At 45.6% G+C, this 72,089-nt stretch overlaps 2 protein-coding genes across 3 annotated transcripts; one reads left to right on the forward strand and one right to left on the reverse strand.

Moving 5' to 3' along the window:
• Positions 1 to 19,637: 19,637 nt before the first annotated feature.
• Positions 19,638 to 22,116, forward strand: LOC125547352 (putative protein phosphatase 2C 47). The gene is made up of 4 exons (XM_048711258.2): positions 19,638 to 20,001; positions 20,671 to 20,862; positions 21,029 to 21,264; positions 21,366 to 22,116. The coding sequence occupies exons 1-4, from the start codon at positions 19,849 to 19,851 to the stop codon at positions 21,937 to 21,939; spliced, it is 1,155 nt and encodes a 384-aa protein (XP_048567215.2). The 5' UTR covers positions 19,638 to 19,848; the 3' UTR covers positions 21,940 to 22,116.
• Positions 22,117 to 22,782: 666 nt separating this feature from the next.
• LOC125545638 (RNA polymerase II subunit B1 CTD phosphatase RPAP2-like protein) lies at positions 22,783 to 27,236 on the reverse strand. Of its 2 annotated transcripts, none has more exons than XM_048709657.2 (6): positions 26,516 to 27,236; positions 24,895 to 25,776; positions 24,598 to 24,806; positions 24,252 to 24,515; positions 23,513 to 23,668; positions 22,783 to 23,425 (listed from the first exon to the last, which is right to left on the reverse strand). In XM_048709657.2, exons 1-6 carry the CDS (start codon positions 27,219 to 27,221, stop codon positions 23,327 to 23,329), a joined length of 2,316 nt encoding a protein of 771 aa, XP_048565614.1. In that variant the 5' UTR covers positions 27,222 to 27,236; the 3' UTR covers positions 22,783 to 23,326. The 2 variants fall into 2 exon arrangements, 1 of the variants encoding a protein (XP_048565614.1); XR_007300128.2 differs by lacking the exon at positions 22,783 to 23,425 and adding an exon at positions 24,066 to 24,143 and having other exon boundaries at positions 23,530 to 23,668.
• Between the last annotated feature and the right edge of the window lie 44,853 nt (positions 27,237 to 72,089).

A 72,089-nucleotide genomic window follows, 5' to 3' on the forward strand; every position in this document is an offset into this window, starting at 1 on the left:
AGAATACTTCGGGACACAAAAAGCGGTGTGCAGAGTCCTCGAGACTCAGGCTGGGTGCGGCCGACCAACCTGAGGATCAAAATCTCCTCGGAAACTATATTGCACTTAAAATTTTATGCATTGGACAGGCAATGTAGTAGCCCCCGAGACACTGGTCGGGTGGCAACACCAGATCAGGGGATCGATGTGCCCCTTTAATATTTGTAAATAATAAGCCCGAAGCCCAGTAGCCCCCGAGCCTTAATGCGGGCACGGGTGGCCGAATTAAGGATCGATATCCATAGTAAAATCAGAAATTATGTGTAATGACTATGTGTCCAAGTACTTTACGTCATTAATGCTTGGATCCGCATTGTACAAAACTTTGTTGACCGACCATCGGCTTCCACCTCCTCGGCCAGTAGCCGAGGAGTGTTTGTCCTACTTTATAAAGCCTTTATGAGGGCAAAGATTTACGACAAACAAGGCAATCTGGCCATATGGTTTTATAAACAAAGGTACGCAGAGAAATATGTTATATTATTGTTTAACATAAGAAATGTCTTCCAAAGAAAATAGTCCCGCTATCGGTTCCTTTCTTTGGGTTGTCATGCTAAGCATGATCATGAAACCTTAGCTCTAATGTAAGAGCAAAATATCGAGGATTTAGTTTGGGAGGCCAGTTAATAGCCCCCGGTAGTGTTTGGCGACAGTCGAGGTCAAGCCGCAAACACTTCGGCCATTGTTATGAATGGCCTGTCATTTAACACCGTCATTGGATCGCTGACCAGTTTACGCTTATTGTGACAGTCAGTTTTCGGCTTTCTCCACTAAGGCGCTTAACCATGTGAGTTGGAAGCACAATCGCAGTGGTTCTCCCTTTGCACACCTAGCCGAACAAAGCGGAACGTAGGAGGCAAGCTCAGGAGCCAGGCAACCCAACTATTGACCGAAGACACAATTCGAAACCAATGCATATATAGTGAGATCCGAGAATGTTTTTGCCGAATCTATAAAGGTGTCCGGCATTGCACTGTGAGACTTGTGCTGGAAACACACAAATAGTTTAAAAGTGCCAAAAAGCTTGGAAAACCAAAAAAACGTCAGTAAAAACATGACCTCCGAACAAGAGCAAGTGTTAGGTGCCAATCCGAAAATTGGAAGAGAAAGAAAAAATTGTGCTTCTGTCGTGTTTTGACAACGACCAAGAAGAAAACACATTTACAGCTCATATATAAATTTTAAGAGCCCCCAAGTGACTTGGGTAAAAGAATTTTATATATAATGATTGTATGTACCAAAGTACTTATATCATATATGTGTTCACCCGAACTTTAAACGCGTCTTAACTGACCGTCGGCTTCTCCCTCTTCGGCCAAGGGCCGAAAAGTGTCATGTACTCCGCCTGTCGAGAGTATCGACGGTGTTTCCGATGACCAGGCAATCAGGCCATAAGGCTGTAACAGACAAAGCGCTCTCAGAGAACTTATGCTATATTACTAACGAGGTGTAAGAAGCATCTTCGAAGAAAATAGTACCCCCACCAATACCTTTCTTCAGTGCTCATTATTACTATGAGACTTGTGCAATAGATTTTTTGTACTCATGAGTTCCGTTGTGTGCCGACCATGATTGAAAACAATAAGAGCGCTAGCTTTTGGCTTCACCCAGTCTGAGGTCAGAGCTCGGATGAACCGGTCGTGACAATCGCAGAGGTGCTCCCTTTACTCCCTAGCCGAACAATCGGGAACGTAGGGGTAAGCACAGGAGCCAGGCAACCCAGCTTGCAGATCTCTTAGGTCAATATGGTGCATATTGTGGCGTAATACACGAACAAGGAACAAAGCCGTACAAGTATAATCATATGCAAGAGGAAAATCTCCATCAAGGGAGCCCCCAAATAAACGGGGTATTTGAATATGCGAGTCACAAACAAAGTTATGACAAGGAGATTCTCTACAAGATACTTTTTTCCAAAAAGGTATAATGATTGGTCAAACCGAACACAAGTTAAAAATTTAAAACTTTGAGCATGAAGGCAACTTAGCTGGTTAATGTGTTTGGTATTGATGACGCGGTCCGAGCTTGATGCGGGACAAGGTTCCATCCCCCAAGCCGATCCCGAGGTGGCGGAGCAAAGAGCTCAGCACTCCGAAGTGGTGACATAACACGGTCAATGCAGGCCGGCAGAGTGATGCCGAAGTCCCCGGCGTGGGGTAATGAAGTGTTGACGAAGCCCCCCGTTTAGCCGAGGTGGCGTGGTATGTCAATATGCCGAGTTGACGATACTGCCCAACCCGGATCATTTTCCTATGCACAAAAAATAGTGCAAACCGGAGATAATAGTAATAATAATAATTAAAAAATCGTTGCATAATAAATAATTTATGCAAAGTGCGTAATAAAAGAAATATGGCCTGGCGCTGAAGTCAATGTCGATGTAGGGCGTCGGCGTGATGCGGTAAAGGCGTGGCAAAGCCTGAATTCACAGGTCGGTCTGAGTTCCGGATGCGGCGTTCGCCAGACCATGTACGGAAACTAACGAAATACTATGCGACCATCGTTAATGCGGCCATCATTTGATAGACCTGTGTACATATGATGAACAAACCAGAGTAATAATTCCTTGGGAAAAATGAACCCGGACAAGCAAAAAATACTAGGATTAATAGCACCTGGTTTATTTGTTGTAGCAATCCGAAGAAAGGTGATTCCGAAAATTGGGACTCGATCCGCACACCCATTTCTTGATGGGCGATAAATAGACGGTATGGCGATGCTGGCAAAGGTTGGCTCGCCGAGGCAAAGCCCTCGGTCCAGCTAACGTGGCGGAGCTGGTCGGCTAGTGATGCCGAAGTCTCCGGAGTAGGTTGATGAAGAGATGGCGAAGCCCCCGGTCTAGCCGAGATGTCGAAGCTTCGATGTCAGCCGATGAGTCGAAGTAGGTCGGCGTGATGGACACCAGCTTGAAGAAGCAATAGTGCAGCCCTGCCGATGCAGGTCGTGACGTCGTCGATGCCGGCTTGATGAAGTGACCGTGCGGCGATGTCGGTATGCCTGCTCCGTGTAATCCATGGGGCGGCGATGTTGGTGATGATTTATCCTTCGTGATGCCGGACTCTTGTTCGGCTTGCCGAGATGATGATCCGAAGAAGTTGAGCTCGGCTCAACAAAGTGACGACGTGTCTAGCGCAGGTCGGCAGCCTTGGAGCAATATTGCCGGACTGGTTTGACACCAGCATGATGATGAAGATGACCTCAGGGGAGGCTTAAAAATTTATGGGCACGTGTTTAAAAACAATGCACAATACCCTAGAAGAGAATTCCTCTAAAAAAGTTGTCCAATATCACGTTCATAAAGAAACATGAATTCGGGTCGGATCTGTATTCGCGCAGAAAATGGGTCCGAAAATTGATCCACTCATCGGAAGGTTCCTGGAGTTTGAACTGTCGGATCGAGCTGAAATTTGGAGGGGTGGTAGATATGAGAATTCCGTAATAGATGAACGGTTGGATCTTCCAAAGGACCTCCAAGCTGGGCTCTGGAGACCACACCCTACACTCGTCCAGATTCCCGTCCAGATTTGAAAGGTCTCCGGTATATCATAGATTGTCGGAGATTCCTCCATCGGAACTCGACAAAATTTTGCATGGCTATTGTAGACGTAATTCCGCACTATTCCACCGAAGCAATCGTCAAACCGACGCTCGAGGAGGTGGTGACGGCGAATACAAGTTCGCTGTCCATAAAACAGCACGGCCGCCCGAGGGCAATGTTGATGTTGAGCCCTCGAGCTTCATGGATGACTCCTCTATGATCATGATAGAGATCGGAGTTGATGTTGAAGAAGGCCCTCGTCCGAACATGATGATCGGAGATGGAGCACGGTCCTCGGTCGAGCCGGCGACGAAGATGCCGGCGTCGTAGTTGACCTGCGGGCGAGCCATTGATCCTCTTGCCGATCACACAGCGGGACTCTCAATGAAAGCACCAATGTCGGTGTCAAAATCGGCGGATCTCAGGTAGGGGGTCCCGAACTGTGCGTCTAGGATCGATGGTAACAGGAGGCAGGGGACACGATGTTACCCAGGTTCGGGCCCTCTTGATGGAGGTAATACCCTACGTCCTGCTTGATTGATATTGATGATATGAGTATTACAAGAGTTGATCTACCACGAGATCGTAGAGGCTAAAACCCTAGAAGCTAGCCTATGGTATGATTGTTGTATATGATCTATCGACTAGCCTGGCCTTGGTTTATATAATGCACTAGAGGCCTAGGATAACAAGAGTCCTAGCCGAATACGCCGGTGGGGAGGAGTCCTTGTCTTGATCACCAAGTCTTGTGGAATCTTCCAAGTATGCGGCAGCTGTCCGAACTGGCCCATGAGTATATGGCCATGGGGGTGCTCGGCCCAATCTAACAGATCGGGAGACAACGTGGTGAGTACCCCCTAGTCCAGGACACCGTCACTTCTATAATCCAATGCATTTGCATTGTTTCTTCCTCTAGTTGTGTGCCGATACTCACATCAGCTTCGATATGGTCCGTCGGACCCTTTGTTGAAATATCATCTGACAGTGTCCTTCGTATACAAAAACCTCGAGAAGTTCCTTCCCTGATACATAATTCCTTTGGTAAATCGTATCCTCTATTTTGGCCAACCATGATCTGCTCTCGAGTTGGTGATGTTTACTATGAATTTTGTGGTATATGTTCCTAAGATGCCCCGATGGGTTGAACCAACGCCTTCCCTAATCTATGTGAACCCGAAAGATTTCACGGGTCATACTTAACTGGTATTACACTAGGTAAAACTTTCAGCAACTAATGTCATTTTTGAAACATGAGAAGTGAATGGAAGGTTATGCATTGAAGAAGTGGGAGTCGACCTTGAACTTTGTGTTCATGCCCATGGACACGATGTAGATCTTATCATTAAAGCTTCTCTTAAATTAATTATTCCCTCAGTATAAGTTCTTATATCTGGGATCCGACCTTTTGCGATCATGGTTCCGACCAAGTTCTCCTTTAACTTCCATTTCTCCGACAAGTTATAGTACTTGTCTTCTGCAGATCAATATATCTCTGCAACCTCTATATTGACCTTCCTTCGAGTATACCCTCCAGTATCTCGAGAATATCAAAGAACTGTGTTGCTTCCTATGAGTCTTCATCTAGTATTGCTTCTCATCGATTTCAAATTTCCCCCGGGTTCTGAGCTATTAGTCACTCGAGAACACCGATATGTGAACCGAGTCCGTAGTCTGATTCATTAACTCTAAGTAATTTTCGTTGCTTATGAGTTTAATAATCCTTCAATTCATTCCTAGCCCAATCGGCTATATCATTATTGTGCTAAATTTTAACTGTGCTACCTGGTCCTTCTTCCTGAATCACAATTTTCGATGATGAGCTAAGCTTACGTCGATCTTCCTCATCATGTCATTTCGCCTCGAACAACAAACTTGGTTAGGAGTTTGTGTCATACCCTTGGTTCCAATAACCTTTCTCTTCACCATTCATTGGACTCATTGTCATCACCGACCGATTACATCTTGAAATCTCTCGACAAATGTGTCATGTTCATCATCAACATTCTGAGCTCTTCCAAGGTAGCTATTGGATTCTTGATGAGAAATGCCATCCTTGCCCTTGATGATTTGTGTTGTCGTCGACCACTTATTGCCTTCCTCCAACACAAACTTGTTCGTGTTTTGTGTTATACCTAGAGATCCGTGCTATCCAGCAATTATTCTTCTTTACCTTGGAGTATTACCATCTTTTATGTCAAGATTGTCGTGAGAATTTCACTACCTCTTGAGAATTCTTGATACCAGTAATACTTATCACCATCACCACTCCTTCTTGGTCCTCGTGTTGTTCCTAACCGGAATATCGATAAATGAACTATGATGTGTGAATTCAAAACTTCTAGCAACCCTATTGCTTTGAACCAATGTTTAATTGTGTATGTTTTCCTCGAGCATACATCTTTACATCATTTTGATTTGACAAATGTTATCTCCTTGTTCACCTAATTGGGGAGATCCATCTCTTGAAAATCTCGATGGATTGACACTAAGTCCACCAGCCACCCCCTCATCCTCTCCTTGGGTTAATGATGAACTCATGATACGGGACTTGCTTCCATAGTTCATTTCCTGAAAATCTTACAATGTCATCTCGACAATTGCGTTGCACCTTTTCTTTCTCAGGCATCTTGAGTCTGAGGTATCCTGACACCTATCATATCTGAATCTTGGTCGAATATGATGGTTGGAACATATTTCCAAGAGTAATAACATTAGTCTTTGACCCGATAAGGTGATGTCATGCCTAGCACACCTGGCCGGAGGACCTATTGTTATAGTTTCCATTTTAGTAAGGTTATCCATTCTTCAATGAGGAAATTGTAAGACTTATTATATAAGTTGTCCCTAATGGATCCTTTGTGTATCCATAGCATGATCCTTACCTGATGACCATGTCAATGCTATCTCGAAGCATGTCTGTGGTACTCCGATTTTCAACAAGAACATTTGAAGCCAATGCTACCGTTGTATGGGTAATGTCATGAAATTTCTCTCCCCTTACCTAAAGGGTTTTCTACATGATATCCTGCCACAGATATCATGCTCTGCTTGTCCTTGGGAAGGATATATCCCTGAATTATGTGTTTAAAACACATTTTCCTTTCCATTCTTCTGTTTAATCTGATAATCACATTTTGCTTTCCATTGTTTTGTTTAACCTTCTTGAGGTTTATATGATCTAAGCCGTAATAAGTCACTGCTTTTGTAAGCACCTCGGTGTGCAACTCTGTCAGTAAGAACCTGTTACTATTGATTGATGACATTCTGGTATCCACCGATGGACGAGAACTTTGCCTAATGGTCCGCCTCGTTCAACGAGCAGGAAAATGGTTCTCTTCGTCCCTCGCCCTTGGTACCGATGTTGTTGCGAACATAACTGATAGGCTATCCTCTGACATGCCTTGTTATCATGACTGTACAAGATATCACCGCCCTTTCTACTTTTAACCTACATGGTGGGCCCATAACCCACAGTTCCATAGGATCGAAACCTGACTCTCTTGTACACCCTGTTGTCCAAGTTATTCCTCGTGCTTGACTTCGTATATGATTCATGGGCCACCTGCCTAGTGATCTATTCTGGTATCAGACAAAATACTTACTTCCCTTGCTCTACACCCCTTTCACGTTTCATTTCAGGCATCGAACAATTGCCTGCTCACTCAAAACTTCTCAGGGTACCTTCTTACTTTGCTCTCGATATCTTCTTAAGCTTCAATTCGAGGGTTACTTCCGCCACCTTTCCTGATATTATCTACCAGATAAGCAACATGGTAGCGGTTCGTTCTTTCGAAGTTAACCCTTGTCCTTCGTACGTAAGTTGGAGTTCCCGAGGAAAGGATGCTGACTTCATCATGGTGACCTGAAGCAGGGGAATGGAGACATCAACGTGATGGATCGACCTCTTCGAGAAGAGCAACTAAGACCGAGAACACTTGCTAGAATTTCGTAACCAGAACCACCCCACCTTACGCCTCTTAAATCTCGTGACGAGATTTCTTGTAGTGGAGGAGAATTGTGATGCCCGGGTAATTAAGCTACAGTAAACCCTTGCTAATCATGCCAGGTCATCATAATTAAATTTTTGCTAAACCTCACTTGTTTCAAACTGAGATCAATTTCAAATTCAAATAACAAGTCAAATTATTATTTCTTTAAGCTATCAAATAAAAATGTTCGATGGGTGGCAAATATTCACTAAATAATGAACATGTTGGAACCAACCTCATTTGGTTTCCCAAATTGCCCCTGGAACTCATTTAGTGGAATAACAAGATTAAATAAGAGCATTTTAATTCAACTATAAATTAGAACAGTTCCAGTTGGCCTCAAACTTTGTGCACAACCTTATAGTGTTGGCTAGGAATTATGTGCAAAGTTTCATAATCAACAAAAATCAGTTGGCAGCTAAAAATAAATAGAAAAGTATAAATAAAAAGAAAAGAAAAGGAAAATAACAACAACAAAATAAAGAGAGAACCCCCCTCCCCACTGGGCCAGTCGGCCCAGCTGCTAGCCAGGCCGGCTCAAACCGGCCCAGGCGGCGCCCCTCACTCCCCCATAACCCCCCCGGGCAACCGAACCCTAGCCCACGTCACCCACTCCCCCCCCCCCACACGATCCCCTCTCCTCCCTCTGTCTCCCCCCCGATTCAGATCGGAGGAAATGACCCCGTCGCCGCCCCATCGCGCCTCCCTCCCCCTCCGCGATGCCACCTCGCCGGCGCCGCACCTCCTGGCCTCCTTCCTCTCCCTTGTGCACCACCTCGACTTCCCCGAGCTCCGCGTGCTCCATCCATGGCTGCCCCGACCCCGTCGCCGGAACCATGTCGCCTCACCGGATGCCACCTCGCCGGACCGCCAGCACCGTCGTCCTCCCCTGCGTCGCCTTCAACCCCGACTCCTCCCCGAGCACACCTCGCTCAACTACAGGGCTCGGCGATCCCCGGTCTCCTCTATCCCTTACGCTCGCCGGTGGCCCCGACCACGCTCTCTGCGCACGACCGCGCCTAGGCGCGCACCGCGCCCGCCTGCGCCTCCTCTAACTGCCGTGGCATGCCGCCCCCCCTTGCACACCCCGCGCCGTCACGCGCCACTTCCTCCCTCTCTCTACTCCACGTTGCGCCGACCGTTGCCACACGCGCCCGTACCTCGTCACCGGTCCATCTGCGCCGTCCCGTTCCTCGCGCCCATCGTCGCATCACCCGCCGATGCGGCGCGCCCCGCTGCTGCCCTCCCGGGCATGCGCCCACCTGTTGGCCTCGCCGACCTAGCCCACCGCGCGCAGCCCTGGCCGCCAGCGCCCCGCCGCGGCCATCTCTCTGTTGCCTCCCCTGGCCGCCGGCGCCGGCGTACGCCGTGTGTGCCCAGTGCCCCTCGGGCGTGCGCCCGACCAGGCAGCGCTGTGGTACTTCGATTTTCAACAAGAACATTTGGAGCCAATGCTAAATGTTCCTTGCTCAATTATCGAAACACCGTTGTATGGGTAATGTCATGAAATTTCTCTCCCCTTACCTAAAGGGTTTTCTACATGATATCCTGCCACGGATATCATTCTCTACTTGTCCTTGGGAAGGATATATCCCTGAATTATGTGTTTAAAACACATTTTCCTTTCCATTCTTCTGTTTAATCTGATAATCACATTTTGCTTTCCATTGTTTTGTTTAACCTTCTTGAGGTTTATATGATCTAAGCCGTAATAAGTCACTGCTTTTGTAAGCACCTCGGTGTACAACTCTGTCAGTAAGAACCTGTTACTATTGATTGATGACATTCTGGTATCCATCGATGGACGAGAACTTTGCCTAATGGTCCGCCTCGTTCAACGAGTAGGAAAATTGTTCTCTTCGTCCCTCGCCCTTGGTACCAATGTTGTTGCCAACATAACTGATAGGCTATCCTCTGACATGCCTTGTTATCATGACTGTACAAGATATCACCGCCCTTTCTACTTTTAACCTACATGGTGGGCCCATAACCCACAGTTCCATAGGATCAAAACCTGACTCTCTTGTACACCCTGTTGTCCAAGTTATTCCTCGCGCTTGACTTCGTATATGATTCATGGGCCACCTGCCTAGTGATCTATTCTGGTATCAGACAAAATAGTTACTTCCCTTGCTCTACACCCCTTTCACGTTTCATTTCAGGCATCGAACAATTGCCTGCTCACTCAAAACTTCTCAGGGTACCTTCTTACTTTGCTCTCGATATCTTCTTAAGCTTCAATTCAAGGGTTACTTCCGCCACCTTTCCTGATATTATCTACCAGATAAGCAACATGGTAGCGGTTCGTTCTTTCGAAGTTAACCCTTGTCCTTCGTATGTAAGTTGGAGTTCCCGAGGAAAGGATGCCGACTTCATCATGGTGACCTGAAGCAGGGGAATGGAGACATCAACGTGATGGATCGACCTCTTCGAGAAGAGCAACTAAGACCGAGAACACTCGCTAGAATTTCGTAACGAGAACCACCCCACCTTACGCCTCTTAAATCTCGTGACGAGATTTCTTGTAGTGGAGGAGAATTGTGATGCCTGGGTAATTAAGCTACAGTAAAACCTTGCTAATCATGCCAGGTCATCATAATTAAATTTTTGCTAAACCTCACTTGTTTCAAACTGAGATCAATTTCAAATTTAAATAACAAGTCAAATTATTATTTCTTTAAGCTATCAAATAAAAATGTTCGATGGGTGGCAAATATTCACTAAATAATGAACATGTTGGAACCAACCTCATTTGGTTTCCCAAATTGCCCCTGGAACTCATTTAGTGGAATAACAAGATTAAATAAGAGCATTTTAATTCAACTATAAATTAGAACAGTTCCAGTTGGCCTCAAACTTTGTGCACAACCTTATGTGTTGGCTAGGAATTATGTGCAAAGGTTCATAATCAACAAAAATCAGTTGGCAGCTAAAAATAAATAGAAAAGTATAAATAAAAAGAAAAGAAAAGGAAAATAACAACAACAAAATAAAGAGAGAACCCCCCACTGGGCCAGTCGGCCCAGCTGCTAGCCAGGCCGGCTCAAACCGGCCCAGGCGGCGCCCCTCACTCCCCCATAACCCCCCCCCTGGGCAACCGAACCCTAGCCCACGTCACCCACTCCCCCCCACACGATCCCCTCTCCTTCCTCTGTCTCCCCCCTCCCCTGATTCAGATCGGAGGAAATGACCCCGTCGCCGCCCCATCGCGCCTCACTCCCCCTCCGCGACGCCACCTCGCCGGCGCTGCACCTCCCGCCTCCTTCCTCTCCCTTGTGCACCGCCTCGACTTCCCCGAGCTCCTCGCGCTCCATCCGTGGCTGCCCCGACCCCGTCGCCGGAACCACGTCGCCTCGCCGGACCGCCAGCGCCGTTGTCGTCCCCTGCGTCGCCTTCAACCCCGACTCCTCCCCGAGCACACCTCGCTCAACTACAGGGCTCGGTGATCCCCCGTCTCCTCTATCCCTTTCGCTCACCGTTGGCCCCGACCACGCTCTCTGCGCATGACCGCGCCTAGGCGCGCACCGCACCCGCCTGCGCCTCCTCTAACTGTCGTGGCATGCCGTCCCCCCCTTGCACACCCCGCGCCGTCACGCGCCGCTTCGTCCCTCTTTCTACTCCGCGCCGCGCCAACCGCTGCCACACGCGCCCATACCTCGTCACCGGTCCATCCGCGCCGTCCCGCTCCTCGCGCCCATCATCGCATCACCCGCCGATGCGGCGCGCCCCGCTGCTGCCCTCCCGGGCATGCGCCCACGTGTTGGCCTCGCCGGCCTCGCCCACGGCGCGCATCCCTGGCCGCCAGCGCCCCGCCGTGGCCATCCCTCTGTTGCCTCCCCTGGCCACCAGCGCCGGCGTACGCCGTGTGTGCCCAACGCCCCTCGGGCGTGCGCCCGATCAGGCAGCGCCCATTCGCCTGCGCCTGTTTAGCCCTATGGGCCAATGACATGTGGGGCCTAGCCCCAAAACGAAAATGAAAAAAAGAGAAATAAAAAATAATTAATTAAAATAATTAATTAATTAAGCTAATTAATCTTGTTTAATTAATCTAATCAACTAGTTAAGTTAATTAAACCCTAATTAGACTAAACAGTCAATGATGAACGGGACCCACCTGTCAGGTTGACCAGGTCAACTGCTGACATCATGATGATGTCAGCAAACACTATTCTGGATAATGTTGAATTAAAATATTTAAATAAATCCTAAAAAATGATTTAATTCTTTTAAAATTAATATAAAATAAACCGTAGCTCGGATGAAAAGACTTTGTACATGAAAGTTGCTCAGAACGACGAGATGAATCCGGATATGCAACCCGTTCATCCGCCACGCATCCCTAGCATAGCAAACACGCAACTTTCCCCCTCTGGTTCGTCTGTCCGAAAACGCGAAACACCGGGGATATTTCCCCGGATGTTTCCCCCCTTCACCGGTACCACCTCTTACCGCGTTAGGGCACCCCTAGCACCGCTACTTGTCATGTCATGCATCTCTATGCATATGTTTGCTTAATATTTATTGTTTCTTCCCCCCTGTTCTCTCGCTAGACACCGAGACCGACGCCGCTGCTACCCAGTACGACTACGGTGTTGACGACCCCTCTCTCTTGCCTGAGCAACCAGGCAAGCCCCCCCCCCTTAATCACCAGATATCGCCTACTCTTCTTTCTACTGCTTGCATTAGAGTAGTGTAGCATGTTACTGCTTTCCGTTAATCCTACTCTGATGTATAGCGTGTCATTGTTGCTACAACTGTTGATACCTTAACCGCAATCCTAAATGCTTAGTATAGGATGCTAGATTATCATCACTGGCCCTACATTCTTGTCAGTCTGCCATGCTATACTATCGGGCCGTGATCACGTCGGAGGTGATCATGGGTATATACTTATATATATATATATATATATATATATATATATATATATATATATATATGGGCTATTCTGTTACTAGTAACAGAATATTATTCTGTTACCCTTTTTGAACTAACGGTTTCAGGTGGTTGAACTGATGTTTTCGAAGCGGTTGAACTGATGCTTTCAGTTGTGTTTAACACATCGTCTTCTTTAGTTCAAAAACTTTTTGTAATTTTTTTATCGGAACATGGCGTGTAATATATCATTGGAAAGCTCTTGACAACCATATTTCAAGTATATTGAATGTTTTTGCAAAATCATTATGGTTTAAGAGCAGTTTCGAAAAAACCATTTTTTTCAAAACCGAAAATGTGAATCGTATTTTGGACTCAATTTTCAAACGGTTTGTCGGAATTGAGCAAATAAGATGGCGTTGGAAAGCTGGTGAAAATCCGCATCTTCCATATATGTATTGTTTTTTCTAATTCTATATGATTTAAAAGTAATTTGAAAACTGGTTTAATTCTGGATTGACGCAAATGATACGGCGTTGGAAAGCTATGTAAAATGCGCAACTTTTTCGTATAGAAATGTTTTTCTAATTCCTTACGGTTTAAAAACGAATTCGAATACGGTCAAATTTGATTTTGAACGCGATTTTTTAAAAAAGTTTATCGAAATATGGCAAATAATATACCGTTGGATAGCTATAGAAAATGCGAAACTTAGTCATGTTGAACGTTTTCTCTACTTCGCAACCGTTTAAGAGTAATTTTGAATACGGCATGACGGTTCCTGCTGTTTCTCGTGTGAAAAACAGAGTAGTCGTACTGATATATATATGTATGTTTGTACTGAGCTATTTTTTTACATTAATTTTGAATGGTTTCGAAAAAGGGTATTTGTACCGATGCTTGCATGGGTTTGTACTAAGCGTGTTTTCACTAACTAGACTTTGCTCTGTTTTTTTGGTAATATTTTTCTCGTAAGTTTTCAACGGTTTACTGTATCGTCGCCCCTGTACTTGTATGGTTTGTATCATCGAGCTGAATGATATTTTATTTAAAAGGAAAATGTGTTTGTTTTGTTTCCTTTTTTAACTCAACATTTTTTTGACAACGTTGTTCTGAACTTCTCTCATTTTACGACTTGTACTGAGGTACTTACTAAGCAGGATTTTCATGGGGTTTCTTTTTTTGCTTGAACTTTACAGTTTGAATTTCTGCCATTTATTTTATTCCGAACGGTCCACCGTTTTTAACTCGTACTGAGGTACTTACTACGCCCGAACTGGGGTGGCTGTCGCGTGTCTCGGCGTGTTTTGAAATCGATGATATTTTTTCATCAATTTACTGCCCATTTTTTTCATCACACTTGAGAGTGATTAATAGGTTTACTTACTGGCCAGTAACACATGAACTCCTCAGGCAATAATACATGAACTCCTCGGGGAGGGGGTGCGGGGCGGCACGCTGGAGGGAGGGACTGCGGGGCTGCGCGCTGGGGGAGGGGGTGGCGGGGCTGCGCGCTGGAGGAAGAAGAAAGGCGGCGTAAGTTGGGGTCGCCGCGGCATGGGTCTGGTCCGGCGGCATCGGGGTGCGTCTGGCGGGGGTGTCGCGCGGTGGGGAGGGAGGAGGTGGCGCGTCGGCGGGGAGGGAGGAGGTGGCGCGTCGGCGGGGGAGGGAGGAGGCGGCGCACAGTGGGGGAGGGAGGGTGCGGCGCACCGGCGGGGGAGGCGCACGACGGGGGATGGAGGGGGCGGTGCACCGGCGTGGAGGGAGGGGGCGGCGCACGGTGGGGAAGGGAGGGGGCGGAGCGCCGGCGGGGTGGGAGGGGGCGGCGTGCTGGAGGAGGAGTTGGGGATCGGGAGGGAGGTGGTGGGTTCGGTCGCCGTCGCTCCTATATAGGGCCGGAGGGTAACGGAATATTATTCTGTTACTAGTAACAGAATAGCCCTGTCCTATATATATATATATATATATATATATATATACAGGTGGTGACTAAAGTCGGGTCGGCTTGTTGAGTACCCGCAAGTGATTCTGATGTGGGGGCTGAAGGGGCAGGTGGCTCCATCCAGGTAGTGGTGGGCCTGAGTTCCCGACGGCCCCCGACTGTTACTTTGAGGCGGAGCGACATGGCATGTTGAGACCACCTAGGAGAGAGGTGGGCCTGGCCCTGGTCGGCGTCCGTGGTTATGTTAAAATAACACACTTAACGAGATCTTGGTATTTGATCTGAGTCTGGCCACCGGCCTATACGCACCAACCAACTACGCGGGAACAGTTACGGGCACTCGACGTCGTTGTATCAGCCGAAGCCTTCGTGACGTCAGTGACTGAGCGGCGCGCGCCGGATTGGACCGTAAGCCTGCTCTTGTATTAAGGGGGCTAGTTCTGCTTCCGGCCGCCCTCGCAACGTGCAGGTGTGCAATGGTCGATGGGCCCAGACCCCTACGCCATATGATTTAGACCGGCGTGCTGACCTCTCTGTTGTGCCTAGGTAGGGCTGCGACGTGTTGATTGCTACCTCTTGAGCTTGCGTTGGTTTTCCCCGAAGAGGAAGGGATGATGCAGCAAAGTAGAGTAAGTATTTCCCTCAGTTTTGAGAACCAAGGTATCAATCCAGTAGGAGGCCACGCTCAAGTCCCTCGTACCTGCACAAAACGATAGCTACTCGCAATCAACGCGATTAGGGGTTGTCAATCCCTTCACAGTCACTTACGAGAGTGAGATCTGATAGATATAATATTTTTGGTATTTTTGGTATAAATATGCAAAGTGAAAAGTAAAAGGCAAAATAAAAAGTAAAGCAAGATTAAAGTGATGGAGATTGATATGATGAGAATAGACCCAGGGGCCATAAGTTTCACTATTGGCTTCTCTCAAGAGCATAAGTATTCTACGGTGGGTGAACAAATTACTGTTGAGCAATTGACAGAATTGCGCATAGTTATGAGAATATCTAGGCATGATCATGTATATAGGCATCACGTCCGTGACAAGTAGACCGAAACGATTCTGCATCTACTACTATTACTCCACTCATCGATCGCTATCCAGCATGCATCTAGAGTATTAATTTAAAAACAGAGTAACGCTTTAAGCAAGATGACATGATGTAGAGAGATAAATTCATGTAATATGAAATAAACCCCATCTTGTTATCCTCGATGGCAACGATGCAATACGTGCCTTGCTGCCCCTTCTGTCACTGGGAAAGGACACCACAAGATCGAACCCAAAGCTAAGCACTTCTCCCATGGCAAGAACTACCAATCTAGTTGGCCAAACCAAACGGATAATTCGAAGAGATTTGCAAAGATAACCAATCATACATAAAAGAATTCAGAGAAGATTCAAATATTATTCATAGATAGACTTGATCATAAACCCACAATTCATCGGTCTCAACAAACACACCGCAAAAAGAAGATTACATCGAATAGATCTCCACGAGAGAGGGGGAGAACTTTGTATTGAGATCCAAAAAGAGAGAAGAAGCCGTCTAGCTACTAACTATGGACCCAAAGGTTTGAGGTAAACTACTCACACTTCATCGGAGAGGCTATGATGATGTAGAAGCCCTCCATGATGACGGCCCTCTCCGGCGGAGCTCCGGAACAGGCCCCAAGATGGGATCTCGTGGATACAGAAAGTTGCAGCGGTGGAATTAGGTTTTTGGCTCCTGTTCTGATCGTTTGGGGGTATGTAGGTATATATAGGAGGAAGAAGTACGTCAGTGGAGCTCCGAGGGGCCCATGAGGCAGGGGGCGCGCCCCCCACCCTCGTGACCGCCTCTCTGATGCCTTGGCGTAGGGTCCAAGTCTCCAGGATCACGTTCGATGAGAAAATCACGTTCCCGAAGGTTTCATTCCGTTTGGACTCCGTTTGATATTCCGTTTCTTCGAAACACTGAAATAGGCAAAAAACATCAATTCTGGGCTGGGCCTCCGGTAAATAGGTTAGTCCCAAAAATAATATAAAAGTGGAAAATAAAGCCCAATATAGTCCAAAACAGTAGATAATATAGCATGGAGCAATCAAAAATTATAGATACGTTGGAGACGTATCATTGATCTTCCGAGGCCGGGCATGACCTAGGAAAGTGTGTCCGGCCAAAGGGGATCGAGCGTGTTGGGAAATGTGGTGCACCCCTGCAGGGAAGTTAATATATTCGAATAGCCGTGATCTTCGGTAACAGGACGACTTGGAGTTGTACCTTGACCTTATGACAACTAGAACCGGATACTTATTAAAACACACCCTTCCAAGTGCCAGATACAACTGGTGATCGCTCTCTCACAGGGCGACGAGGGGAGGATCATCGGTTATGATTATGCTATGTGATGCTACTTGGTGAACTTACCATCTACTCTCTTCTTCTGCTGCAAGATGGAGGTTACAAGAAGCGTAGTCTTCGACAAGACTAGCTATCCCCCTCTTATTCCGGCATTCTGCAGTTCAGTCCACATATGATACCCTTATTTCATTTGATACCAATGCATACATATGTAGTGTAGCTCCTTACTTGCGAGTGCTTTGGACGAGTACTCATGGTTGCTTTGCTCCCCCTTTTCCCCCTTTCTATACCCGATTGCTGCGACCAAACGATAGAGCCCAGGAGCCAGACGCCACTGTCGATGACGACTACTACTACTCGGGAGGTGCCTACTGCTACGTGCAGCCCGCTGGCGACGACCAAGAGTAGTTTAGGAGGATCCCAGGCAGGAGGCCTGCGCCTCTTTCGATCTGTATCCCAGTTTGTGCTAGCCTTCTTAAGGCAAACTTGTTTAACTTATGTCTATACTCAGATATTGTTGCTTCCGCTGACTCGTCTATGATCGAGCTCTTGTATTTGAGCCCTCGAGGCCCCTGGCTTATAATATGATTCTTGTATGACTTACTTTATTTGTAGAGTTGTGTTGTGATATCTTCCCGTGAGTCCCTGATCTTGATCGTACACGTTTGCATGTATGATTAGTGTACGATTGAATCGGGGGCGTCACAACTACGCATACTGCTTCTTCCAAGGAAAATGCCACCATCGACAAATAGGAGATTTGAAATGGGTGGACCAGAGCGACCGTTCCTAATACCATGTAGTACGTCATAATTCTCCTTCTGTAGCAACGAACTTGACATGCCTTCAGTGCACAGAAGAAACAGGTAGGGGCTGATTGGATTACCCTAATGGATACATCTCAACGGCGCAACAAGTTCAATGAGCACTCCATTGACCCTGATAGCATACAAACATTGGTAACACATCGCATTACGAAGATGGTCCATGCATGGGCAAAACCAAGTTTTTACAGGCAACCACGAAGATAATTTCACTCAACACGATTATATGCTTTTATCATATCAATCTTCATGGCAAAGAAGAGTTTGTTAGTCTGTTGTTTTCTTGTAGTATGTAGAGACTCATAAACAATGAGAGAAATTGTCTATAATCAATCTTCTAGGAACAAAAGCACTCTGAAATTCATAAATGACAACAGGTAAAAGCAACCTCAAATGATTAGCCAAAACCTTAGACAGTTTTGTAAAGAATGTTGCAAAGGCTAATAGGCCAAAAATTCTTGCGTCGTTTGGGTCTTGCAACTTTCGGAATGAGAACAATAACTTAATCATAAAAACCGTCAGAATAGGCATCCCTTCCAAAAATGCTCCTGGCAGCCTGACAAATCTCCTCTCCCAAAAAAAATCCCAATGTGTCTGGTAGAAGAGGGTCGGGAAATCATTCGTCCTGGGAGCTTTAGGGTCCCATCCGCAAAAGTGCAACCTTGATCTCTTCATCAGTGTAAGGTTTACATAAGTCATGATTCATCACATTAGTAACTTTGTGAGGAATAGCATCAAGAACAGTATCTACAACATCACAAGGTCCAAAAGTAGATAGATGCTCGTAAAACTTATGCACCAACATTAAGGATATCATTGATTTGCAGGATTTTTAAAATGCAGGAATACGAAAATCGTAGAAATATAGTGTCATGTCATTTTTGTATCCTATGGAATTAAAAAACTATGTACTATATTCCGAAAATTCCTAAGGATTTTAATCATGCGAATCAAATGATCATCGCAGTGAAAATTCATAAGGACATAAACCCTCTAGAAGTCCTACGGGATCGTTTGAGTCAAAGGAGCTCTAACCGGTTTAAAGGGAGAGCACAATCATGAAGTGTGTAAACTGATGCATTCACTACAACCCCTGTTAGCCCTAGCGCTCTATCAAACATCTTAAAGCAAGTGTAACCCCCTCCACAAGGGCAAAGTTGATGACGACGTCAGTAGGAGGCCACCGTCATGGCCGCTATCATGGGAATCAATTTTTTACCCAGTAAACTTTTCGAATGTTCACATTATATTCAAATGAAGTGGCAGAGGTGACAACAACAACATCACCCCACTTGAAGAAGAAGGTTTGGCAGTGAGGCACTATCACACATACTGCGAGAGTGGTAAGGAGATATATATGGCAAATGAGGGAGTTGTTGAGAATAAATGAACAAACGAGCGCAATAGATGGAAGATGGCGCGGAAGCGAATGTAGGAAGACTCTATTTTATCGTTTTGCTGTCTGAATTTAACTTCACGCAGTATTTATGCCACGTTGCTTGTCAAATAAAACACTCAATCTTGCATTGAATTTATGTCGCGGCTCAAGTTAAGCTCTACATAGAAAACGACAATCCAGCTTCGATTTAGCTGCGGATGCTAAATCTGTATGCGTCAAAATAACAGAAAGTGTTAATAGCCAAATGGAATAAATTGATAAAATAATACATAAAACAAGATTATCATGCCAAACTCAACCTTAAGCCGCAAAATATAAGCATGACAATCTTTCCTACACAAATCATTGCAAATTTCCATGCTACTTTTGTACATCAGAATCAAATATGAACACACCTACCCGTTATATCTAATTTTTATGCAAGCATAATACTCACTTTTATTATCATTAACTTTGTGTTGAATAAACGTTCTCGCTTACTCCAACACCCAAATCAGAGAGAGTGGGGAGAGGGAGAGGGGAAATGAATCATGTGCTGAGGTCGGCATCCACGTGTCCGTGCATCAGCCGCGTGCACGCCGACCGCCACGCACCGGTCGCCCGCCCGCCCACGCACCGGTCGCCGCCGGTACCCCCTCCACACAGGGGCAAGCAAGTAGCACGGGATAAAAGCCAACCACCCTCGTCCTCTCTACCCATTTCTTCTTCCCCCCCCTGCCCAGATCAAGAAACCGTGTCCTAGAATCCACCGAGATCGCTGGAAAGGCGACATCCTCCGGAGACTCTTCTCGCTCCCCTCGTCGGCACGGATCGAGCGGTTGTCTTAGTTGGAAGATTTCCCCTTTCTTTCCCTTCTGGTCGCTGGCCGGAGAGACGGCGTGTCGGGGTCTGCGGAGATGGTGGCCGAGGCGGAGGTGATGCATCAGCAGCCCGCGCCGGTTCTGGAGGTGCAGTACCGCCGGTGCGTCGCCAAGGGGGCCGGGATGTCGGCGGTCGCCGTGCCGGAGGTGGAGGTGGAGGTGGAGGTCGCCGTCGAGCTGCCTCGCATGGTGAGTCCCGCCGCTAAGACTCCTCCCTCTCTTTACTCCTATGCTCGTCCTGAGACCGTATATCCCCAAAGAGATCGGGGAATTTTATCAACGGATCAGCTGTAGCTGCTGTAGGCTTTCTTGTCTGATTTTTAGAACAGATTTGTGGAAGCAGTCAGCTCAAAATTCCATGTATTGTTGTGAATGAATTATTATGGCCATACTATTCTTGAAGCTTGCTTATACTGGTTAGGGAAGTTTGGTTTCTCTTCCTCTTAGTACAGGGAATGGTTATCTGCTTGTGGATGCAAAAGTCTGACACCCTTTCATAGAAAAAGTAGCTCCCTTTTAGAGGGTTCTGGTTCTAGGGTGGTGTGGTGGTGGTTGTAGGCCACAGAGAAGGTGGGTGCTCTAATTATTGGAGCCATTTGTGTAGTGTGTAGAGTTGTTGAATCGTAGTAGCATATGTGCTTTTGCAAAGTGCTGTTTCTTCTCAATCAAGTCAGACAATATCAGGTTTGTGCTGCAAATATGTGTCATCTGACGACGAAACGATTTAGACCATTTTGGTACACAAGTAGTCCGGGCTTTTAATCATGTCAGTTTAGTAGACTATGGAGAAAAGCTTATCTTGATTGTATTTGTTTCGAATCCAAGAAACATGGTGGTAACGTTTCACGTTTGGTATAGGGATTGGCGAACACCGATGGTGCGACGAGCGTGTCCGCTGAGACACTACAGTTTGTACCCAATATTCGGTCTGGAAGCTTTGCTGATATCGGACCTAGGAGGTACATGGAAGATGAACACATCCGGATAGATGATCTTTCAGCTCATCTTGGCTCGCTGTTGGTGTGCCCTCTACCTAGCGCCTTCTATGGGGTAAGTCAGTAAGTGATTATTGTGTACTCCCTCCGCAAAGAAATATAAGAGCTGTAGTGATCCAAACGCTCTTATATTTCTTTACGGAGGGAGTATTTGATTGCTGCATTTTCTCCACAGCAACTGTGCCTAAATGGATCATCTTGTTTCCTCTGCTTGTATGTAGGTCTTTGATGGCCATGGGGGTCCGGATGCTGCAGCCTACATGAAAAGGCATGCCATGAGGTTCCTGTTTGAGGATAGAGAGTTCCCACAAGCATTGCAAGTGGATGATATATACCTTCAGTCCGTCGAGGAATGTATTCGGAGCGCGTTCTTGCAAGCCGATCTTGCCCTGGCTGACAATTTAGATATCAGCCGCTCCTCCGGAACTACGGCACTCGCAGCATTTGTCTTTGGGAGGTAAGATGTGCTTCACTAGAAGCAGCCTCAGTATGTAGAACTGATCTCAATTTTCTTGCTTCAGCGTGCATGCTCAGTCGAGTGTCTGACCTGACTTGCAGGCAACTGTTGGTTGCGAACACCGGCGACTGCCGAGCGGTCCTCTGCCGGAGAGGCATAGCGATGGAGATGTCTCGAGACCACAGGGCAAATTACGCCGAGGAGTGCGAGAGGGTGGCCGCCTCCGGTGGGTACATCGAGGACGGGTACCTCAACGGGGTGCTCTCAGTGACGCGCGCCCTGGGCGACTGGGACATGAAGGTGCCCGACTGCTCCACGTCGCCCCTCATCGCGGAGCCCGAGTTCCAGCAGGCGACGCTGAGCGAGGACGACGAGTTCCTCATCATGGGGTGCGACGGGATCTGGGACGTGATGACGAGCCAGCACGCGGTGAGCGTGGTCCGGCGCGGCCTGCGGCAGCACGACGACCCCGAGCGGTGCGCGCGGGAGCTCGTCATGGAGGCCAAGCGGCTCGAGACGGCCGACAACCTCACCGTCATCGTGGTGTGCTTCGGGTCGGAGCTCGGGTCGCCGCCGCCGCCCCCCGCTGCCGCGGCGGCGAGGCCGCGGAGCTGCAAGGGCCTGTCGGCGGAGGCCCTGTGCAACCTGAGGAGCTGGCTGGAGACTGACCGCTAGCTCTAGCTTGAGATGCCTGCTCTGCTCCTGCTCCCTACCTAGTGCTGCTGGTCGGTTCGTTCCCACGCTGTAAATATGCTGACATCGGTCGAGGAATCGTAACTGCCACTTCCCTTTTAGTTCCTACTACCATTTTTTCAGGCGCTAGCCCGGCAGTTTTTGTAGGGCATTCTCCCATTGTTTCCTGTGCTTTTTCTCTTGCCGTTGCTGTTATTGCTCACGCCATTGCTGTTGTACATCCGTTGCCTCCACGGATGGACCTGCTCTGCTATTGAGCTCTGGTCAACTCGATTCAGAGAAGTGTGAGTGTTGTTTAACGGGGCGTCCGTTGCCACTTGCCACGTATGAGTAGAGATATAAAATTAGTCATTTTCACCAAAAAAGAGGAAGAGAAAAAATAAAATAACTCTTCGTGAAAAATTAGGATCGATGCTTCATCATCAACTAGAGATCGTAGAGTAGCAGGTGCCGTGGTGAGTGAATGAAGCCAGACAAGACTTAGCGGTAGAGGTAAATTTAGCAGAACATACCACTATCTCGATCCGCGCCGGCAAGTTAGCCATGGTGGTGGAATGGCTGGCACCAGCACCACCAGACACGCCCCCTCACTCACCTAACCCACAGCTCCCTTTTTTTTCCCTAACACAACCCCTAGTCGTCAAGAAGAATTCTACTACCTTTCCGAAGCCTGTCTTTCATAAATCTGATGAGACACCTAAAAATCAGCTGCAGCGATAGCAGGTGGGTTCAATGCACCTGCACCACCCACGCATACACAGCTGCACAGTCCAGAAAACGAGAGCTAGAAGAAAGAGCCGCTGCATTTGACCACGGAAGGGAAGGTGATAGGCAATGCACAAATGTTGTATTGAGCCATACAGCGACGGCGGTCCGCCGTCGGCATCGACCAGTCACTGGCCTGCCCCAGCGCTCGGCCAGTCAGGTGACACACGGATGGGCCAGGCCGCCTACCCACAAGAGTCAAATGGTTACAGGTAACAACAGCTACAGCTACAGACGCACTACGACGAGCGAGAACGCAAGCCCGTGGTGATATGATACACTACGATGTGATGCTGCTGGCCATAGCTCTCGTGGCAGTTATCTTTTGCTCTCTCCCCTCCGGGCTAAAGGTGAAATCCACGAGAGCTGACAGCAACGCGAGAGAAACACACAACAAGCAATGGTAAAGCAGCAAGATTTGTGATGTTCTAGTAGATAGCAAGCCGATGGGGGCTGTCACTGTGGCGGTATTTGAGTCGCATGTCATGCCGCTGATGCTGATACGGGACGACTTCTATCTACTCTGCTGAGTGGACATACATATCCGAATCCTGCGCGCGGTGTAGAATTGTTACTGTCCACTATGGTGCACTTCTTGGACGGGTTAACTTGACATGGGCGTCACGGCGGATCTTCCGAAAGGGAGGATGAGGTCGACCATGGAGTCGTACTCCTCTCTGCTAACCTGAGCCGAGTTTAGGATCTGCAGTATGCACAAGGAAAAACAGTCAAGAAACACATAGGCATCCTTGTATTTGCATACCAGAGAGGTACGGAAAAGAAACGCCACCTTCTGCACGAGCTTTGAGTCTGAGATCACTGGAGCAAGAGCAGGAAGCTGGTGCACAGAGAGTGCGTCGAGCAGAACAAGAACCAACAGTTGCCATTGCCTTGATCTCAGAGCAGGCAGTGCGTCAACAAGTGACATTGTGTCAATCAAGTATCCCTGTAGTGGCAACCAGATACTCTCATTCGATTATCCAAAAGCATGGTGCAAGCAGAAACAAATGGCTCTGCAAGTGAGGGGCAAAATAGTTGCTCCCTCCGATCCATATTAATTGTCGCTGATTTAGTAGTTGTACTAAATCAGTGACAATTAACATGGATCGGAGGGAGTATCAGATACTAGCATCAAGCAACCTATCTTTTCTTTTATGCTGAGTTGATGTTAGCCAGGAAAAGAATGCAGCAGAGGTTCCAAGTATAGGAGAAGACAGATACAAACAAACACTAGCCAATGAGGACATACACAGGTGCAACTAGTCTTATCTCTATCTAGTAAAGAAATATGCACATTCTACCCATTTTATATTGTATAAAGAAATATGGAATCCCAACTCTACCAGAGTAATTTCTCAAATGTACTCGGCTGTTGTTTGCTGATAGTAGTGATCGGTATTCTGTTCCAGCTAGTAATAAGCCTAAAAACATTGATATGCAAGTAAGTTTAGGACTCCAGGTAGCAAAGTATATATTTGGACCAACTGTAAATCAGGCAATAAACTCACTCAGAGTATATTAATTCATACCAGAGTAGTCTCCAACTTTGAAACTGGGATTTGCATCCTCATGTTTGATACAAGTACCGGCAGAGCATTAGAAATGCAAGAAGCTAAAGCTCTTTTAATTTCAGATGATTGGCTATCTTTCGAAACTCGCTTCTCAGGATACTCTCTCCCATTAGAAATCAACATCTCTTCCACAGAACTGTCATCAAGCATGTATACATAGGCTAAAGATGACCGGGATATCCATCCAAATATTGTGGTCCACATTGTTGCAAAAGCAGACAGCTGAAAAGATATGCATGTCATTGCTAAATTTCAAAATGAATTAAAAGAAACAAAACTACCACTTTCTCTCAAAAATGCTTACTGTTAAACTGAAACCTTCTGGCGGTGTGTCGTGCCAAGAATCATCAACTTCAAACATGTCAGTGTCCAGAAGCACAGTCTTTGTTGGCCACTTCACAACATCACCATCTGTTTCAGATACTACCTTTTCCATTGTATCTTTGCCATGGACATTCTCGAACTGTTTCTGGTGAAGCGTGTCAGGCAATATGATGATCCCTGCCTTTGAAACTGTATTCAGGAAGCTTCAGGTCATTTTATCAACTACATAAGAGTATTGCATATCAAAGGATCACAAGGTTACAGAAAATATGTTCACCTGCATCTTCCACTTCCGATGTGCCTGAAGAAATAGCTCCTGCAGCTTCAATAAGGGCTGATGCACAAGCCTCTGCAGATTCACGCCTTAGTGAACTGTCAATGTCCTCCATAGATAGATTTTTAGCATCTGAATCAATGTCATATGCTTTGCTTGCTTCTAAGATGCTCTTATCATCTGCCCATGTTACAGACTGACTTCTGTTCTTAGACCCTACAGCCTTCAGTGAAGATTTTAGTGCAGCACTAACCTTCTCGTCACTTGTCCCATTTTTTTCAAGGTCCACTGCTTTACCGAATTCTTTGTGTAGTTGTTCAGTGTAAGTATGCATTGAATCTCTTACTGTGTATTGAGATGATGAGGGCTGATTATCGATGAGGATGGAACTTGAGAAGTCATATTGACCCAAAGGCCCTTGATCCATCTTTGCCGAAGCAGGATCCCCCATAATGATTGTGCTAGTAAAGCCTACTTCATGGCGATTACTTCCAGCGGGTTTTCTTGCAGGCTTACTCTTGTATGCCCTTGGTGATGCTCTAGTTGATTTCTTTTTCTTCTTGTCATTTCTCTCTTCCAAAACTACATGCTCTAGTTGCTTCGCAATGGAATCAGTTATGCAAGGCAATAACATATCCGTATCTTCATCCTGTTGGAAAATCTTTGATAGGGCTTTATCTACTTCTTTTTCCTTCGTTTTTGTGCTCTCATGAAGGACCATGTCATCAATTTTTTTAGCTATATCTTCAGAGCCCACTTGTGCTTCAACTGAAGATGAAACTGCCATGCTATGTTCGCCAGGAACAGCAGCCCCAGAATTCAGGTTCTTACTCCCGGACAGCTCAGCTCTACTAGCTTTGCCCTGTTTAGCCTGTGGCATTGGCCCTGAAATACAGAACACAAGCTCACTGTTTCTTCAATTGTTCGAAACTTAAGACAAGCCGAACAAAGGGAATGAGATAAGCATCCTTTCACGTACAGTAATGTGCCTGCAAGTAAAACTACTGTCACTATTATAACATTTATTACACCAGTCTCTACAACATTATTGAATAGAACCAACCAACAGGATGTACCACTAACAAAAACTGATTTTATATCTTGTGTTCAACTTTTAAGAACCTGAAATTTCTAAAGAAGACGACTCCGAGTCACCTCTTCCTCTAAATTCCTAAAGGTGGTCGCAAGGCAGGTTTGCCCCATTGCCAGCGACCTGCCCCGCAAAAAACGCCCTTGACAGTTGTAATAACCAACAAGCTCCCACTTAGTTTTATTGTAGATACAACAAAATTTGAAAATATAGCCAGGATTGCATGTATTCATCTGGTTGGAGGCTAATTCTACATTCTAATATCACATAGCCCGTATATTTCAATTGCAATGGCTTGCCATACATCCACATAGAATGACAGAACTCTGCACCCTGAGACGATAAAATATCTCGCTTATTCAGATCAATCCACATAAAACTCCCAGCACCCAAAGACAATAAAATGCCTCAGCTATTCTCAACAACCCTATTGTCCTCCCGTCAACCAATGGCAGCATAATCAAATGCAAGAATGAACATCTAGACTACAAAAATTCGCAAAGTAAATAACAGAGTTCAGCATGAAACAATCACCTTCTTGAATGGGGTGATGGCGGGGCACATAGCCCTCAATGGCGCCCGACGGCCCAATCCACTCCTGCAGCGTCACCTCGCCAGGCCCAGGCGCCTCCTTCTCCACAATCTCCACCTTCCTCCCCTCGTCCTCCTTCTTCCCGCCGTCCGCCCGAAACCCTAGCCCCGGCCCGGCCCCGCTGCCCTCGAAGAGCGCGGCGAGGGCGTCCAGCCTGTTGGGCGGGATCCCGAAGGGGCGGTCGGGCGGGAGCGAGGCCGCGAAGGCCGCGGAGGCGACGAGGCAGCGCTCGGAGCAGAACTTGCGGGCCTCCTCGAGGTCGTAGACGCGGTGCTCGCGGAGGGAGATGTGGAACCGCGGCGCCGCCTTGGGGTTGGCGGGGTCGGGGAGGGGGCTGGTGCACGCGGGGTGGCCGCACGCCTCGGCGATGGAGCGCTCGGTGACGACGTCGTCGTAGTCGGCGCGGGAGAGCACCGCGGCGGCCGCGTGGAGGAGGGGCTCGTTGGAGGCCGCCGCGCCGTCGAGGAGGGCCAGCTGCACGCGGTACACGGCCCCGGCCACGTTCACCGTCGTCCTCGCCGCCGGCCTGGCGGCGGCGGCCGTCGCCATGGGGAGGGGGTTGTGGTGGGGACTAGAGAGAGTTTGGAGATTTGGGGAGGGAGACAAGCGTGGGTCGAAGCAGACGGCAGACGGCAGATTATTGCGCATGTGTTTTTGGTTGGGCTATTTTGGGGGCGATGGCGGGGTATGGCGGTTCTTGTAGTTGGGCCCACAGGATGGTGCTGTTGTGGGCTGGGGGCTGTGTGGACGGGTAAGATGAAAATTGGCCCATGCAATTTGGGTTTGCGGTCTAGTAAGTTTATGTTAGTGTATCGTGTTATTTTGTCTCAAAAGATATAGTGTATCGTGTGTCTTTATGGCGCATGATACGAATCAGCCGGATGATTTGTCTATGAAATCATCCGCCTACCCAGCCGTTAGATCAACGTGTTGATGGCCATTCGATGCACCAACGCCACGGCAGCAGACCAGCTTCAACGCAGCGCTACTGGCAACCCCAGCAAACTCCACTGCAGCACAGTGCAACGTGTCTATAGCTCCAACACAGCACCGACGGAGTCCGGTGAAGTTCCATTGCAGCCCCAGGGAAGCTCCAACGCAGCACCGACAGAATCCGGCGAAGCTCCGGTGCAACCCAGCGAAGCTCCAACGCAGCATCGACGGAGTCCGGCGAAGCTCCATTGCAGCGTCGTCTATGCTTCCGCCGAAGTTGAGGGAGATGGCCCGACGCACCGTTCCGACCAGCCGCACGACTACCCTTAGAGTAGCAGTGGTGTTGTTGCAAAAAAGCTGCAGCATCAGGCATGCTCACCGGAGCCTCTTTCACTGGTAGCGCCAGTCGCGTTGCAACGCAGCACCGCCGGTGACGACGGTCGGAGTTGAGGGAGATGGTCCGTCACGGCAATGGTGCGGCTGCAAAACACATGGATTGCAGCGTGGAGTGGCAGTGGCGAGCGGGAACCTTACAGCCGTGCTGGCCAGAGATGCCCTCCCGCCGACCTTGCTGCAACCGTGTCGTAGCGTTGCCAATGTCGACCTTCACCTGCTTGCATCAATAGCGGTTGCGACTCCTGCGAGCCATGGTAGTAGGGTGGCTGCTTCGCCCTATGTTTGCAAAGGGGCGGTGTTGGAACAGAGTAGCATTATAAGGCCATCGACGGCGTCCACTTCCGGTTCCCAGGTTTGTTGGTGGTGCTCGCCATGGGATGGATGGCCTCTTCAGCTCTTCTCTGGTAGTGTCGCGTGAGGATGAAAAGGGGAAAAGAAGAAAAGGGATGCAGAAGACACACGGCGAGTAGATAAGGCTGAGATGGAGTGGTGGTGGCCACGCAGGGGACACGTGGTGCGCATAGGATGCGGTTTACGGAGACAAGAGATCATCTGGATTAACTCGAATGTTTTCCTTTTTTTATTAATTTGATTCTCTGTGGAGCTGAAATCTTTCTTTGATATTATGATGACGGTTTGTTCAATGGCCTGCACTCCTAGAGAATCGTTCCATGCACATTCACAGCTTAAAAGTTTTCCATCTTTTTGGAAGGGCAACTCCAGGGGCTTTCAAAGGCCTTTATATTTTTTAGGGAACTTTAGAAACCTTTATTAGTTGTAAAGTTCGTGCGGGCAAACAAGCAACATCATCGTTGCTTCAATCCATTGGCAGTTTTGAAGTCTTGGTAATATTTCGTGTTGCATAGAATGATAGTTTGGTATTACGGAGAAGATGACTCCAAAAGGTTTCATTGTAATTCTTAATTATAGTAGCTACTTCGTAGTTTCCTAAATTCTGTATTCAAAGCATTGTACTTGTAATGGTTGCGGGTATGAATATTTTTTTTCAAAAACAAGGACTACACGCCAGGGACCTATTTGATGTTTATTGCAATATCTCCTATTTGACGACTTGTTGCATTAAACTTGAGGGAAAATGCACACTGCGTCACAACTGGGTCGGTTCATCGGTGCAATGACACTAGGGCTGTAGCAAGTGGAATTAGCATATGGGTGATTTTCTTTCAGTTTTGCTAACGCACATCTAGATGTGCCCTAAGTATTGCACATCTAAGTCCTATGCCATTGAGTCCATGTGAAGATTCGTGCAAGCATTTTTATTAGTCTTTTTTTCTTTTTTCTTTTTAGTTTGATTGAGTCACTTAGATGTGCAATAACTAAAGCACATCTAGATGTGCCCTAGACAAACCCATTTTCTTTCTATTACTTTGATAATCTAGCGGATATTTTCCCTACTTTAGTGATTTTCAATCAGATTTTTGTATTCCAAAAAAACATGAGTGTTTGCTTACTTTAAAAAATGTGCATTTTTTGAATTTAAGAGTTTTGTTTAGAAATTGTGAATATTATTGAAAAGGATGAACGAATTCAATATTAATGAATTTTTTTAAATCTACAAGCTATTGTCAAAATTTTGGAGGGGAACACACAAGGTGCATGCGAGTGGGGAAGTGCATAGATGAACCCGGGTACATATGAACTCACTTTAAAAAACACATTTCTAAATGCCAAAAAAATCTAAAAAAGTTTGCACGGATACATCTTCATGTTCTATGTGCGTGCATAAAGTTTTACGAAAAAATAACTTTTTTGAGCCCTGTGCAAAAAAGACAAAAAATTGTGTCGTGAAACGCTATTTAGAAGCACTGAAATTTGTCTTTTTACGAAGGCAAACCAAAAAGACATTTTTTCACAAAACTTTATGCCGTGTGCACACACATTTGCGAACATGTATGCATACAATTTTCTGTTATTTTTTTAACATTTCAAAACATGCTTAAAATGCAGTTTTTTAAAAATGGGTGCAGATGCCCATGCGTTCAGATAGTGCCCACTCCATGCGAGTGGGTCAACACAATTGATGCCTCGGATAGTTAACGGTTTGATTTTTCTTTCCTTCTTTGAATTTTCTGGACGGTCTTCTCCAAGAAAACGGATGCAACAATATAAACAAATATTCCCAAAAGTTAAATAAGTAATTTAATTTTAAAAGAAGTTCACAAAATAAAAATTTGTTCAAATGTAGGAATACAGAACGTTCACAAAAATTTAATTTAATTTTAAAATAATCAGAAAATTTGTTATATTTTTTAATCCAGAACGTTCACAAAAGTTTTAAAACTATATTATGAATAAAAGTTGTCAAACTTTAAAATTGTGTGTGCACTTTTAGAAATATTCATAAAATGTTTTAAAGAACTAATTTTAAAAATTTATAAATGTGAAAAAAATCTCCACAAACTTTAAAACGTTCATGGATCAAACAATGTTCAATTTTTTGAAACATTTTAATTTTTTTGAAAATGTTTGCAACTTAAAGGAATGAAAACAAAAAAAAACGAATACTGACAATTGGGGTAGAGAGCATCAAATGGGATTTCTCTACGCACCATGTAAAATTCATCGCTTTGTGTGCATGGTGGCCATAGACTGGACCTATCCTTGTGCCCAAAATTCTTCCGTTGCTTTTCCTCTTTCTCATTTTTTCTTCGGGTCATTTTTCTTGAATGTTCTTTTAGTTATTCGGTTTCCATTATGTTTTCCTTCGATTTTTTCCCACTATTTGGTTCCTTTTTCCTGATTTTCTTTCTTTCATCTTTTTCCTAATTTATGAACATTTTTTGAATATATGTGAACATTTCTAAAAATACAACAACATTAATTTATGAACATTTTTAAATTCATGAATACATTTTAAGATCAGGAACATTTTTAAAAATACGACAACAATTTTTGAAATTCGAGAACGTTTCTACATTCATGAAATTCTTAAAAAACCATGGACATTTTTTGAAATTCGAGAACACTCTTGTTCATCCGCGAACTTTTTTAAGAAAATCATGAACATGCAAGAAAAAAAATTCTTGGTTCATGTGAAAGAAATGACTGAAACACAACCAACAGGGAAATTTGAAAAAGAAAGATAGAAAAAATGCGTTGGAATAAGCTAATGAGAGCAGCACTCGGTACCGGCAATTGGGCCTACCCATTACTGCAGCCTTTTTGTGCTTCTCTGTCATTTTGACGCAGAGAGTGTCAAATCGAAGCTCACACACATCATAGGATCCAATATTACTGATGAAGAATACTACCCGTGTTAAAAATAATTGAAGTTATGGGTTTGTTTTAAATCAAGCTTGTTTAAGTTTGACCAACACCAATTTAGGCTCACAAAAGTCTGTGAAATATACTAGCATATCATATATAAAGTTGGTCAAACTTAAATAAGTTATTTTAAGACAAAAAAGGTAAAAATGGACAAGGATAAATGATAAAGGATAAAAGAAAAGAAGGCCGACTTAGTGGATCCCCATTTGACACGAGGTCCCTTACAAAATGAGTGGCACGAGACCTTGCAGAATATTCTATCGTTGGCAGAGTGCACCAACAAACAAATTGCTTGTCCACTTAAATTGGTGGCGACTACAATATGTAATACACTATGCTTCCTAATTTTTAAGATCTCACAATTAATTCAGGTCTTCAATTTAAAATCGGTCATCGAATATTAACCGTGTTAATAATTTCTTAAGAAGCTCTCTCATAATTTTGTATGCTCCTTAATTTTAAAGCTTTTTCATTTGATTGAGCTATTCAAATTTGGATTTGATTCATGATTCTAATCGGATTAATGATTTTAAAATCAACCAGGAGCAACCGACCTATAAAAATATATCAATCCCGTGCACCTTCTCACCCAATCTGATGAAAAAAAGAAGCGTTGACATGTGATATTGTAGCACTAAAATAGTACATAAAATATCGATACATAAAAGTATGAGTTGATTAGTGCAAGTGCATCTAGTGCCATGTAACGCCCACGATGCGGCTATATCTCCCAAGTGTCGGAGCACGACTTAGAGGCATAACCGCATAGTAGGCATGTCGCAAGAGGGGTAATCTTTACACATCTCATGTACTGAATAAGAAAGGGATAAAGAGTTGGCTTACAATCGCCACTTCACACAATACATGAATATAGCATTACATCATCCAGAATACAATCAAGGTCCGACTACGGAACCAAATAAAAGAAGACCACCCCTAATGCAACAGATCCCCGGTCGCCCTGACTGGGCTCCACTACTGATCAACGGAAACAAAACAACACTACGAACAAGGTCTTCATTGAGCTCCTCCTTGAGCTCGTTTGCGTCACCTGCACGGTAACATCGGCACCTGCAAACTGGTTTTGGAAGTAATCTGTGAGTCACGGGGACTCAACAATCTCACACCCTCGCGATCAAGACTATTTAAGCTTATAGAAAGGGTAAAGGGTATGAGATGGAGCTGTAGCAAGCGACTAGCATATTTGGTGGTTAACATACGCAAATGAGAGCGAGAACAGAAGGCAAAAGCACGGTCGAGAATCTATGATCAAGAAGTGATTCTAGAGCAACCTACGTCAAGTATAACTCCAACACCGTGTTCACTTCCCGGACTCCGCCGAGAAGAGACCATCACGGTAACACACGCGGTTGGTGCATTTTAGTTAAGTTAAGTTTCAGGTTTTCTACAACCGGACATTAACAAATTCCCATCTGCCCATAACCGCGGGCACGACTTTCGAAAGTTCAAAACCCTGCAGGGGTGTCCCAACTTAGCCCATCACAAGCTCTCACGGTCAACGAAGGATATTCCTTCTCCCAAGACAATCCGATCAGACTCGGCATCCCAGTTACAAGACATCCTCGACAATGGTAAAACAAGTCCAGCAAAGCCGCCCGAATGTGCCGATAAATCCCGATAGGAGCTGCACATATCTCGTTCTCAGAGCACACCGGATTGTCCAAACTTCCGGCAGGCCAACCCAGAGTTGCCCCTGGTGGCCACCGGCGGCTGGCAGGTTGAACCAACACTCAGAGGAGCATTGGCCCGGTGGGGGGGGGGGGGGTTAAAATAATGATGACCCTCGGGAGCGCGACTCCCAAGGAAAAAGTAGGTGGTGGTGAGGCAAATGGTAAAACCAAGGTTGGGCCTTTCTGGAGGAGTTTTATTCAAAGCGAACTGTCAAGGGGTTCCCATTATAACCCAACCGTGTAAGGAACGCAAAATCCGGGAACATAACACCGATATGACGGAAACTAGGGCGGCAAGAGTGGAACAAAACACTAGGCATAAGGCCGAGCCTTCCACCCTTTACCAAGTATATAGATGCATTAATTAAATAAGAGATATTGTGATATCCCAACAAAATATCCATGTTCCAACATGGAACAAACTCCAATCTTCACCTGCAACTAACAACGCTATAAGAGGGGCTGAGCAAAGCGGTAACATAGCCAAACAACGGTTTGCTAGGACAAGGTGGGTTAGAGGCTTGGCTTAACAATATGAGAGGCATGATAAGCAAGTGGTAGGTATCGCAGCATAGGCATAGCAAAAGAGCGAGCATCTAGCAAGCAAAGATAGAAGTGATTTTGAGGGTATGGTCATCTTGCCTGAAATTCCGCAAGGAAGAAGAACGAGTTCATGAAGAAGACAAACGGACGTAGTCGAACGGGTCCTCACAAACGTGACGTTATCGGAACCAACCCGAAGAAGCAACACTGGAAAGAAGCACACAACATAGTAAACAACCATCACATCAACATGGCATGATGCACAACCAAGTATGATGCATGTCTGGTTTAAATATGCATGGCATGGCTGTGACGCCCCCGATTTGACCGTACACTAATCATACACGCAAACGTGTACGATCAAGATCAGGGACTCACGGGAAGATATCACAACACAACTCTACAAATAAAATAAGTCATACAAGCATCATATTACAAGCCAGGGGCCTCGAGGGCTCGAATACAAGAGCTCGATCATAGACGAGTCAGCGGAAGCAACAATATCTGAGTACAGACATAAGTTAAACAAGTTTGCCTTAAGAAGGCTAGCATAAACTGGGACACAGATCGAAAGAGGCGCAGGCCTCCTGCCTGGGATCCTCCTAACTACTCCTGGTCGTCGTCAGCGGACAACACATAGTAGTAGGCACCTCCGGTGTAGTAGGAGTCGTCGTCGACGGTGACGTCTGGCTCATGGACTCCAGCATCTGGTTGTGACAACCAGAATGAAAGGAAAAGGGGGAAAAGGGGGAGAAAGCAACCGTGAGTACTCATCCAAAGTACTCGCAAGCAAGGAGCTACACTACATATGCATGGGTATCAAATGGAGTAAGGGTATCATATGTGGACTGAACTGTAGAATGCCAGAATAAGAGGGGGATAACTAATCCTTTCGAAGACTACGCTTCTGGCAGCCTCCGTCTTGCAACATGTAGAAGAGAGTAGACTGAAGTCCTCCAAGTAGCATCGTATAGCATAATCCTAACCGATGATCCTCCCCTCGTCGCCCTGTGAGAGAGCGATCACCGGTTGTATCTGGCACTTGGAAGGGTGTGTTTTATTAAGTATCCGGTTCTAGTTGTCATAAGGTCAAGGTACAACTCCAAGTCGTCTTGTTACCGAAGATCACGGCTATTCGAATAGATTAACTTCCCTGCAGGGGTGCACCACATACCCCAACACGCTTGATCCCTTTTGGCCGGACACACTTTCCTGGGTCATGCCCGGCCGCGGAAGATCAACACGTCGCAGCCCCACCTAGGCACAACAGAGAGGTCAGCACGCCGGTCTAAACCTAAGCGCACAGGGGTCTGGGCCCATCGCCCTTAGCACACCTACACGTTGCGAACGCGGCCAGAAGCAGAACTAGCCCCCTTAATACAAGAGCAGGCTTACATTCCAATCCGGCGCGCGCCACTCAGTCGCTGACGTCACGAAGGCTTCGGCTGATACCACGACGCCGGGATACCCATAACTACTCCCGCGTAGATGGTTAGTGTGTATAGACCAAATGGCCAAACTCAGATCAAATACCCAGATCTCGTTAAGCGTGCTAAGTATCCGCGAACGCCGACCAGGGCCAGGCCCACCTCTCTCCTAGGTGGTCTCAACCTGCCCTGTCGCTCCGCCTCGAAGTACCAGTCGGGGGCCGTCGGGAACCCAGGCCCACCTCTACCGGGATGGAGCCACCTGCCCCTTCAGCCCCCATCTCCGAACAGTATCACAGGTAAAGTAACTGTGTAAAGTATATTGTATATGCCCGTGATCACCTCCCGAAGTGATCACGGCCCAGTAGTATAGCATGGCAGACGGACAAGAGTGTAGGGCCACTGATGGAACACTAGCATCCTATACTAAGCAGTAGGATAGCAGGTAATGGTAACAACAGTAGTAGCAAGGACAGGCTATGCATCAGGATAGGATTAACGGAAAGCAGTAACAAGCTACACTACTCTAATGCAAGCAGTATAGAGAAGAGTAGGCGATATCTGGTGATCAAGGGGGGGGGGGCTTGCCTGGTTGCTCAGACAAGGAGGGGTCGTCAACACCGTAGTCGAACTGGAGGGGGGGGTCCCCGGCAGTCTCGGGTTCTACCGGAAAGAAGTAACGGAGGGGGAATACAATAAATAACAAAGCAATCAAAGCATCACAAGGCATAACATGACAATATGCGGTGCTAGGGGTGCCCTAACGCGGTATGAGGTGGTACCGGCAAAGGGGGGAAACATCCGAGAAAATATCCCCGGAGTTTCGCATTTTCGGACAGATGAATTGGAGGGGGAAAGTTGCATGTTTGCTATGCTAGGGATGCGTGGCGGACGAACGGGCTGCGTATTCGGATTCGTCTTGTCGTTCTGAGCAACTTTCATGTACAAAGTTTTTCCATCTGAGCTACGGTTTATTTTATATTAATTTTAAAAGATTAAAATCATTTTTAGCATTTATTTAATTATTTTAATCCAACATTATCCAGAACAGTGCACGCTGACGTCATCATGACGTCAGCAGTCAACGGGGCGTTGACTGGGTCAAACTGACGTGTGGGTCCCGTTCGTCATAGTCTCACAACTAATTAATAGTTTTAATTAACTAATCAAGTTAATTAAGTACTAAACAGAGTTAATTAAGTTAAATAATTACCTATTTAATTAATTAGTTAGTTACTTAATTAATTAATTAACTAATTACTTATTTTCATTTTTAAATTACATTTTCTTTTCGTTTTTATTTTTAACAAGACAGGGGGCGTGGGCCCCATCTGTCATCTACCCAGGGGGCCATAGCGGGTGCTGGGCGTAACGAGCGGGCGCCCGTGCCCGAGGGGCGCTACGCCCGGGCGCGGGGCGAGGCCAGCGGGGGCGCCGACGCGGCGCGGCCAGGGGGCCACGACCGGGAGGAGGGGATGGGACGGCGCGGGGCCGGCAACACCGCCGGGCGGCGCCGGCGGAGGGCGGCCAGAGGCGAGGCGGGCGCGGCATGGGGAGGAGCTGCGGGCTCGGCTGCGAGCAGTGCCGAGGCGGATGTCGAGCGAGGCGCGGGGCGGCGGTGGAGCAGCGCAGGTGGGCGCGCGAGCGCGCGTGCAGGCGGCGCAGGGTGCGGCCAGGCGCGGGCAGTGATGGGGGAAGCAGCAGGCGAGTGAGGTCGCGCCGGGGCGCTGCGTGTGCGGGCGCGCGTGCGGCCTTGGGGCACGCACGGGGCGCGGCAAGTGCTGCTACGAGAGGGACGGCGACGCGGTGACCGCAGGAGAAAGAAGGTGGGGCGGTGCCTCACCGGCGTCTGACGGGGAGAGGGGCGTTGAGGCTCGGGGAGGACCGATGAAGGAGAGGCGGGGACGGGGCGGTCCGGCGAGGACGTGACGGCGACGACCTCGGGACGCAGCGGCGCGGCGTCGTATGGCGAGGTGCGCAGGAGACCGATGGGGAGGAGTCGGGGAAGGCGAGGCGGCGAGGGAGACGTGGAGGACGAGGCGGAGGAGCTCCGGGCGACGATGACGAGCAGCGACGGCGTGCTGGTCCGGCGACGGGGAGGCCTTCGGGCGGCAGCGGACGCGGGCGTGGTCGTCGGGGGCGTCGCCCCGATCCAGATCCAGCGGGGGGGGGGGATGAGAGGAGTGGGGGGTGTGGGTGGTGGAGTAGTGGGCTAGGGTTCAGGGGATGGGGGGATAATGGGGGGGGGGGGGCGGGTGGGTTGGCCCAGTGGTGCTGTGGCCTGGTGGGCCCGAGCCCGGTGGGGGGGGGGGTAGTTCTCCTTTTTTTCTATTTTGTTTTCTGTTTTTATCTTTTCTTTTATTTATTTTCTTGTACTGTTTTATTTCTAGTTTCTTTTATTTTTAGATTTATAAAAATTATAACTAGTACCTAAATTTGTATTTATAAACAATCTACTGTTAGATTAAATCTTAACCCATAATAAAATAGTTTTAATATTTTTATAAAATTCAATAGGCATTTGTTTAATTGTTTTCACTACTGTTTTAATTATTTTAGAGCCCTTAACCATTTTATCAAGGTTTGGTTTCTCCACCACAATTATCAATGCAATATTTGGTTCACCCCGAACATTTTTGTTTCAATGTTTGAAAACTTTTATTGTATGCCATATTTGGAATTTGAATTTTGAACCGGTTTTTGAACTAACGAGGGATTAGCAGCAGTAACTGAGGTGACGTGGCATCATTAGCGGAGGTTCACTGTAGCTTAATTATCCGGGCGTCACAATTCTCCTCCACTACAAGAAATCTCGTCCCGAGATTTAAGAGGGGAGTAAGGGGAAAGTTCTTGTTACTATATTCTAACGAATCTTCTCAGTCTTGGTTGCTCTTCTCGAAGAGGTCGATCCATAGCATTGATGTCTTCATTCCTATGCATCAATGCATCATGATGAAGTTGTCGTCCTTCCTTCAGGATCTTCACCGGACTTACGAAGGATAAGAGGGAGAAAACTCTATAAGGATGGATTCTAACAAAATTGAGCATCGGACGGTTAACTCAGGGGAAGAAGCATAAGTATCTCTCGAATTGAAACTTAAGAAGTTATCGAGAGCAAAGTAAGAAGGTACCATGAGTAGTTTCAAACGGATAGGCAATCGTTCGATGTCTGAAACAACATGCGAATCGGGTCCAGAGCAACGAGATTGAGTATTGCGTCTGTTACCAGAATAGATCACTAGGACGGTGGCCCGTGAATTACATACGAGGCCACGCGCGAGGAATAACTTTGGGAACAGGGGGTGTACAGGAGAGTCAAGTTTCGATCTTGTGGAACTGTGGGTTATGGGCCCACCATGTGGTTTAAAAGTAGGAGGAGCGGTGACATCTTGCATGGTCATGATAGCAAGGCATGTCAGAGGGTAGCCTGTCGATTATGTCGACAACAATGTCGGTACCAAGGGCGAGGGACAAAGAGAACCATTTTCCTGCTCGTTGAACGAGGCGGACCAATAGGCAAAGTTCTCGTCCATCGGTGGTTATCGGAATGTCATCAACAATAGTAACAGGCTCTTACTGACAGAACTGTACACCGAGGGGTTTACATAAGTAGGAGAATATTACTGCTTAGAACATATAGATCACAGGAAAGGTTAAACCAAATAATGGAAAGGAAAATGTGTTTAAACACATATATCAGGGGTATATCCTTCCCAAGGACAAGTAGAGCATGATATCCAAGACAGGATATAAAGTAGAAAACCTTTTAGGTAAGGGGGGAGGAATCTCATGATATTACCCATACAACGGTGTTAGGATAAATGATAAATAAAATTTAGCATCGTGCTTCAAATGTTCCTGTTGAAAATCGGAGTACCATTGACATGCTTCGAGATAGCATTGACAAGGTCATCAGGTGAAGATCAGACTTTGGAAACACAAAGGATCCATCAGGAAGTCTTACCATTTCCTCATGGAAGACTAGATAACCTTGCTAAAAGTAAACTATAACAATAGGTCCTCCGGCCAGGCGTGCTAGGCATCACTTCACCTTACCGGGTCATATAACGACCAATGTTATAACTCTTGGAAATATGTTCCAACCATCATATCTGACCGAGATTCAGATCTGATTGGGGTCGGGATAACTCGGACTCAGGATGCCTGAGAAGAAAGGTGCAACACAAATTGTCGAGACGACATTGTAAGATTCTCGGGAATTGAACTGTGGAAGCAAGTTCCGAATCATGAGTTCATTATTAAATCAAGGATAGAATGAGGAGGTGGCTGATGGAATCAGCGATAATTCATCAAGATTAACAAAAGATGGATTTCCACAATTAAGTGAACAAGGAGATAACATTTGTCAGATCAAATGATATAAGGAAGTATGCTCACAGAAAACATACACAATTAAACATTGTTTGAAAGGTGCGCCCAAAATATGGGTTGGGTTGCACGACCAATGTCAGAATGGTGATTCAATAATCAATAGTCTAAGAACGAACGGCCGACCATTAAATTCAAAGCAATAGGGTTGCTAGAAGTGCAGAATCCAAACAACACCGTTCACTTGTTGGTACCCCGGTTGGAATCAACACGAGGACCAAGAAAGAATGGTGATGGTGAGAAGTATCACGATACCAAGAATTCTTAAGAGGTGGTGAAATTCTCACAACATTCTTGACATAAAAGATGGTAATACTTCAAGGTAAAGGAGAACAAATGCTGGATAGCAAGGATCTCAAGGTATAACACAAAACACGAACAAGTTTGTGTTGAACGGAAGGCAATCGAGTGGTCGATGATAACACAAATCATCGAGGGCAAGGATGGTATTTCTCATCAGGAATTCAATTGATATCCTTGAGGAGCTCGAAATGTTGATGATGATCATGACAATTTCTGTCGAGAGGTTTCATGGAGATGTAATCGGTCGGCGATGACATCAAGTCAAACGAATGATGAAGCGAAAGGTTATTGGAACCATGGGTACGACAAAAACTTGAAATCAAGTTTGTTATTTGAGGTGGAACAATAAGACAAGGAAGATCGACGTAAGCTTAGCCCATCGTCGAAATTGTGCTCCGGAAAGAAGGACCAGGTAGCACAGTTAAAATTTGGCACGATAATGATATAGCCGAGTAGGCTCGGAATGACGTGATCGAGTTCAGACTCGTAAGTAATGAAGGTTACCAAGAGTTGTTGAATCGTAGTGAGGACTCAATTCAGTTGTCGGTGTCCTTGAGGGGTTCTAACAACTGAGAACCCGTTGGAAAAATGGAATCGGCAAGAATATTAGTTGATGAAGAACTCGTAAGAAGTTATGTATCCCGTGGTATCCTCGAGATACCAGGGGGTAATACTCGATGACAGATCAAAGTAGAGGTTGGACTGGGGTATTGCTCTGCAGAAGACAAGTGCTTAAACTTGCACGAGAAACAGTACCTAAAAGAGAACATGGTCGAAACCACGATTGCAAAAGGCCAGATCCCATATATAATATGAACTTATACCAAGGGAGTAATTAATTTAAGAGAAGCTTTAACGATAAGATCTACATCGTGTCCATGGGCATGAACACAAAGTTCAAGGTCGACTCCCACTTCTTCAATGCATAACCTTACATTTACCTCCCCTTTTCGAAGTTGTAGTGTTGAAAAGTTATCTGACGAAGCGTCAGCAGGGTATAACCCGCATAAATTTCGAGGTCACACAAATTAAAGAAGGCATAGGTTCAACCCGTCAGGGTATCGTGGAAACATATACCACAAGCTTTAAGAGTAAATATTACCAGCTCGAAAGCAGAGCATGGTTGGCAAAAGGAGAGGATACAAATTACCAAAGGCATTATGTATCGGAGAAAGAACTCACAAGGTGATTAATTATGAAGGGCATTGTCGGATAATAATCCAACAGTGGATATGGTGATCCACAATGGAGCTGATGTGAGTATCGATACCAATCAGAGGAAGAAAGAATGCAAATGCATCGTTTTACAGATCATCTGAATAATTCAACGTTTAAATAACAAAGGAATTATGATTTTCAAATCAAGGGATCAGGAGCAAATGCTCTGATCAAGGACGGACAAGTTGAATAGACTTAGGGGTACAATCGATGGCAATCTGATTGGCCGAGGACCAGCTCACGTTTTAAATGACATCTGAGCTGGAAGGATGAATTCTATGATCTGAGTGAGGATTGCGAGAATTCGCAACATATTGAGTCAATGGACTCAAAATGATATTGACAAAGGTTGCCAATAAGATTACTATACTTATGGGATTAACCATAATGCAAGCAAGCAAGAATTTCAGGAGCAATAGGTTGCTCAGGATTTTCGGAAGACCGAATGGTATTTCGAAGAATTTTGTGAACTGCATGAATATTTGGGGATGAGCGGATACTCGATAAATGTGAGTAATTATCCGTAGTGGTATGCATGTGGCAAAGAACTGCAAGGCAGTAGGCACAAAGTATTCTCGGGGTATCTTATAATAACAAGATCGACTGGGAATAAAAGTAAGCACGACAGGTCTAAATACTTATCCATAGGGATATTTCGGTGGTAGGGAATTTGCAAAAGCAACGGCATAAGGTTTCGGGAGAACATCAGAGAGTATTGTCAGAATCTTCTGTTGAAGCAGTCGATCATCTGTAATGAAGGGGCTCTTCGGCAGGAAGTGGTAATGAGAACCTAGAGTTAGATTTTAGCAAAATCATTTAACCCGAGTAGGAGAGAGTCAGAATCCCAGAGTATAGACGAGGAATAAAAGATCCTAATACCACCCGGATGGCGACGTGGGCCCGTAAGGCACACGACCATGTTAGTAAAAGTTTTGCAATGTCTAGACTCGACTTCGGCCAAGGAGTGTGGAAGGGGGATTCCTACAGGCAGTCGGCTCTGATACCAACTTGTGACAGTCGGGGGCCGTCGGGAACCCAGGCCCACCTCTACCGGGATGGAGCCACCTGCCCCTTCAGCCCCCATCTCCGAACAGTATCACAGGTAAGGTAACTGTGTAAAGTATATTGTATATGCCCGTGATCACCTCCCGAAGTGATCACGGCCCAGTAGTATAGCATGGCAGACGGACAAGAGTGTAGGGCCACTGATGGAACACTAGCATCCTATACTAAGCAGTAGGATAGCAGGTAATGGTAACAACAGTAGTAGCAAGGACAGGCTATGCATCAGGATAGGATTAACGGAAAGCAGTAACAAGCTACACTACTCTAATGCAAGCAGTATAGAGAAGAGTAGGCGATATCTGGTGATCAAGGGGGGGGGGCTTGCCTGGTTGCTCAGACAAGGAGGGGTCGTCAACACCGTAGTCGAACTGGAGGGGGGGTCGCCGGCAGTCTCGGGGTCTACCGGAAAGAAGTAACGGAGGGGGAATACAATAAATAACAAAGCAATCAAAGCATCACAAGGCATAACATGACAATATGCGGTGCTAGGGGTGCCCTAACGCGGTATGAGGTGGTACCGGCAAAGGGGGGAAACATCCGAGAAAATATCCCCGGAGTTTCGCATTTTCAGACAGATGAATTGGAGGGGGAAAGTTGCATGTTCGCTATGCTAGGGATGCGTGGCGGACGAACAGGCTGCGTATTCGGATTCGTCTCGTCGTTCTGAGCAACTTTCATGTACAAAGTTTTTCCATCTGAGCTACGGTTTATTTTATATTAATTTTAAAAGATTAAAATCATTTTTAGCATTTATTTAATTATTTTAATCCAACATTATCCAGAACAGTGCACGCTGACGTCATCATGACGTCAGCAGTTAACAGGGCGTTGACTGGGTCAAACTGACGCGTGGGTCCCGTTCGTCATAGTCTCACAACTAATTAACAATTTTAATTAACTAATCAAGTTAATTAAGTACTAAACAAAGTTAATTAAGTTAAGTAATTACCTATTTAATTAATTAGTTAGTTACTTAATTAATTAATTAACTAATTACTTATTTTCATTTTTAAATTACATTTTCTTTTCGTTTTTATTTTTAACAAGACAGGGGGCGTGGGCCCCATCTGTCATCTGCCCAGGGGCCATAGCGGGTGCTGGGCGTAACGAGCGGGCGCCCGTGCCCGAGGGGCGCTACGCCCGGGCGCGGGGCGAGGCCAGCGGGGGCGCCGACGCGGCGCGGCCAGGGGGCCACGACCGGGAAGAGGGGATGGGACGGCGCGGGGCCGGCAACACCGCCGGGCGGCGCCGGCGGAGGGCGGCCAGAGGCGAGGCGGGCGCGGCATGGGGAGGAGCTGCGGGCTCGGCTGCGAGCAGTGCCGAGGCGGATGTCGAGCGAGGCGCGGGGCGGCGGTGGAGCAGCGCAGGTGGGCGCGCGAGCGCGCGTGCAGGCGGCGCAGGGTGCGGCCAGGCGCGGGCAGTGATGGGGGAAGCAGCAGGCGAGTGAGGTCGCGCCGGGGCGCTGCGTGTGCGGGCGCGCGTGCGGCCTTGGGGCACGCACGGGGCGCGGCGAGTGCTGCTACGAGAGGGACGGCGACGCGGTGACCGCAGGAGAAAGAAGGTGGGGCGGTGCCTCACCGACGTCTGACGGGGAGAGGGGCGTTAAGGCTCGGGGAGGACCGACGAAGGAGAGGCGGGGACGGGGCGGTCCGGCGAGGACGTGACGGCGACGACCTCGGGACGCAGCGGCGCGGCGTCGTATGGCGAGGTGCGCAGGAGACCGATGGGGAGGAGTCGGGGAAGGCGAGGCGGCGTGGGAGACGTGGAGGACGAGGCGGAGGAGCTCCGGGCGACGATGACGAGCAGCGACGGCGTGCTGGTCCGGCGACGGGGAGGCCTTCGGGCGGCAGCGGACGCGGGCGTGGTCGTCGGGGGCGTCGCCCCGACCCAGATCCAGCGAGGGGGGGATGAGAGGAGTGGGGGGTGGGGGTGGTGGAGTAGTGGGCTAGGGTTCAGGGGATGGGGGGATAATGGGGGGGGGGGCGGGTGGATTGGCCCAGTGGGGCTGTGGCCTGCTGGGCCCGAGCCCGGTGGGGGGGGTAGTTCTCCTTTTTTTCTATTTTGTTTTCTGTTTTTATCTTTTCTTTTATTTATTTTCTTGTACTGTTTTATTTCTAGTTTATTTTATTTTTAGATTTATAAAAATTATAACTAGTACCTAAATTTGTATTTATAAACAATCTACTGTTAGATTAAATCTTAACCCATAATAAAATAGTTTTAATATTTTTATAAAATTCAATAGGCATTTGTTTAATTGTTTTCACTACTATTTTAATTATTTTAGAGCCCTTAACCATTTTATCAAGGTTTGGTTTCTCCACCACAATTATCTATGCAATATTTGGTTCACCCCGAACATTTTTGTTTCAATGTTTGAAAACTTTTATTGTATGCCATATTTGGAATTTGAATTTTGAACCGGTTTTTGAACTAATGAGGGATTAGCAGCAGTAACTGAGGTGACGCGGCATCATTAGCGGAGGTTCACTGTAGCTTAATTATCCGGGCGTCACAATGGCAAAGTGCACAAACAAAACTACAAATTAAGTGGAGCTCAATATGCAACGGGTTGCATATTGACGAAACACCACATGACTTATTTTGTTCTCTCCTGTTTATATACTCAACAATATTAAATGTTCTTAACATGACAAGAGGTGAAGCATAAGTAAACTAAACATTTAGGCAAGGTTAAATGAGGCCGGAAACAACGAACAACACTTCCGATAAATCCCCATATGCATTTAGCAATTTAATGCAAACAACAATTTTAAACATTTTAATTGTTGTTATCATGATGCGGAGTTTATGCAATTTTTATTAAAAGTTGACAAGAGCATTATGAAGCATTTGTCACCATGGTGGAAAGAAAGGGTGCCACGGCGACAAATCCAAAAATGATGCCACGGCAACATATCGGTTCCGGTAACTCGATTAAGGTGCCGGTGAAAAAGATAGGGCGTGAGCGAGTTGAGCAAGATGGTGGGGTGCTCCCGACTACCGGGTTCCCACGGGACGATGGCATGGCAACGGGGAACATGCAAGAAACACGTCGGGCACGGTGCAAACGCGAGCATTTCAAACATCACATGCATTCGTTCACGGGCATCGTCTCGGGGTTATACCTTTGAAGCAAGCATTATCGAAACGGATCAAGTTCATAGAGGGAAGTAGGCGTTTTCGCGACGGCGGTAGTGGAAGTAGTCGTTCTCGCTTCATAGATGTTCACACTCTGTAGGTGTTCGGGGTCAAGCGGTGTAGTCGTTCACGATCGTCGTGGGAAGTAGTGGTACTCGGCAATGGTAGAGGAAGTAGTTTGTTCACGCGACGGTAGTCGAACTTGACGGTTCCGTTACACGGGTCTTCAACAACGGTAGTGATACACATTTTGTAGTCGTGCACATTCCTTAGATGTTCGAGGTCACGGCGAGGAACTTGATGGATTTGAATCCCTTCGGAGTTGTCGTGGTACTTGGGGTCTTCGGGCTTGCCGGTCTCGACAAAACGAAGGGGTACTTGGTATGCATGTCAACGGTAGTTGTTCTCGTATCGTCGTGGTGCTTGGCGATTTAGGAGACGGCGGGAGACGAACTTGGTGTAACTAGGGTCTTCACGGATCATCGTTGTACTTGGCGTTCCATGGGATCTTCGGGGTTTGGGCGTGTAGGCGAACAGCGGTGAGGCTGTTGGTCTTGCGTCAACGGCAACCGACAGTGAAGGCGCACAAAATAGCAACATGAGGCTGTAGAGGTGGCCACCATGTGGCTGTCACGGTCTCACACAGTGCAACTGAGGAAGATGAAGTCTCGGCCAGAAGAAGCGATGGAGCGAGGCGCACTCAAGGGAGAGCTCAGGCGACTGCCGCTCCGGCAACTCGACAGGGGCAGGGCCAAACGCCGTGCAGCAAGGCAACGACAACAGAGCACCCGCGGGAGGCCGAGAGGAGCGACGAGGAGGCGGAGCAGGTGGCAGGCGCGGGGCAAGGAGCTCCTGCAGGGCCGGTCCAGCGGCAGGGGAGGACCCGACGAAGCGCAGCCTGATCTGGCGGCAGCGTTGGCCCGAACGGAGGAAGAAGGAGGCGATGGCGCGAGGAAGGAGGGCGGCGGCACTGGCAGTGGGGCGAGCCATGGGGATCAGCGCGAGGGAGGAGCAGGGATGCGCCGGGGGAAGGCTCGGTCATCGCCGGCTGTGCTGGAGGAGATTGGGCGCGGGGCTTCTTCCCTGGCTCGAGGTGGAAGGGAGGAAAGAGAGACGAGGGGAGGAAGAGTGAGGGGGGTCGGGACGAGCAGAGCGCTGGAGGGAGATGGGGAACGAGGCTCCTGGCGGTGCTACGGGAGGGAGAGAGAGACAAGTGAGGAAGAGATCGGGCTAGGGTTAGAAGTATAGGTGGGCTGGCATGGGAGGCCTTGGCCAAATGGGCCACGGGGAAGCAGGCCGCCTGACCGCTGGGCTCTGCTCTCTTAACTCTCTCACTTACACTCCTTAGAAGAAAGAGGGAGACAAGAAAGAAAGAAAGAAAATAGAGAGAAGAAAAAGAAGAAGAGGGATTTAGGGAACGAATTTGAACATGCGGGTAATTTAATTGGACTCACAAAAATATGCTCGGTCCGAGAAAATAGGTAGGGAGCCCAATTAACAAAACGGAGATGTTTTGTAGACGTTTGGGGATGATCCGGACCCAACGGTGACAACTGTCCGGGTCGGGTCCGGGGAAGTTTCGGACACGCACACGAGGGGTCAATTGGAACTTGTGGGCTGCGCAGAAGGTCTCGAGCTGAGAGAAGAGAAGAGAGAGAGGCTCGATGACTGTTTCCGGAGACCGAAAACGTCCGACGATTTGACCGACTATATTGTCGCTATAGTTATCCGTTGGGGCGTCAAACGAACTCTGAATGCGATGAAATTTGGCAGGCGGCCTACTGGCAACATAACAACACCACACGCCAACTTTCAACCCATTCCGAGAACATTTTCCAGCCACTTATAAAATAATATTTCGGACGTGCCGCGGGCACGTGCAAGGGTGTCTGGACTCAGAACGGACAACGGAAGGAACGAGGAGGCCGGGACGGATGCAAGTTTTAAAAACATGATGATGCAATGCATATGATGACATGACAAGATGCAACACGCAAGCGAATGACATGGCAACAACAACGAATAACTGGAAGACACCTGGCGCATCGGTCTCGGGGCGTCACAACACTCCACCACTACAAGAGGATCTCGTCCCGAGATCTAGGATGGCACCGGAGGGAAAACGGAAGAGGAAGAGAAAAGGTAAAACTAAGTTGCTTCTTTGACAAACGAGTGAAACCAAGAACCTTGAGAGGTTAAGCCATTTCGAGAAAAGGATACAACCGAGATGAACGAAGTTGAAAGAACCGATTTGGGTAGCACTCCGGTTGAAAAGAGATGAAAGGCTTGATCAGATGAAAGAACTTGAGCAGAGGGCACAACACTCAGGTTAAATGGATAAGCCAAGAAGAGAACACGATCCTGACAAAACAAGAGGATGGGTTGAAGAGAGCAACATCACAATGCCTCCGGAACAAAAGTAAGAATGGAATGGAATGAACGAGGAAACAAAATCTTGGGAGAGCACGCTTACAACATATTCTCGAATGGAGTTGTTGGATTATCAACAGCGAAAGGATAAGCTTGATGTGGGCTTATGGAAGACATCTCAAAATTATGAGCTGAAATTCTGCCACTAACGGAAAACAATAGATTGGATTGATATGAACAAGAAGAGGAGAAACTTATTTCACCAGGAGGATAGATGAAGAACTTGGTTCAATTATGAGCACCATAAATAGCAACAATCCTTAGGGAAGGCTTTAGGTGAAACATGACACAAGATACCTCCAACGAAGAGGTTGATGGATTTAAAATACCTCATTCTTAACAATGTGTGAATCATGAAACATGAACTCAAATTATCAAGAATGACATAATACCACCTCCAATGATACGGTAGAAAGAATTGCACTACTGATTGCAAGATGAAGAATACTTGAGCTCCTTTGAAAAGAATCTCGATGAACACTTTGAGAAGGAATAAATCCTTGATGAACCTCCATGTAGAGCCTTCATGAAGAATTCTGGTAACAAAAGGATGATCACACGAAAGGAAAGAGAAGTTGAAAACACAAGGTGAAACCTTGTAATGATTTAGATGGATCTCCTTGATAATTAGAGCTTGGAACTTCAAGAAAGAAAAAAATGAACAAAAGAAAATCAAGAATTTATTCATCATGAACAAACTCCGAAGGAAAGGATTTATCACTTGGATGAAACAAGAATAAGAATTATGTTATGCGTATCCTTCACCAATTTAGTTGATGACATGCAACAGATTTGGCATACTACTTATTCTAGTAGAAAGGATTAAGATAGATATGGCACAAACTTGGGAAGATCTTCAACGAACCACCGGTAAAATTTGGAAAGCATGAATGCATTGATATGATAACGAAGGAAGAAAATCTTGGAAGAACCACCGTAAGAATTAAAATGACCAAAGGAAAGATAAAGGAACACCGGGAAGAATTATGAAATGAACGAGGATACTTGAGAGAATTTAGATACAAGTGAACGAAGAGATCCCAAACTGATTAGAGAAATTTGAATGATGCACCGGTAAGATTTAGAAAACGAGAGCTGCAAGCTGAGAATGAATAATTCTGAGATGATGGGCTCCGGAGAATCAAACTGAACAGAATCATGAATTGCTCCGGATAGGTGAAAAGAATTCTCATAATCGAAAATAATTATGAGAGGATGGCAACAAACTAGAATCACGAATCTTGAAGAGAATGGAGCAAGATTAAAGAGAAACTCTTCTTCGGTCTTCAAAATCCGAGAATGACGATGAGAAACACCACCATGAATTATTTAGACACTCCGGAAGAATCAAAACGAAGAGGTTGAGCCAACGATGAAAAGATTTTGACAGATCTTGGAGAAGACATTTGACTGATGATAATTCATTCTTACGTCAAACTTCGAAAAGAATTTAGGATAGCTCCGGGAAAATAAGAAGAGTCAGGTAAGATCCTAGGAAAAGACCTGTGGGTTAGGGCCCACTCAAAGAAACATCGTTGAAATGATTTAAAAGAGAGGTTGCACCGGTTGAATTAAATGACTTGAATGAGATAACATCCTTGAAAGAGCTTGAACGAATGTAGAGTGCAAATACGAATCATCGAGATATCTTGAGCACTCCGGAACAAATGATTAGTGAGAAATGAATGAATATGAGGAGCACTAGCAAGAGAAGGTATTTGAAACGAGGAAAAGGGATATGATCAACACCAAAAGCTTGAATTGGATCCACCGGAGAAGAAAAAGAATGAAGAATGATGAACTAGAAGCTTCGTTAGCATCTTCCTGAGAATCACCGGATAAGAACATTGACGGAAAAGAATGGAGAGACTTTGCATCAATAAGATGATACTTGATTAAGAAATCTGAATCCTTGAAGGGAAATGGTGGGAGGGTGGGAGAACAAAGACAATTTGGGACGAATGAAACAAACACCATTGAAACAACCAAGAGGTGATCTTGCGGATGTTGAAGTGATCAGATCCACTTGAAGAGAAACACACCGGTTGAAAAGGATTGACATGACAATCTCGATGATCATGAAGGATTGGTATTCACATAGAAATATGAGAACACCGCTTTGGAAAGGTATGGAATCAACATTTGACATTGAAGCAACTCGAATACCACAACTCAAACGCAAAACAAAGGATTGGCTTGCAAAATAAGCCAGAACAAACATATGATAGAGATTTCGTCCGAAGTTTTCGTGGTGGGGCCTACACGGGCTCGATCGTACAACACCATCATGTACAAGGCGGTGCACATGGCATACGAAGCGTCCCCGAGTCAGCATAGCCAAGGACTCTTTAAGACACAACGAGACCACTGTAAAACCAACCGTGGATAGGCGGACCACTAGACGTCAAACCCCAATTTCATATCATACATCTATCGGAAAGATATCCTAAGAGCTACTTGAATTCCCACTTATAAACTCCCGGAACTTTCCGGTTATGCAATCAGGTGTTGGGGATACAGGGGAAGCATAATAATCTCACCCAAAACTAACAAATCCTACATCCAGCTGTATCCATCCTTCAACACATAACCAAGAAACCTTCGGAAATCATTTACCTCAACCTTCGAAAAGCATCCGTTATACGAGTTATGGAAATACTCCCGAACTCCCGCCCCAGTACTGGGTGGCGTCGAGGTTATCTCACCAACAACTGCATAATAGAGATTTTCAATGTCGGTGAACTCAGGTATTCCAGAATCTCAACGATAAAATTGTAACGACAACACCTCGGAGCTCAACTCCCCAGGACACTGCCACAACCCCTAAATGTCAGGAGGCACCAAGAACAATGTTCTTGTCACAAAACCATTGGAACAACTCCAAGATACCCGCGTGATCCTAATTTTTTAGTGAAATTTGAGAAGAGAAGAGTCAAAACTCTACGTCAGGATGCCTCACCAGAGCGACGAAGGGACTGAGGAGTAAAAAGAATTCCTAACTCTCTGATATATATAATCCTAAATGACTCAAAACATTTTTCTAGACTCAACAGCGCCAGCGATTCAATCAAGCAGGGGGCTCCTAAAGTCGGGGAAGGCTCTGATTGTTGGGGAACGCAGTAATTTCAAAAAATTTCCTACGCACACGCAAGATCATGGTGATGCATAGCAATGAGAGGGGAGAGTGTGATCTACGTACCCTTGTAGACCGACAGCGGAAGTGTTAGCACAACGCGGTTGATGTAGTCGTACGTCTTCACGGCCCGACCGATCAAGCACCGAAACTACGGCACCTCTGAGTTCTAGCACACGTTCAGCTCGATGATGATCCCCAGACTCCGATCCAGCAAAGTGTCGGGGAAGAGTTCCGTCAGCACGATGGCGTGGTGACGATCTTGATGTACTACCGTCGCAGGGCTTCGCCTAAGCACCGCTACAATATTATCGAGGACTATGGTGGAAGGGGGCACCGCACACGGTTAAGAATATGATCACGTGGATCAACTTATGTCTAGAGGTGCCCCCTTGCCCCCGTATATGAAGGAGCAAGGGAGGAGGAGGCCGGCCCTAGGAGGGGGCGCGCCAAGTGTGGATTCCTACTAGGACTCCCTAGTCCTAGTAGGATTCCATCTCCCATATGGAATAGGAAAAGAGGAAGGGAAAAGGAGAAGGAAGGAAGGGGCGCCCCCCCCTTCCCTAGTCCAATTCGGACCAGACCAAGGGGAGGGGTGCGGCCACCCTTGAGGCCCTTTTTCTTCTTTCCCGTATGGCCCAATAAGGCCCAATACGTATTCCCGTAACTCTCCGGTACTCCGAAAAATACCCGAATCACTCAGAACCTTTCCGATGTCCGAATATAGTCGTCCAATATATCGATCTTTACGTCTCGACCATTTCGAGACTCCTTGTCATGTCCCCGATCTCATCCGGGACTCCGAACTCCTTCGGTACATCAAAACTCATAAACTCATAATATAACTGTCATTGAAACCTTAAGCGTGCGTACCCTACGGGTTCGAGAACAATGTAGACATGACCGAGACATGTCTCCAGTCAATAACCAATAGCGGAACCTGGATGCTCATATTGGCTCCCACATATTCTACGAAGATCTTTATCGGTCAGACCGCATAACAACATACGTTGTTCCCTTTGTCATCGGTATGTTACTTGCCCGAGATTCGATCGTCGGTATCTTAATACCTAGTTCAATCTCGTTACCGGCAAGTCTCTTTACTCATTCCGTAATACATCATCTCACAACTAACTCATTAGTTGCAATGCTTGCAAGGCTTATGTGATGTGCATTACCGAGAGGGCCTAGAGATACCTCTCCGACAATCGGAGTGACAAATCCTAATCTCGAAATACACCAACCCAACATGTACCTTTGGAGACACCTGTAGAGCTCCTTTATAATCACCCAGTTACATTGTGACGTTTGGTAGCACACAAAGTGTTCCTCCGGCAAACGGGAGTTGCATAATCTCATAGTCATAGGAACATGTATAAATCATGAAGAAAGCAATAGCAACATACTAAACGATCGGGTGCTAAGCTAATGGAATGAGTCATGTCAATCACATCATTCTCCTAATGATGTGATCCCGTTAATCAAATAACAACTCTTTTGTTTATGGTTAGGAAACATAACCATCTTCGATTAACGAGCTAGTCAAGTAGAGGCATACTAGTGACACTTTGTTTGTCTATGTATTCACACATGTATTATGTTTCCGGTTAATACAATTCTAGCATGAATAATAAACATTTATCATGATATAAGGAAATAAATAATAACTTTATTATTGCCTCTAGGGAATATTTCCTTCAGACTCCCACTTGCACTAGAGTCAATAATCTAGTTCACATCGCCATGTGATTCAACACTAAGAGTTCACATCACCATGTGATTAACACCCATAGTTCACATCGTCATGTGACCTATACCCAAAGGGTTTACTAGAGTCAATAATCTAGTTCACATCATTTATGTGATTAACACCCAAAGAGTACTAAGGTGTGATCATGTTTTGCTTGTGAGATAATTTTAGTCAACGGGTCTGTCACATACAGATCCGTAAGTATTTTGTGAATTCTATGTCTACAATGCTCTGCACGGAGCTACTCTAGCTAATTGCTCCCACTTTCAATATGTATCTAGATCGAGACTTAGAGTCATCCAGATCTGTGTCAAAACTTGCATCGACGTAACCTTTTACGACAAACCTTTTGTCACCTCCATAATTGAGAAATATTTCCTTATTTCACTAAGGATAATTTTGATCCAATGTCCAGTGATCTACTCTTAGATCACTATTGTACTCCCTTGCTTAACACAGTGTAGGGTATACAATAGATCTGGTACACATCATGGCATACTTTATAGAACCTATGGCTGAGGCATAGGGAATGACTTTCGTTCTCTTTCTATCTTCTGCCGTGGTCGGGCTTTGAGTCTTACTCAATTTCATACCTTGTAACACAGCCAAGAACTCTTTCTTTGACTGTTCCATTTTTGAACTACTTCAAAATATTGTCAAGGTATGTACTCATTGAAAAAACTTATCAAGCGTCTTGATCTATCTCTATAGATTTTGATGCTTAATATGTAAGCAGCTTCACCGAGGTCTTTCTTTGAAAAACTTCTTTAAAAACACTCCTTTATGCTTTGCAGAATAATTCTTCATTATTTCCGATCAACAATATGTCATTCACATATACTTATCAGAAATGCTGTAGTGCTCCCACTCACTTTCTTGTAAATACAGGCTTCACCGCAAGTCTGTATAAAACTATATGCTTTGATCATACTATCAAAGCATTTGTTCCAACTCCGAGAGGCTTGCACCAGTCCATAAATGGATCGCTGGAGCTTGCACACTTTGTTAGCTCCTTTTGGATCGACAAAACCTTCCGGCTGCATCATATACAACTCTTCTTCCAGAAATCCATTCAGGAATGCAGTTTTGACATCCATTTGCTGGATTTCATAAAATGCGGCAATTGCTAACATGATTCGGACAGACTTAAGCATAGATACGAGTGAGAAACTCTCATCATAGTCAACACCTTGAACTTGTCGAAAACCTTTTTGCGACAATTCTAGCTTTGTAGATAGTAACACTACTATCAGCGTCCGTCTTCCTCTTGAAGATCCATTTAATCTCAATGGCTCGCCGATCATTGGGCAAGTCAATCAAAGTCCATACTTTGTTCTCATACATGGATCTCATCTCAGATTTCATGGCCTCAAGCCATTTCGCGGAATCTAGGCTCATCATCGCTTCCTCATAGTTCGCAAGTTCGTCATGGTCTAGTAACATGACTTCCAGAACAGGATTACCGTACCACTTTGGTGCGGATCTCACTCTGGTTTACCTACGAGATTCGGTATTAACTTGATCTGAAGTTACATGATCATCATCATTAGTCTTCCTCACTAATTGGTGTAGTAGTCACAGGAACAGATTTCTTGTGATGAACTACTTTTCAATAAGGGAGAAGGTACAATTACCTTATCAAGTTCTACTTTCCTCCCACTCACTTCTTTCAAGAGAAACTCCTTCTCTAGAAAGGATCCATTCTTAGCAACGAATGTCTTGCCTTCGGATCTGTGATAGAAGGTGTACCCAATAGTCTCCTTTGGGTATCCTATGAAGACATATTTCTCCGATTTGGGTTTGAGTTTATCAGGATGAAACTTTTTTATATAAGCATCACAATCCCAAACTTTAAGAAATGACAACTTTGGTTTCTTGCCAAACCACAGTTCAGATTGTGTCGTCTCAACGGACTTAGATGGTGCCCTTTTAAACGTGAATGCAGCTGTCTTTAATGCATAACCCCAAAACGATAGTGGTAGATCGGTAAGAGACATCATAGATCGCACCATATCTAATAAAGTACGGTGATGATGTTCGGACACACCATTATGCTGTGGTGTTCCAGGTGGCGTGAGTAGTGAAACTATTTCACATTGTTTTAACTGAAGGCCAGAGTCGTAACTCAAATATTTTACCTCTGCGATCATATCGTAGAAACTTTTATTTTCTTGTTACGATGATTCTCCACTTCACTCTGAAATTCTTTGAACTTTTCAAATATTTCAGACTTGTGTTTCATTAAGTAGATATACCCATATCTGCTCAAATCATCTGTGAAGGTCAGAAAATAATGATACCCGCCACGAGCCTTAACACTCATCGGATCTCATACATCAGTATGTATTATTTCCAATAAGTCAGTTGCTCGCTCCATAGTTCTGGAGAACGGCGTTTTAGTCATCTTGCCCATGAGGCATGGTTCGCAAGCATCAACTGATTCATAATCAAGTGATTCCAAAAACCCATTAGCATGGAGTTTCTTCATGCGCTTTACACCAATATGACCTAAACGGCAGTGCCACAAATAAGTTGCACTATCATTATTAACTTTGTATCTTTTGGTTTCAATATTATGATTATGTGTATCACTACGATCGAGATCCAACGAACTATTTTCATTGGGTGTGTAACCATATAAGGTTTTATTCATGTAAACAGAACAACAATTTATTCTCTTACTTAAATGAATAACCGTATTACAATAAACATGATCAAATCATATTCATGCTCAACGCAAACACCAAATAACACTTATTCAGGTTCAACACTAATCCCGAAAGTATAGGGAGTGTGTGATGATGATCATATCAATCTTGGAACCACTTCGAACACACATCGTCACTTCACCCTTAACTAGTCTCTGTTTATTCTGCAACTCCCGTTTCGAGTTACTAATCTTAGCAACTGAACTAGTATCAAATACTGAGGGGTTGCTATAAACACTAGTAAAGTACACATCAATAACATGTATATCAAATATACTTATGTTCACTTTGCCATCCTTCTTATCTGCCAATCACTTGGGGTAGTTCCGCTTCCAGTGACTAGTCCCTTTGCAGTAGAAACACTTAGTCTCAGGCTTAGGACTAGACTTGGGCTTCTTCACTTGAGCAGCAACTTGCTTGCTGTTCTTCTTGAAGTTCCCCTTCTTCCCTGTACCCTTTTCTTGAAACTAGTGGTCTTGTCTACCATCAACACTTGATGTTTTTCTTGATTTCTACCTTCGTCAATTTCCGCATTACGAAGAGCTTGGGAATTGTTTCCATTATCCCTTGCATATCATAGTTCATCACGAAGTTCTACTAACTTGGTGATGGTGACTAGAGAATTCCGTCAATCACTATCTTATCTGGAAGATTAACTCCCACTTGATTCAAGCGATTGTAGTACTCAGACAATCTGAGCACATGCTCACTAGTTGAGCGATTCTCCTCCATCTTTTAGCTATATAACTTGTTGGAGACTTCATATCTCTCAACTCGGGTATTTGCTTGAAATATTAACTTCAACTCCTGGAACATCTCATATGCTCCATGACATTCAAAACATCTTTGAAGTCCCGATTCTAAGCCATTAAGCATGGTGCACTAAACTATCAAGTAGTCATCATATTGAGCTAGCCAAACGTTCATAACGTCTGCATCTGCTCCTGCAATAGGTCCGTCACCTAGCGGTGCATCAAGGACATAATTCTTCTGTGCAGCAATGAGGATAAACTTCAGATCACGGATCCAATCCGCATCATTGCTACTAACATCTTTCAACACAATTTTCTCTAGGAACATATCAAAATAAACACAGGGAAGCAACAACGCGAGCTATTGATCTACAACATAATTTGCAAAATACTACCAGGACTAAGTTCATGATAAATTTAAGTTCAATTAATCATATTACTTAAGAACTCCCACTTAGATAGACATCCCTCTAATCCTCTAAGTGATTACGTGATCCAAATCAACTAAACCATGTCCGATCATCACGTGAGATGGAGTAGTTTCATTGGTGAACATCGCTATGTTGATCATATCTGCTATATGATTCACGCTCGACCTTTCGGTCTCCATGTTCCGAGGCCATATCGGTATATGCTTGGCTCGTCAAGTATAACCTGAGTATTCTGCGTGTGCAACTGTTTTGCACCCGTTGTATTTGAAGTAGAGCCTATCACACCCGATCATCACGTGGTGTCTCAGCACGAAGAACTTTCGCAACGGTGCATACTCAGGGAGAACACTTCTTGATAATTAGTGAGAGATCATCTTATAATGCTACCGTCAATCAAAGCAAGATAAGATGCATAAAAGATAAACATCACATGCAATTAATATAAGTGATATGATATGGCCACCATCATCTTGTGCTTGTGATCTCCATCTTCGAAGCACCGTCGTGATCACCATCGTCACCGGCGCGACACCTTGATCTCCATCGTAGCATCGTTGTCGTCTCGCCAATCTTATGCTTCCACGACTATCGCTACCGCTTAGTGATAAAGTAAAGCATTACAGCGCGATTGCATTGCATACAATAAAGCGACAACCATATGGCTCCTGCCAGTTGCCGATAACTCGGTTACAAAACATGATCATCTCATACAATAAAATTTAGCATCATGTCTTGACCATATCACATCACAACATGCCCTGCAAAAACAAGTTAGACGTCCTCTACTTTGTTGTTGCAAGTTTTACGTGGCTGCTACGGGCTTAAGCAAGAACCAACCTTACCTACGCATCAAAACCACAACGATAGTTTGTCAAGTTGGTGCTGTTTTAACCTTCGCAAGGACCGGGCGTAGCCACACTCGGTTCAACTAAAGTTGGAGAAACTGTCACCCGCTGGCCACCTTTGTGCAAAGCATGTCGGGAGAACCGGTCTTGTGTAAGCGTACGCGTAATGTCGGTCCGGGCCGCTTCGTCCAACAATACCGCCGAACCAAAGTATGACATTCTGGTAAGCAGTATGACTTATATCGCCCACAACTCACTTGTGTTCTACTCGTGCATATAACATCAACGCATAAAACCTAGGCTCTGATACCACTGTTGGGGAACGTAGTAATTTCAAAAAATTTCCTATGCACACGCAAGATCATGGTGATGCATAGCAACGAGAGGGGAGAGTGTGATCTACGTACCCTTGTAGACCGACAGCGGAAGCGTTAGCACAACGCGGTTGATGTAGTCGTACGTCTTCACGGCCCGACCGATCAAGCACCGAAACTACGGCACCTCCGAGTTCTAGCACACGTTCAGCTCGATGACGATCCCCGGACTCTGATCCAGCAAAGTGTCGGGGAAGAGTTCCGTCAGCACGACGGCATGGTGACGATCTTGATGTACTACCGTCGCAGGGCTTCGCCTAAGCACCGCTACAATATTATCGAGGACTATGGTGGAAGGGGGCACTGCACACGGTTAAGAATATGATCACGTGGATCAACTTGTGTCTAGAGGTGCCCCCTTGCCCCCGTATATAAAGGAGCAAGGGAGGAGGAGGCCGGCCCTAGGAGGGGGCGCGCCAAGTGTGGAGTAGGAAAAGAGGAAGGGAAAAGGAGAAGGAAGGAAGGGGGCGCCCCCCTTCCCTAGTCCAATTCAGACCAGACCAAGGGGAGGGGTGCGGCCACCCTTGAGGCCCTTTTTCTTCTTTCCCATATGGCCCAATAAGGCCCAATACGTATTCCCGTAACTCTCCGGTACTCCGAAAAATACCCGAATCACCGGAACCTTTCCGATGTCCGAATATAGTCGTCCAATATATTGATCTTTACGTCTCGACCATTTCGAGACTCCTCGTCATGTCCCCGATCTCATCCGGGACTCCGAACTCCTTCGGTACATCAAAACTCATAAACTCATAATATAGCTGTCATTGAAACCTTAAGCGTGCAGACCCTACGGGTTCGAGAACAATGTAGACATGACCGAGACATGTCTCCAGTCAATAACCAATAGCGGAACCCGGATGCTCATATTGGCTCCCACATATTCTACGAAGATCTATATCGGTCAGACCGCATAACAACATACGTTGTTCCCTTTGTCATCGGTATGTTACTTGCCCGAGATTCAATCATCGGTATCTTAATACCTAGTTCAATCTCGTTACCAGCAAGTCTCTTTACTCGTTCCGTAATACATCATCTCACAACTAACTCATTAGTTGCAATGCTTACAAGGCTTATGTGATGTGCATTACCGAGAGGGACCAGAGATACCTCTCCGACAATCGGAGTGAAAAATCCTAATCTCGAAATACGCCAACCCAACATGTACCTTTGGAGACACCTGTAGAGCTCCTTTATAATCACCCAGTTACATTGTGATGTTTGGTAGCACACAAAGTGTTCCTCCGGCAAACGGGATTTGCATAATCTCATAGTCATAGGAACATGTATAAGTCATGAAGAAAGCAATAGCAACATACTAAACGATCGGGTGCTAAGCTGACAGAATGGGTCATGTCAATCACATCATTCTCCTAATGATGTGATCCCGTTAATCAAATAACAACTCTTTTGTTTATGGTTAGGAAACATAACCATCTTCGATTAACGAGCTAGTGAAGTAGAGGCATACTAGTGACACTCTGTTTGTCTATGTATTTACACATGTATTATGTTTCCGGTTAAAACAATTCTAGCGTGAATAATAAACATTTATCATGATATAAGGAAATAAATAATAACTTTATTATTGCCTCTAGGGCATATTTCCTTCACTGATACCAACTTGTAACGCCCACGATGCGACTATATCTCCCACGTGTCGGAGCACGACTTAGAGGCATAACCGCATAGTAGGCATGTCGCAAGAGGGGTAATCTTTACACATCCCATGTACTGAATAAGAAAGGGATAAAGAGTTGGCTTACAATCGCCACTTCACACAATACATGAATATAGCATTACATCATCTAGAATACAATCAAGGTCCGACTACGGAACCAAATAAAAGAAGACCACCCCTAATGCAACAGATGCCCGATCGCCCCGATTGGGCTCCACTACTGATTGCTACGTCTTGAGCTTGCGTTGGTTTTCCCCGAAGAGGAAGGGATGATGCAGCAGAGTAGCGTAAGTATTTCCCTCAGTTTTTGAGAACTAAGGTATCAATCCAGTAGGAGGCCACGCTCATGTCCCTCGTACCTGCACAAAACGATAGCTACTCGCAACCAACGCGATTAGGGGTTGTCAATCCCTTCACGGTCACTTACGAGAGTGAGATTTGATAGATATAATATTTTTGGTATTTTTGGTATAGAGATGCAAAGTAAAAAGTAAAAGCAAAGTAAAAAAGCGAAGCAAGATTAAAGTGATGGAGATTGGTATGATGAGAATAGACTCGGGGGCCATAGGTTTCACTAGTGGCTTCTCTCAAGAGCATAAGTATTCTACGGTGGGTGAACAAATTACTGTTGAGCAATTGACAGAATTGAGCATAGTTATGAGAATATCTAGGCATGATCATGTATATAGGCATCACGTCCGTACCAAGTAGAACGAAACGATTCTGCATCTACTACTATTACTCCACTCATCGACCGCTATCCAGCATGCATCTAGAGTATTAAGTTAAAAACAGAGTAACGCCTTAAGCAAGATGACATGATGTAGAGAGATAAATTCATGCAATATGAAATAAACCCCATCTTGTTATCCTCGATGGCAACGATGCAATACGTGCCTTGCTTCCCCTTCTGTCACTGGGAAAGGACACCGCAAGATCGAACCCAAAGCTAAGCACTTCTCCCATGGCAAGAACTACCAATCTAGTTGGCCAAACCAAACGGATAATTTGAAGAGACTTGCAAAGATAACCAATGATACATAAAAGAATTCAGAGAAGATTCAAATATTATTCATAGACAGACTTGATCATAAACCCACAATTCATCAGTCTCAACAAACACATCGCAAAAAGAAGATTACATCGAATAGATCTCTGCAAGAGAGGGGGAGAACTTTGTATTGAGATCCAAAAAGAGAGAAGAAGCCATCTAGCTACTAACTATGGACCCGAAGGTCTGAGGTAAACTACTCACACTTCATCGAAGAGGCTATGATGATGTAGAAGCCCTCCGTGATGACGGCCCTCTCCGGCGGAGCTCCGGAACAGGCCCCAAGATGGGATCTCGTGGATACAGAAAGTTGAGGCGGTGGAATTAGGTTTTTGGCTCCTGTTCTGATCGTTCGGGGGTACGTAGGTATATATAGGAGGAAGAAGTACGTCGGAGGAGCACCGAGGGGCCCACGAGGCAGGGGGCGCGCCCTAGGGGGGGGGCGCCCCCCACCCTCGTGACCGCCTCTGTGATGCCTTGGCGTAGGGTCCAAGTCTCCTGGATCACGTTCGGTGAGAAAATCACGTTCCCAAAGGTTTCATTCCATTTGGACTCTGTTTGATATTCCGTTTCTTTGAAACACTGAAATAGACAAAAAACAGCAATTCTGGGCTGGGCCTCCGGTTAATAGGCTAGTCCCAAAAATAATATAAAAGTGGAAAATAAAGCCCAATATAGTCCAAAACAGTAGATAATATCGCATGGAGCAATCAAAAATTATAGATACGTTGGAGACGTATCAGGCATCCCCAAGCTTAATTCCTACTCGTCCTCGAGTAGGTAAATGATAAAAAGAGAATTTTTGATGCGGAGTGCTACTTGGCATAATTTCAATGCAAATCTTCTTAATTGTGATATGAATATTCAGATTCAAAAGATTCAAGACAAAAGTTTATATTGACATAAAAATAATAATACTTCAAGCATACTAACAAAGCAATTATGTCTTCTCAAAATAACATGGCCAAAGAAAGTTATCCCTACAAAATCATATAGTCTGGCTATACTCTATCTTCACCACACAAAGTATTTAAATCATGCACAACCCCGATGACAAGCCAAGCAATTGTTTCATACTCTAACTTTTTCAAAACTTGTTCAATCTTTACGCAATACATGAGCGTGAGCCATGGATATAGCACTATAGGTGGAATAGAATGGTGGTTGTGGAGAAGACAAAAGGGAAAGATAGTATCACATCAACTAGGCGTATCAACGGGCTATGGAGATGCCCATCAATAGATATCAATGTGAGTGAGTAGGGATTGCCATGGAACGGATGCACTAGAGCTATAAGTATATGAAAGCTCAAAAAGAAACTAAGTGGGTGTGCATCCAACTTGCTTGCTCATGAAGACCTAGGGTAATTTGAGGAAGCCCATCATTGGAATATACAAGCCAAGCTCCATAATGAAAGATTCCCACTAGTATATGAAAGTGATAACATGAGAGATTCTCTACTATGAAGATCATGGTGCTACTTTGAAGCACAAGTGTGGTAAAAGGATAGTAACATTGTCCCTTCTCTCTTTTTCTCTCATTCATTTTTTTATTTTTTTATTTGGGCCTTTTCTCTTTTTTTATGGCCTCTTTTTATTTGGGCTTCTTTGGCCTCTTTTTTATTTATTTTTCATCCAGAGTCTCATCCCGACTTATGGGAGAATCATAGTCTCCATCATCCTTTCCTCACTGGGACAATGCTCTAATAATGATGATCATCACACTTTTATTTTTCTTACAACTCAACAATTACAACTCGATACTTAGAACAAAATATGACGCTATGTGAATGCCTCCGGCGGTGTACCGGGATATGCAATATGACAATGATGAATGTGTCATGATAAACGGAATGGTGGAAAGTTGCATGGCAATATATCTCGGAATGGCTATGGAAATGCCATAATAGGTAGGTATGGTGGCTGTTTTGAGGAAGGTATATGGTGGGTGTTTGATACTGGCGAAAGGTGCGCGGTATTAGAGAGGCTAGCAAACGTGGAAGGGTGAGAGTGCGTATAATCCATGGACTCAACATTAGTCATAAAGAACTCATATACTTATTGCAAAAATATAGAAGTTATCAAAGCAAAGTATTACGCGCATGCTCCTAGGGGGATAGATTGGTAGGAAAAGACCATCGCTCGTCCCCGACCGCCACTCATAAGGAAGACAATCAGTAAATAAATCATGCTCCAACTTCATCACATAACGGTTCACCATACGTGCATGCTATGGGAATCACAAACTTTAACACAAGTATTCTTTAAATTCACAACTACTCAACTAGCATGACTTTAATATTATCACCTCCATATCTCAAAACAATTATCATGCTTCAATCTTTTCTTAGTATTCAACACACTCAAAAGAAAGTTTCACAAATCTTGAATACCAAGCATATTATTATTAAGCAAATTACCATGCTATTAAGAGACTCTCAAAATAATTTAAGTGAAGCATGAGAGATCAATAGTTTGTTTAAAACAAATCCACCACCGTGCTCTAAAAGATCTAAGTGAAGCACATAGAGCAAAATTATAACGCTCAAAAGATATAAGTGAAGCACATAGAGCAAAACTACTTAGCTCAAAAGATATAAGTGAAGCACATAGAGCAAAACTACATAGCTCAAAAGATTACTTAGCTCAAAAGATATAAGTGAAAAACAGAGTAACGCCTTAAGCAAGATGACATGATGTAGAGAGATAAATTCATGCAATATGAAATAAACCCCATCTTGTTATCCTCGATGGCAACGATGCAATACGTGCCTTGCTTCCCCTTCTGTCACTGGGAAAGGACACCGCAAGATCGAACCCAAAGCTAAGCACTTCTCCCATGGCAAGAACTACCAATCTAGTTGGCCAAACCAAACGGATAATTTGAAGAGACTTGCAAAGATAACCAATGATACATAAAAGAATTCAGAGAAGATTCAAATATTATTCATAGATAGACTTGATCATAAACCCACAATTCATCAGTCTCAACAAACACATCGCAAAAAGAAGATTACATCGAATAGATCTCTGCAAGAGAGGGGGAGAACTTTGTATTGAGATCCAAAAAGAGAGAAGAAGCCATCTAGCTACTAACTATGGACCCAAAGGTCTGAGGTAAACTACTCACACTTCATCGAAGAGGCTATGACGATGTAGAAGCCCTCCGTGATGACGGCCCTCTCCGGCGGAGCTCCGGAACAGGCCCCAAGATGGGATCTCGTGGATACAGAAAGTTGCGGCGGTGGAATTAGGTTTTTGGCTCCTGTTTTGATCGTTTGAGGGTACGTAGGTATATATAGGAGGAAGAAGTACGTCGGAGGAGCACCGAGGGGCCCACGAGGCAGGGGGCGCGCCCTAGGGGGGGCGCCCCCCACCCTCGTGACCGCCTCTGTGATGCCTTGGCGTAGGGTCCAAGTCTCTTGGATCACGTTCGGTGAGAAAATCACGTTCCCGAAGGTTTCATTCAATTTGGACTCCATTTTATATTCCGTTTCGTTGAAACACTGAAATAGGCAAAAGCAGCAATTCTGGGCTGGGCCTCCGGTTAATAGGTTAGTCCCAAAAATAATATAAAAGTGGAAAATAAAGCCCAATATAGTCCACAACAATAGATAATATAGCATGGAGCAATCAAAAATTATAGATACGTTGGAGACGTATCACTGATCAATGGAAACGAAACAACACTACGAGCAAGGTCTTCATCGAGCTCCTCCTTGAGCTCGTTTGCGTCACCTGCACGGTAACATTAGCACCTGCAAACTGGTTTTGGAAGTAATCTGTGAGTCACGGGGACTCAACAATCTCACACCCTCGCGATCAAGACTATTTAAGCTTATAGGAAGGGTAAAGGATATGAGGTGGAGCTGCAGCAAGCGACTAGCATATTTGGTGGTTAACATACGCAAATGAGAGCGAGAAGAGAAGGCAAAAGCACGGTCGAGAATCTATGATCAAGAAGTGATCCTAGAGCAACCTACGTCAAGCATAACTCCAACACTGTGTTCACTTCCCGGACTCCGCCGAGAAGAGACCAGCACGGTAACACACGCGGTTGGTGCATTTTAGTTAAGTTAAGTTTCAAGTTTTCTACAACCGGACATTAACAAATTCTCATCTACCCATAACCGCGGGCACGGCTTTCGAAAGTTCAAAACCCTGCAGGGGTGTCCCAACTTAGCCCATCACAAGCTCTCACGGTCAACGAAGGATATTCCTTCTCCCAAGACAATTCAATCAGACTCGGCATCCCGGTTACAAGACATCCTCGACAATGGTAAAACAAGTCCAGCAAAGCCGCCCGAATGTGCCGACAAATCCCGATAGGAGCTGCACATATCTCGTTCTCAGGGCACACCAGATTGTCCAAACTTCCGGTAGGCCAACCCAGAGTTGCCCCTGGTGGCCATCGGCGGCTGACAGGTTGGACGAACACTCAGAGGAGTACTGGCCCCGGGGGGGTTAAAATAATGATGACCCTCGGGAGCGCGAATCCCAAGGGAAAAGTAGGTGGTGGTGAGGCAAATGGTAAAACCAAGGTTGGGCCTTGCTGGAGGAGTTTTATTCAAAGAGAACTGTCAAGGGGTTCCCATTATAACCCAACCGTGTAAGGAACGCAAAATCCGGGAACATAACACCGATATGACGGAAACTAGGGTGGCAAGAGTGGAACAAAACACCATACATAAGGCCGAGCCTTCCACCCTTTACCAAGTATATAGATGCATTAATTAAATAAGAGATATTGTGATATCCCAACAAAATATCCATGTTCCAACATGGAACAAACTCGAATCTTCACCTGCAACTAACAACGCTATAAGAGGGGCTGAGCAAAGCAGTAACATAGCCAAACAATGGTTTGCTAGGACAAGGTGGGTTAGAGGCTTGGCTTAACAATATGGGAGGCATGATAAGCAAGTGGTAGGTATCGCAGCATAGGCATAGCAAAAGAGCGAGTATCTAGCAAGCAAAGATAGAAGTGATTTCGAGGGTATGGTCATCTTGCCTGAAATCCCGCAAGGAAGAAGAACGAGTCCATGAAGAAGACAAACGGACGTAGTCGAACGGGTCCTCACAAACACGACGTTATCGGAACCAACCCGAAGAAGCAACACCGGAAAGAAGCACACAGCATAGTAAACAACCATCACATCAACATGGCATGATGCACAACCAAGTATGATGCATGTCCGGTTTAAATATGCATGGCATGGCAAAGTGCACAAACAAAACTACAAATTAAGTGGAGCTCAATATGCAACGGGTTGCATATTGACGAAACACCACATGACTTATTTAGTTCTCCCCTGTTTATATACTCAACAATATTAAATGTTCTTAACATGACAAGAGGTGAAGCATAAGTAAAATAACATTTAGGCAAGGTTAAATGAGGCCGGAAACAACGAACAACACTTCCGATAAATCCCCATATGCATTTAGCAATTTAATGCAAACAACAATTTTAAACATTTTAATTATTGTTATCATGATGCGGATGACATGAACAAGTTTATGCAATTTTTATTAAAAGTTGACAAGAGCATTATGAAGCATTTGTCACCATGGTGGAAAGAAAGGGTGCCGTGGCGACAAATCCAAAAATGATGCAACGGCAACATATCGGTTCCGGTAACTCGTTTGAGGTGCCGGTGAAAAAGATAGGGCGTGAGCGAGTTGAGCAAGATGGTGGGGTGCTCCCGACTACCGGGTTCCCACGAGACGATGGCACGACAACGGGGAACATGCAAGAAACACGTCGGGCACGGTGCAAACGCGAGCATTTCAAACATCACATGCATTCGTTCACGGGCAGCGTCTCGGGGTTATACCTTTGAAGCGAGCATTATCAAAACGGATCAAGTTCATAGAGGGAAGTAGGCGTTTTCGCAACGACGGTAGTGGAAGTAGTCGTTCTCACTTCGTAGATGTTCACACTCCGTAGGTGTTCGGGGTCAAGCGGTGTAGTCGTTCACGATCTTCGTGGGAAGTAGTGGTACCCGGCGATGGTAGAGGAAGTAGTTTGTTCACGCGACGGTAGTCGAACTTGACGGTTTCGTTACACGGGTCTTCGACAACGGTAGTGATACACATTTTGTAGCACATTCCGTAGATGTTCAAGGTCACGGCGAGGAACTTGATGGATTTGAATCCCTTCGGAGTTTTCATGGTACTTGGGGTCTTCGGGCTTGCTGGTCTCGACGAAACGAAGGGGTACTTGGTACAATGCTTGTCGACGGTATTTGATCTCGTATCTGTTGGAAATATGCCCTAGAGGCAATAATAAATTAGTTATTATTATATTTCCTTGTTCATGATAATCGTTTATTATCCATGCTATAATTGTATTGATAGGAAACTCAGATACATGTGTGGATACATAGACAACACCATGTCCCTAGTAAGCCTCTAGTTGACTAGCTCGTTGATCAATAGATGGTTACGGTTTCCTGACCATGGACATTGGATGTCATTGATAACGGGATCACATCATTGGGAGAATGATGTGATGGACAAGACCCAATCCTAAGCCTAGCACAAGATCATGTAGTTCGTATGCTAAAGCTTTTCTAATGTCAAGTATCATTTCCTTAGACCATGAGATTGTGCAACTCCCGGATACCGTAGGAGTGCTTTGGGTGTATCAAACGTCACAACGTAACTGGGTGACTATAAAGGTGCACTACAGGTATCTCCGAAAGTGTCTGTTGGGTTGGCACGAATCGAGATTGGGATTTGTCACTCCGTGTAAACGGAGAGGTATCTCTGGGCCCACTCGGTAGGACATCATCATAATGTTCACAATGTGATCAAGGAGTTGATCACGGGATGATGTGTTGCGGAACGAGTAAAGAGACTTGCCAGTAATGAGATTGAACAAGGTATCGGGATACCGACGATCGAATCTCGGGCAAGTATCATACCGATAGACAAAGGGAATTGTATACGGGATTGATTAAGTCCTTGACATCGTGGTTCATCCGATGAGATCATCGTGGAACATGTGGGAGCCAACATGGGTATCCAGATCCCGCTGTTGGTTATTGACCGGAGAACGTCTCGGTCATGTCTGCATGTCTCCCGAACCCGTAGGGTCTACACACTTAAGGTTCGATGACGCTAGGGTTATAAAGGAAGTTTGTATGTGGTTACCGAATGTTGTTTGGAGTCCCGGATGAGATCCCGGACGTCACGAGGAGTTCCGGAATGGTCTGGAGGTAAAGATTTATATATGGGAAGTCCTGTTTTGGTCACCGGAAGAGTTTCGGGGTTTATCGGTAACGTACCGGGACCACCGGGAGGGTCCCGGGGGTCCACCAAGTGGGGCCACCTGCCCCGGGGGGCCACATGGGCTGTAGGGAATGCTCCTTGGTCTACATGGGCCAAGGGCACCAGTCCCACTAAGGCCCATGCGCCTAGAAGGGGAGAGGGGGCAAACCCTAAGGGCAGATGGGCCCTAAGGCCCATATACCCTGCGCCTCCCTCTCCTCCCCCTTGTGGCCGCCACCCTTAGATGGGTTTGGGGCTGCCACCCCTCTAGGGGTGGGAACCCTAGAGGGGGCGCAGCCTCCTCCCCTTCCCCTATATATATGAGGCCAAGGGCTGCCCCAAAACACACGAGATTCGATCTCTCGTTGGTGCAGCCCTGCATCTCTCTCTCCCTCCTCTTCTGTGGTGCTTGGCGAAGCCCTGCAGGATTGCCACGCTCCTCCATCACCACCACGCCGTTGTGCTGCTGCTGGATGGAGTCTTCCTCAACCTCTCCCTCTCTCCTTGCTGGATCAAGGCGTGGGAGACGTCACCGGGCTGTACGTGTGTTGAACGCGGAGGTGCCGTGCGTTCGACACTTGGTCATCGGTGATTTGAATCACGACGAGTACGACTCCATCAACCCCGTTCACTTGAACGCTTCCGCTTAGCGATCTACAAGGGTATGTAGATGCACTCTCCTTCCCCTCGTTGCTAGTCTCTCCATAGATAGATCTTGGTGACACGTAGGAAAATTTTGAATTTCTGCTACGTTCCCCAACAGTGGCATCATGAGCCAGGTCTATGCGTAGTTTCTATGCACGAGTAGAACACAAAGTAGTTGTGGGTGTTGATTTTGTTCAATATGCTTGCCGTTACTAGTCTTATCTTGATTCGGCGGCATCGTGGGATGAAGCGGCCCGGACCGACCTTACACGTACTCTTACGTGAGACAGGTTCCACCGACTGACATGCACTAGTTTCATAAGGTGGCTAGCGGGTGTCTGTCTCTCCCACTTTAGTCGGATCGGATTCGATGAAAAGGGTCCTTATGAAGGGTAAATAGCAATTGGCATATCACGTTGTGGTCTTTGCGTAGGTAAGAAACGTTCTTGCTAGAAACCCATAGCAGCCACGTAAAACATGCAAACAACAATTAGAGGACGTCTAACTTGTTTTTGCAGGGTATGCTATGTGATGTGATATGGCCAAAGGATGTGATGAATGATATATGTGATGTATGAGATTGATCATGTTCTTGTAATAGGAATCACGACTTGCATGTCGATGAGTATGACAACCGGCAGGAGCCATAGGAGTTGTCTTTATTTATTTATGACCTGCGTGTCAACTTAAACGTCATGTAATTACTTTACTTTATTGCTAACCGTTAGCTGTAGTAGTAGAAGTAATAGATGACGTGACAACTTCATGGAGACACGATGATGGAGATCATGATGATGGAGATCATGGTGTCATGCCGGTGACGATGATGATCATGGAGCCCCAAGATGGAGATCAAAGGAGCTATATGATATTGGCCATATCATGTCACTACTATTTGATTGCATGTGATGTTTATCATGTTTATACATCTTATTTGCTTAGAACAACGGTAATAAATAAGATGATCCCTTACAACAATTTCAAGAAGTGTTCTCCCCTAACTGTGCACCGTTCCTAAAGTTCATCGTTTCTAAGCACGCCGTGATGATCGGGTGTGATGGATCCTTACGTTCACATACAACGGGTGTTGACGAGCCTAGCATGTACAGACATGGCCTCGGAACACATGCAAAACACTTAGGGTTAACTTGACGAGCCTAGCATGTACAGACATGGCCTCGGAACACAGAAGACCGAAAGGGCGAGCATGAGTCGTATAGAAGATACGATCAACATGAAGATGTTCACCGACGTTGACTAGTCCGTCTCACGTGATGATCGGACACGGCCTAGTTGACTCGGATCATGTAATCACTTAGATGACTAGAGGGATGTCTATCTGAGTGGGAGTTCATAAGATGAACTTAATTATCCTGAACATAGTCAAAAGGTCTTCGCAAATTATGTCGTAGCTCGCGCTTCAGTTCTACTGTTTAGATATGTTCCTAGAGAAAATTTAGTTGAAAGTTGATAGTAGCAATTATGCAGACTAGGTCCGTAAACTGAGGATTGTCCTCATTGCTTCATAGAAGGCTGATCTCCTTAATGCACCGCTCAGTGTGCTGAACCTCGAACGTTGTCTGTGGATGTTGCGAACATCTGACATACACATTTTGATAACTACGTGATAGTTCAGTTAAACGGTTTAGAGTTGAGGCACTGAAGACGTTTTTGAAATGTCACGAAACATATGAGATGTTTCGAGGGCTGAAATTGGGATTTCAGGCTCGTGCCCACGTCAAGAGGTATAAGACCTCCGACGATTTTCTTAGCCTGCAAACTAAGGAGAAAAGCTCAATTGTTGTGCTTGTGCTCAGATTGTCTGAGTGCAACAATCGCTTGAATCGAGTGGGAGTTGATCTTCCAGATGAAATAAGTGATGGTTCTCCGAAGTCATTACCACCAAGCTGCTAGAGCTTCGTGATGAACTATAATATGTCAGGGACATATATGATGATCCTTGAGATATTCGCGATGTTTGACACCGCGAAAGTAGAAATCAAGAAGGAGCATCAATTGTTGATGGTTGGTGAAACCACTAGTTTCAAGAAGGGCAAGGGAACAAAGGGATACTTCATGAAACGGCAAATCAGCTGCTGCTCTAGTGAAGAAACCCAAGGTTGAACCCAAACCCGAGACTAAGTGCTTCTGTAATAAGGGGAACAGCCACTGGAGCAGAATTACCCTAGATACTTGGTAGATTAGAAGGCTGGCAAGGTCGAAAGAAGTATATTGGATATACATTGTGTTGATGTGTACTAGTACTCCTAGTAGCACCAGGGTATTAGATACCGGTTCGGTTGCTAAGTGTCAGTAACTCGAAATAAAAGCTACGGAATAAACGGAGACTAGCTAAAGGTGAGCTGACGATATGTGTTGGAAGTGTTCTCAATGTTGATATGATCAAGCATCGCACGCTCCCTCTACCATCGAGATTGGTGTTTGCGTTGAGCATAGACATGATTGGATTATGTCTATCGCAATACGGTTATTCATTTAAGGAGAATAATGGTTACTCTGTTTATTTGAATAATACCTTCAATGGTCTTACGCCTAAAATAAATGGTTTATTGAGTCTCGATCGTAGTGATACACATGTTCATGCCAAAAGATAGTAATGATAGTACCACCTACTTGTGGCACTACCACGTAAGTCATATCGGTATAAAACGCATGAAGAAGCTCCATGTTGATGGATCTTTGGGCTCACTCGTTTTTGAAAAGTTTGAGACATGCGAACCATGTCTATTGGTGTGTATGCATGAAGAAACTCCATGCAAATGGACCGTTTGGACTCACTTGATTTTGAATCACTTGAGGCATGCAAATCATACCACATGGGCAAGATGACTGAAAGCCTCGGTTTCAGTAAAATGGAACTAGAAAGCAAATTGTTGGAAGTAATACATTTTGATGTGTGCAGTCCAATGAGTGCTGAGGCATGTAGTGGATATCGTTATGTTCTTACTTCACAGATGATTTGAGTATATGTTGAGTATATTTACTTGATGAATCACGAGTCTGAATTATTGAAAGGTTCAAGTAATTTCAGGGTGAAGTTGAAAGATCATCGTGACAAGAGGATAAGATGTCTATGATATGATCATAGAGATGAATATCTGATTTACGAGTTTGGCACAGAATTAAGACATTGTGGAAATCGTTTCACAACTAATACAGCCTGGAACACCATAGTGTGATGGTGTGTCCGAACATCATAACTGCACCCTATTGGATATGATGCATACCATGATGTCTCTTATCGAATTACCACAATAGTTTATGGGTTAAGCATTAGAGACAACCACATTCACTTTAAATAGGGCACCACGTAATTCCGATGAGATGACACCATTTGAACTATGGTTTAGAGAAACCTAAGCTGTCATTTCTTAAAAGTTTGGGGCTGCGACGCTTATGTGAAAAAAGTTTCAGGCTGATAAGCTCGAACCCAAAGCGGATAAATGCATCTTCATAGGACACCCAAAACAGTTGGGTATACCTCCTGTCTCAGATCCGAAAGCAATAAGGGATTGTTTCTAGAATCGGGTCCTTTCTCGAGGAAAAGTTTCTCTCGAAAGAATTAAGTGGGAGGATGGTGGAGACTTGATGAGGTTATTGAACCGTCACTTCAACTAGTGTATAGCAGGGCACAAAGAGTTGTTCCTGTGGCACCTACACCAATTGAAGTGGAAGCTTATGATATTGATCATGAAACTTCGGATCAAGTCACTCCCAAACCTCGTGGGATGACAAGGATGCGTACTACTTCAGAGTGGTACGTAATCCTGTCTTGGAAGTCATGTTGCTAGACAACAATGAAACTACGAGCTATGGAGAAGCGATGGTGGGCCTGGATTCCGATAAATGGCTTGAGGCCATATAATCCGAGAGAGGATCCATGTATGAAAACAAAGTGTAGACTTTGGAAGAACTAATTGATGGTCGTAAGGCTGTTGAGTACAGATGGATTTTAAAAGGAAGACAGACAATGATGGTAAGTGTCACCATTGAGAAGGCTCGACTTGTCGTTAAGGTGTTTCCC

This window comes from Triticum urartu, chromosome 1A (genome assembly GCF_056163025.1).
Source record: "Triticum urartu cultivar PI428250 chromosome 1A, HENAU_Tu73, whole genome shotgun sequence".
Classification (NCBI taxonomy): domain Eukaryota; kingdom Viridiplantae; phylum Streptophyta; class Magnoliopsida; order Poales; family Poaceae; genus Triticum; species Triticum urartu.

What these genes read in the sequence shown, in the direction of transcription:
- LOC125547352 (XM_048711258.2), top strand. Translation starts at nt 19,849, where the DNA reads ATGGTGGCCGAGGCGGAGGTGATGCATCAGCAGCCCGCGCCGGTTCTG. An exon ending in CCGTCGAGCTGCCTCGCATG is followed by an intron (nt 20,002 to 20,670) that starts GTGAGTCCCGCC and finishes CGTTTGGTATAG; the next exon opens with GGATTGGCGAACACCGATGG. An exon ending in GCAGCATTTGTCTTTGGGAG is followed by an intron (nt 21,265 to 21,365) that starts GTAAGATGTGCT and finishes CCTGACTTGCAG; the next exon opens with GCAACTGTTGGTTGCGAACA.
- LOC125545638 (XM_048709657.2), bottom strand. Translation starts at nt 27,221, where the DNA reads ATGCGCAATAATCTGCCGTCTGCCGTCTGCTTCGACCCACGCTTGTCT. An exon ending in CCATCACCCCATTCAAGAAG is followed by an intron (nt 25,777 to 26,515) that starts GTGATTGTTTCA and finishes TCTGTATTTCAG; the next exon opens with GGCCAATGCCACAGGCTAAA. An exon ending in ATCGGAAGTGGAAGATGCAG is followed by an intron (nt 24,807 to 24,894) that starts GTGAACATATTT and finishes TCCTGAATACAG; the next exon opens with TTTCAAAGGCAGGGATCATC.